This window comes from Falco cherrug, chromosome 2 (genome assembly GCF_023634085.1).
Source record: "Falco cherrug isolate bFalChe1 chromosome 2, bFalChe1.pri, whole genome shotgun sequence".
NCBI lineage: Eukaryota > Metazoa > Chordata > Aves > Falconiformes > Falconidae > Falco > Falco cherrug.
In genome coordinates, this window is record NC_073698.1 from 29,852,721 (window position 1) to 29,924,809 (window position 72,089).

General features: G+C 43.0%; 1 protein-coding gene across 2 annotated transcripts; it reads right to left on the reverse strand.

Moving 5' to 3' along the window:
• Positions 1–4,321: 4,321 nt before the first annotated feature.
• Positions 4,322–60,266, reverse strand: FAM124A (family with sequence similarity 124 member A). 2 transcript variants are annotated; one of them, XM_027815902.2, is made up of 4 exons: positions 60,103–60,266; positions 39,589–39,620; positions 20,408–21,147; positions 4,322–8,371 (listed from the first exon to the last, which is right to left on the reverse strand). In XM_027815902.2, exons 1-4 carry the CDS (start codon positions 60,147–60,149, stop codon positions 7,583–7,585), a joined length of 1,608 nt encoding a protein of 535 aa, XP_027671703.1. In that variant the 5' UTR covers positions 60,150–60,266; the 3' UTR covers positions 4,322–7,582. The 2 variants fall into 2 exon arrangements, with proteins under 2 accessions (XP_027671703.1, XP_055559169.1); XM_055703194.1 differs by lacking the exon at positions 60,103–60,266 and adding an exon at positions 50,201–50,327.
• Positions 60,267–72,089: the final 11,823 nt, after the last annotated feature.

Below are 72,089 nucleotides of genomic sequence, written 5' to 3' on the forward strand. Positions count from 1 at the left end.
AAAAGGCAGGAAACAGAAGGTGGAAATAAATAGCCAGTTCTGACAGTGGAAGGGGGCTGGCAGTGGAGTCATGCAGGGATTTGTACTCAAGCTTATATTGTTCAGCATGACTTAAATCTGGAAAAAGGAGGGCTTTGTAGGATGGGAGTTTGTTGAGGTTATTAAGCTTCCAAGATAGTAAAAATGACAGACGACTGGGGAAGTTACAGAAGAGTCTCACAATACACAGCAACTGGGCAATAAAGAGGCAGATGAAATTCAATGTAGTTAATTCTAAAAATAATTACATCAAAAAATAAATCTAATTTTACATACATACTGATAGTAGGCCCTGAACTGACTTGTACTGCCTGGGAATTGGATCTTGGGGCTATTTAAAGACCTATGAAAGGGGTAGGTCAGTGCTTAGCCACAACCAAACCAGCAAGTCACATTACTAGGAAAGGAACAAGAGAATAAAATGGATAACACCTTCAAGCCATTCTGTAAATTCACAGTGCATCTACATCTCCATGTGTGCTTTTGGACCCCCTAGCTCAGAAAGCACATAGCAGAATAGAAGAAAATGCAGAAGGGTAACAAGAATGAACAAACCCATGGAATGGTTTTCCTATGAAGAATAACTAGATTACAACCTCTCAGCTTGAAAGAGAAAAACAGAACAGAGGGAAGTTATATAGAAGTCTATAAAACCATGAGTGGTCTGAAAATAGTGAACAAGAAAAGGTTATTGACTGTCTCTCCCTAGAGCAAACCTAGGGTGTATGAAATGGAGTTAGTAGGTGGCAGGTTTGGCATATAACCCTTCCTGTACAACATGTCACAGTTCCACGTGTAGCAATGAAACTCCCTGCCACAGGACACTGCAGATGATAAATGGGCTCAGAAAGCAAATGAACAAATTAAAGAGAGGAAAACCATTTATGGAAGTGCCATCTATAGCACCTCAGGCCTTCTTGAGCCACACAGTCATTTGTATAGCCTTTTGATATGTTCTTCTGAAGGCAGCTCAGGTGTCCAAGCTAAGCAACTGCAGTGCTTGCTACCTAGGCATGAAACCGCAGGCTTCAAAAAGCTTCTGTACAGGATCACAAAAGCTCATCTTCTTGCTGACACCAGCCACTGAAAACACAGATGTGTTCCAGTGTCGCAGCACTCCCCAAACTATCAAGCTGCAACAAGGTCTTTTACCATCTCATACCAACATACTCTTCATGCCAGTCCCTCTGATGCCTTCTCCTAGTGTCTCTCCCCATCCGGGGCATGCTCTCTCTTCTCTTCTCTCTGCTTCTTCCTCATCTCTCTTCCTTGGCTGCTCTCCCTTCCTTGGCTGCCCAACCCCTTAGCAGGAAGTAGCCACAGCTGCACCTTATCTACATCGGCCAACCCACTGCCCCTGAAGCCAGCCCACAGCTGTATATTATCATTGCTAATTAACTCAGCTTTATTTTTCTACAATTCCCCCCCCTTTTTTTTTTTCTTTTTAATATTTCATACCTCGTTTTTACCAATCATCACAAACTTTTTACAAATAAACTTTTCATACAATCCTCTATAATTCCTCTACAATTCCCCCTTGTCTTTTTTTTCTTTTTTTTTTGCAAATAAACTTCATACAGTCCTCTATAATTCCCCCTTTTTTTTCTTTTTCCAGTATTCTGATTTCTTCAATAGTTAATGCATCCACGATTTTACTCTGTTTTCAAAGCCCTTTGTGAGATGGGACTGTCTTACCAAGACTAGGGTAGCTCCATTCTGCTGGGCAGATGGGAAGGCCAGTGCCAATGCTCAGGCTGCTGAACCTGAAAATCACTCCTGAAAGACCTCAGCACTCAGGATATAAACCCAGGTAATTAGAGCTGTGATGGGACGGTTGCATAACTAGAGCTGCTGTGGCTGGACACAGGTTCTTTAGGAAAGGACGACAGATGGTGGTGTGGTTTGAGAGGGTGGTGGAGTTTGTGCTCTAGTCAACTGAGGGGCATGAATTAATGCACATTTGCGAGGGAACAGAGGACGAGACAGTCAAGAGCTGATGGGTCAGGAGAAGCTAACGAAAGGGTTATTGTTGTGGGCGTCTCTTACAACCCACTCAATCAAGAAGAGAAGATAGACAAAGCCTTTGAACAACTGGAAACCAGTTCGTAACAGGCTACATCAGTTCCTGTCTTCTGTAACTGGAAAAACCTCTGGCTTCACTCACAAGGTGTGCTGTCAGGCCTGCTACATGTCTGTATCTAGCAGAAAAGTTTGGAGGAGAAAATTACTAATAACACTAGAAGACTGAGTCAGGGATGCAATAAGCGGGACATACACAAGTCCATGGGGCTGAATGGGCTGCGTCTGACAGTGCTAAAGGAAATGGCTGATGTCATTGTGAAACTGCTCTCTATCAGTTTTGAAAGGCTGCGGTGACTGGTGAAGTTCCAGATGGCTGGAAAAAAGAAAATGTCATAACCCACTTCAAGAAGGGCAAGGAGGGTGATCTGGTGAGCTACAGTCTGAGCAGTCTCATCTCAGTCCCGTCCCCTGGAAGATTATTAAGAAACCCTCAAATCCATGCTCAAGATGGACAAGAAGGTGATTTGGAAAAGCCAGCAGGTATTTACCAACTGTCAATCATGCCTAACTAACCTGATTGATACCTTTGATGAGATGAGTTCCTGGTGGATGGAGAAAGAACAGTGAAAGCAATTTTCCTTGACTTTAGCAAGGCTTTCAACATAGTCTCCCACAGTACCCTTGTAGTCAAATCAAGGAAACATGGATTAGATGGGTGAACTACAGTGTGGGTGAATAACTAACTGGACTGCCAGGCTCAAAGAGTACTGGACAACAGTTTAAAGTCTAACTGGTAGCCACTGCAAGTGGCAATCTTCTGAGGTCAACACTGGGTCCAGTGCTGTTTAACATTTTCATCTATGCCTTGCATAAAGGGATGAAATGTACCCTCAGTGAGTTTGCAGATGACCCCCAACTAGGGGGAAGTGACTGATACACTGAAGGGGAGAGCTACCATTGAGAGACCTTTACTAGCTGGAGGAAGGTGCCAACGAGAACCTCATAAAGTTCAGTGAAGACAAACGTAAGTCCTGCACCTGTCAAGGACTAATCTGGTATGCCAGCACAGGCTAAGCACCTGCTGGCTAAGGAGCAGCTCTGCAGAAAAGGCTCGTGGCGTCCCAGTGAATAGCAAGCTGAGCGTGATTAAGCAGGCCACCCTTGCAGTGATAAGGCCAGCAGCATACTGGGTGGGTATAAGCCAGGGATTTGCCATCAGGTTGACGGAAATAATTCTTCCTGCCTGCTAAGCATTCCTCAAACCACATCCAGAGGGGTGCGTACGGTTTGGGGCTCCCCAGTACAAAAGAGATATTGACAAACTGGAGAGAGTTCAGGTGGTCAGGGAGCTAGAGCATACAATGTGCAAGAAGAGTGCAGAAGCAACTGCAGTCTTCCATCACATAAAGGAGTATTATAGAGAAGACAGAACCAGAGTTTCTCAGAGGTACACTGAGAAAAAAAGATGGAAAGATCACAAGTTTGAATGTGGGAAATTCTGACTGCAGATTAGGAAGTAATTCTTCACCATGATGGGGGTTAAGCACTGGCACACATTGTCCAGAGACACCGTGAAGTTGTCACATTTGGATATTTTCAAACCTGACTGGACAAGGTCCTGAACAATCTGATTTAACTTGAAAGCTCCGAGGTCTGAGCAGCTTTATGCCTGCTTTCAGCAGACACTTTGGACTAGACAACCTCCAGAGGCCTCTTCCACCTCCTGATGTTTCTATGACTCTATAACTGCCACATAAATACATATAAAACCCACAATGTTAAACCATAAAACCATAAAAACTAAACAAAGCCAAACATACATAGCTTTGCATATACAATGTAATCTTGACATGCAGACATGTCCTATCAAGAATAAAGAAATGTTTAATAGGTAACACAACACACTGATGGAAATAAGAGGGAAAGACTATTATGAAGACCAACGTACATGAAACAAACCAAGATGGGATTTAAGCCTGCAAGATTACCAATATGTGTCACAGTTCCTACTTTATCATTCAGCTTTACTGAAGCAAATGATTTACAACACCACAATGAGAATTAAAAGATCCGGTCTGCAGAGGCAAAGCTGAGTCCAACATAAAAATATTTTTGCTATGTTTATTTTGTCATCATCCCACTGACACACACTGCCAAGAGCAGGAGAGCTTGTGTCACTGCCATCATTTTGAAGCCTAGTTAAACCAGTCAGTGAGTTTGCAATACTTCATAAACGAACACGCAGAAGGTTAAGCACAACTGACTTTTCATCTCTATTTTATTTCACAGAAGCAATGAATTCTGGGGTAAGAAGGAGAGAAAGTTCAGGGGAAACCTGCAGTTCTTAAATGACATTTTTCATAATTTAACCAAAACAATAAGTAAATGCCGTGACACTTGTGCATATTCAACTCTCTGAAGAGATCAGCCCCTTCTTAATTAATGAAGCCTACCTCCAGTGAAACAAAATCTGGCTTTCTTTATTACAGACAAAAAGTTTTCTGTACACTACCATCTCTTTTTCCTGACAGTAGGACACTCAGATATTCCAGAATTTGGTTACAAGCACCATCAATGTAAACACTTGAATCTTTCATTTCTAGTTAAGAATCAGTAAACAGAACAGAAATACTTGGAGACAGAACCAGTGGAGACAGCGTAAGTTCAGAATCCACGGAAGGTCGTTTGGCTTTGTGCCCATTAAGATTAACGTGGTAAAATCTGGAGCTGAGCTGCTCAAGGAACTGCCAGTTAATGCCACGCATGAGCCTCGCGACTGGCACCTGAGCTGTCCTGTGCTTGTTTGCAGAGCTCCAGTACCAGTGGCTCCTGCCACATCGGGAGATGGACCCCGGATGCGCTGAACCCCTTTCTTGCAGAGGAACATCCTAACTGGAAAGACATTTCAAAGCCTCCTCTTCGTTAAAAGCCCCAGTCAGCTCTTGTCAGGAGTCTGGATGTCGGCATGAATCCAGGATCAGGCAGACACATCAGCTCAAACCAGTTTTTGATTTCACGTTCAGATCAAATGTTATCTATGTTATTAAAATATTGTGAAAAGGCCCCCTTTTTTTTTCCTGTTTCAAATAATGAATACTAAAATTGTTAACAGATTTGAACCAAATTTGTCCTGTTGGTTGTCATATCTGGAAATGGCTAGTGTTGATACAATGGCTGTCCCATAAACATACAACGCTATTTCATCATTTATTTTTGTACTGCAACAAATATGACAGAATATAACGAATCATAAGTTTAAACTTGTGGAGCCTGACTGTCCTAGGCATCACTGCTCGTATGGTGAAATGCAAGCTGATGGAAAAAAAAAGGTGGTCTGACCTCACAGTGTTTTACATGTATTTTGACAGTGTGCAAACAATAACATAAAGCACAGCTGTGGATAAATCGGGTCCACTGCGTTCAGAGTGGGTTTGCTATAAAGGCCACAGAAGTCAGAGCAAAGACTGTGTGGACTCTGAAGGAGTACAGAGCAGGTAAACACATGCACACCATGACAAATCCTTCATTGGCACTATTTCTGGCCCCAGACATTTCTTAAGAGAACAGTTTACCCAAGACTTCAGTAAGCCTAAATAGTTTTGGAGGGCAGGAGAAGTCTGATAATCTCCTGCACTCTCAGAGCTTGGACAGATTTTCCTATTTATATATACATGGTGTTTAGCACAAAAGAAAAGGTCTACCTCTGGTATGTGCTATGATAGCATCTCACAGAGAGCAGACTCGGACTTCAGCTGGATGCCTCTTTCCCTGTGTGGAGAAAATGACGGCAAATGGAAAAAGCCTTGAGGAGTAGCATCCTGACTCTTGACTATCCCTCTTGCCTCTTCTGGCTTGGGGGTGCAGGTTTAATGGAATCTCCCCCCTCCCCTATAAATCTATACTCAAATTTCCCAGGCTTTCTCCCAGAATTGTTTGTATAAACTGTGCGTTTACTTAAATGGGCCAGGGAAGCTGATCCACTTTTTATAATAACTCTTATTTGGAGTGTGTGTGTACTTTTTCTTTTTTTTTTGTGTGCTTCCCCTCTCCCCCCTCCCCCCCCCCCCCTCAAAGCAGCAATTCTTCTGATTAAAACTACCTGATAATATAGCAAACATTTTTCTCCACAAATGTATTTTTATTCCATCCACCACAATGCCATCACGGTAGGTCTTCAGCATCTGTACCTGTGTATAGATTACATTGAGCATTATACATACACATTTTAACATGGTCATTTTCTCACTGGCTAGATCAGAGCTGCAATCAGTACTACTTCTCTGCCAAAAATGTAACTTTTCAGAACATGCATGATGCAACCTGTTCACATGACTTAAATCTGGTGAAGGTACTTGGCTGTCGTACTATCAGCTTCTTACCTTTTTTTTTTTTAAAAAAGTAACAAATTAGTTGGAGCAAAACAGGGTATCGAGTATGCATTTTTTAAAAACATTGCTTGAAAAGCCGGTAAAATTTGACTTGTTCTCCCTTTGGAGAGAGGTATTTGAGAAGAAATGTGTTTTCCCCAGAAAGAAGTATGCTTGCACTGGAAATATGAAGAGTAAGTTTCTGCATTATTTATTTTTAACAGAAAAATAATGACCCCTTAAAAAATAGGGAGCTGCCATGCATTTGGAACTAGTGGTGTAGCAATATATAAAAATGCTGGGTAATCTTCCTTGTTTTGTATTCCAAAAAGGTAAGCCCTGTATTGCCTGAGTTAGAAGTCGCAAACATGGTTTACTTGGGTTACCACTGTCTACACAAGTGGTTTGGACAGCAGCCTGGATGGCTTCTTTCCAATGGGAAAGGATGGGCTTTTTGAGGGAACGGGTTGAAAATGTTCTGTAAGGTTTCCCTTTTGGCACTTTCTGAATCCTGGACTATCAGAGTAAGAGATACAGTGGAGCCTCCTCTTCCCTGGGGAAGGAGTGAAGCTTTTCCCCCACCTCACCACTGCCAGCTCTCAGAGGTTACAAGGAACCACGTGTGTCCTCACAGGAAAATTCTTGGTTGACTTCACTGTAACCATGCTACCCGGACCTGCTGTGCTTAGAGCTGCCTTTGGAACTTGTGAAAGGGAAAGAAGACCCCTTGCTCTTCCCATCTTTCCTGAGTTAAGGGTGTTTCTCAGAAAAGTTAAAGCAGTTTAGTGTCACAAATTACTCTTCATTGTCTGCCAAAGAAAAACAGGTTATTATGTGCCTCTTCCAGAATTTCCTTCACCACCAGTCCAAGGGTCAGTCATAGAAACCATCCACCTTGCGCTGCAGTGGAAATGTCTCTGTGCTGGTCACCTTCTCCAGTGCAAAGGTAACGGGTGCAAACCTAGACCGCTTTACTGTACATAATTTGGGGGCACCCATTTCTGAGGGATCTGACTGTTCTCTTCAAATATTTAGCATGCTCTGCTGCATCACCTTCTCCCCAGCGAGGAACCTTCTGCACACTCAAAGTGGGCCCACTGCTGTCATTCACAAGGAGAACATGTTTGCCCTGGAAGGTGTAAGACAGAGAAACCTCAGATGTAAAACTCTTCTTCATTAACTGGTAAAGCTGGGCAAACACTACCATGATCATCCAGAGAACAAGGAGCTGCTCTCGAGGACTGTTTGTGCTGCTTGGAGAGAGATGCTGATGTGAATTCGGAAAGAGAAGGCAGTGAACCATCAACTGACTCAAAGGTATTGCACATGGCTGGTACAGGCCTCGCGCCGGTGGCTGCCTGTTTAGCCTTACCAACAGTTTGTTTCTGGGGGGGAAGAGAAGCTTCCAAGTCACTGCAAAATCCATTAAGGGCAGAATACGCAGAGACCACAGACAAGTCTGAGAAGGACAGCTTCATCCCCGTGTCTACATCAGTCTCCTGGGCACCCTCCAAGTCATCAATGTTAAGCCTGGGGCTGCATCTCCATGTTTTTAACCTGGTTGCAGGTGACCCAGTATTAAAAAACTGAGATGGTTCACTGAAATGAGAAGTCTCTGAGGCTGAAGAGCAGTTCACTGTGGGCAAGCAGAACAGAGACTTGCTTCGTTGAAACGACCGTGAAATGCTGGAGGCGCTGCTGGATCTGCGTGTGAAGTCTCCTCGATCATTGTGTCTCAAGTCCTGCTGGGAGAAACCAAGATAATGACCAAGGCCATTTGCCTGATGTACCTTGTTTTGATCCATTTCTTTTGGTTGCTCAGGAACAGATCGGTGGCTCTGAGGAAGAAAGGCTGGCAGAGTGGTGGAGCGGGAATATGTTGACACAGATGGATATGGTTGCTTGTTCTGCTTTGCAGACTTCCTACACCAACTGCGTGCTTGCTGCAGCCGGGAAAGGGAGGAAAGAAGATCACATTAATACAGAATTGGCAGTCTTACAAATGTAAGCCTCTGTTGCTGAGTTGTTACTGCAAATAATTATGAAGCAGACTTCATTCAGTATGCTTGCAGCAAATGTTTCACTTCAATAACAAAGAAAGCATGCCCTGCCAAAATCCCAAATATTTACATAAGGAGCCTTGAAGACAACAAGAATAAATGGTAAAGGAGCCCTGCCTTGTGGGCTAAATTACACTAGCTCAGAATCCTCACTTCCTATTGACTTGTTGAGATTCATTCATATTCTGTCTTCCAGAGTTACTGCCTTAGTGGACAGCCAAAGAATAAAACTGAAAAAATGGGAGATGTATGCTGCCATCATTATTATTTCTCATTTCTTCCTTACTGTGTGTTGCAAATATTTTTGGTTTTTTCCTCTGAAACATCAAAATGCCTTTAGCAAGCAACGTCATTCTCTAGTCTTCTCAGTGGGAATTTACTACTTCTTTCAACTCTTTCACATTTTCTTTTTCATCTCTGGTTAGCTGAGCAGTATGCTCTGGAACCCGCTTGCTCTATTAACTGGTTCCAAATGACTTTAAGCACAGACATCTAATTCGCTTGTAGACACCTAGACTGAAGACCTAACCTGATGGTTACGATCTGAATCTGGACCTGAACCTCAGCCCCACGGCAGGATTCAGTTGCCTACCTGCCAGATACTCGAGCATTTGAACAGGAACAGCAGCTGTGACAAATGGGGAGCCAACATCCTTCTCAAAAAGCAGCTGGAGGGCAGGTGGCCTTCCTATGGGATTAGACACTGTTGCGTGGGTAACTGAACTGAGGCCCTAGTGTTTGAGCAATCAAGGATTTTCATCATCCCACTTATCTCAGTAAGGCTTTCAGAGGTTTGCATTTTTAAAAGTTTAATTTAAATTCTTACTGTAGTTTCTTGCATAATACAAAAGGCTAGATTTCTGTCCCAAAAGGGACAGGGACTAATGGGACAAAGTGCAAGATCATAGCCTTCAGAATAAACAATGATCTTAGCTATGGGACTTGCCAGTTGGAAACAACAGAGAAGAAAGGACTAGGTATCTTGGCCAGTATGTGCTACTAAAATGGCAAGGCTGTGACAACCATGACCCTGGGCAGTCTCAAGCGAGTTAAAAAAGTATTAATGCATTGCGGACAACACTGCTAAGGCCTCATCCAGCATGCTGCACGTGACTCAAATCATGCCTATGTGAAAAAGAATAAAACCAAACTGAAAATGATGCAGCCACAAGGAAAAAAAACCCACCATAAGATTAACTGTCCATTAAAAAACCTGAACCACAAGCTAATAAAAGGTTTCTAATCACAACAGAAGTAGAAGAGTCTTCTGCGGTGACTAATGGATGGAGATGGAGCTCAATCATTTGACCAAAGAGATTATATGACATGACAGAAAGGGATAAGACCTGGCAGCCAAGGAGGTCCTTTGTATCCCCTGTCTCTGAAAGAACTCCATACATTGCTGCTTCTAACATCTTGCTAGTGCACGTCACATTGTCTTAGTGACCCAGATCTGTCATAACCATCTTCTGGGTTTTATTGCAGTGATTTTATAGGCAAAAAAGGATTTTTACATTTGCAAAAAATGGTTTGTTTATTTGTGACTGCATGGCTAGAGGTGATTTACAGGACAGCTAGATCATAGGGGTTCACTTAGGCATTGTAGATGAATATAGGTACAAATGTATCCGTAATGAGGTATGTTAATTCACAACCTATTTCTGTATAATATAATAAGCTGTTTTCCTTAATGCCATAAAGAATTAAATGAAGTAATGGGGAAATTAACCACAGTAGTGTAGCAGTTTCATTAACTGGTAAGAAAATGAGTACGAGAGAATCAAATAAAAGGAGTCAAGTTGTCAACAAAACATTAACCAGAAATCAGTTTAGACCTCTACACACAACATTATTTTATTTACGCAACATGTGAGTTAATTTGTTTAAAAAATTACTCAGCAAGATAAAAGGCTTGTGCCTATGAAGAAAATACCATCTGTTTCTTAACTGAAGACCTTTTTGGGAAACCCAGCAATAACAATCTGACACGCTGGAAGTCCACAACCAAATCACTGCACTCTTTTGATGGGTTTGTCCAAGAAAACACTCCTCATTATATTTTGTTTGCATTAACCAAAGTTACTCTTTTTTTCTCTGCAGTAGCTCCGATATCAGCTACACTACATGGACTCAACCACCACGCCTGGTGAGTCAACAGAAGTCCAGAACACTTTTCCTACTGTTCAGGGGGAAAATCACGAACTGCCTGACCACAGCTTGGTTTTATGCTGTATTCTTGTGTTTTTGTAGACTTAACTGATAATTTGGCAGATCAAGCATCCAAAGAAACCAAGGATCCAAGCGAGTGCAGTGGTCTTACTTGTGAAAAGGAAAGGAGGTCTTTGGCCCCACAAGCACTGGTAACAACTAGGACAAAGATGCACCTGGAAACAAGGATTTTTGGAACAGATCTGACACTTGCACCAGGGAGAGTTCTGTGGGCAGTATGAAAGCCTAGCCTTTACCTTGCACAGCCCACACCATCTGTCTATACGCATATAAGACAGAGCCCTCAGACATCACAGGTAGGATTTAATTGCCTAGTTAATACAGCTCATGGAGTATAGAGAGCCATGCGGCTTTCCCTGCAGAAAATTCCTGTGTCTCGTTAGCTGAATTGCTTTCTAGGTCCTTGGGCTGCACTGAGTACATACCCATCGACTACAGTGAGAACACAGGCTGTAGCTCACACAAAAATACTTGCAGTTAGATGTCTGTTTTAGGTACGTACAATCTGGAGCTGAACCTAATCCTGCAGAGATAACTCCCATGTGTTAATTTTTCTTTGGTGTATAGAGGAGCTATTTCGCACACTAGTAGAAGTTTCATGCATTTAGATGACGGTAATAATTTGTTATACTTATTTGTTGACATAACTTTTGACACATGTTCCAAAGAAAAAGTAATTTAATTTGGTCTCTCAGGTCACCATTAGTGAGAGTCACTGTGTCTGTTTCAGTTGTGTAATTGCAGGTATCGGCTGGATCCTGCCTGGCCTGCAAGCACAGGCCACTCCACACCAGGGATTTCAGCGCCTGGGAATGTTCCCAGGCATGTTTAATTTATTGATACAGGTAAAGTCTTAAGCATTTTGGGAATAAAGCACAGGCACAAGAATAGCTGTTTTGAGCTCCTTCCAATATTTACAAACTCTCCAGTTTAAATCAGCTTGTGTTAGTTTTGGACTGTAGATATGTAGACATATGTAGGATGTAGACAATGACTACAGCTGCAACCAAATTGCCAGTACTCAAAAGGATGCTTACCCCAGGTATCACCCACAAGGGTATGGGCTGGAGGGCAACACCAGAGTAAGTGGATGGGGTGGGATTAAACATCCCTGCTAGAAACGCTGGGGCTCTCACATAAAAACTTTCTAACCGAAATACAGACAAAAAAGTAGAAACTCAAAGGAAAGGAGACGTGCCCTTCTAAGTGGGACCACTTGGAGGGGGCAGCCTGGCCCGTGCAGCTGAACAGCTTTAAGTACCTGGTGTAACTGGAACATGCTTACACTAACAAGAAAAATCTACTTTAGGTAAGGCATTACTTTTAGGGGTTTGTTATTTTAAACATTTTTTCCTAGCTATTTTCATGTTTCTGTGGACAAATAAGAGCATTTCATTTTATACAAGGTATTTGCTGTTATTTCTGCGACTGGGTCACAGCTCCTGGTGAAGCCCAGCTGACCTGGCAGGAGGCAATGGTGGATCAACAAGGAGAAGGGGACAAGTACAGTCTGCCCTTAGGATGGCTGCCTGCAGGGCATGCCAAGAGATGTCATTAACACAGCTCATTTCTGAACAGCTCTGTTTACAGGAGGAATTGTTGACCTCAATCTTTTTTTCAGATGTGTTATGATTTAGAAGACCTGTTTTCCAATGCTGCTCTTCATGATATGGGCAAAAGGAGGAAATAATAGGAGGAGATTTTTTTTAATACTTTCATCTTAAAGCAACATATCCGAAGACTTTCTTGACTGTGAGAATACTGGACTGCACAACTGTGCTACAGGTAGAGCGTCACAAGCTCCATCTTATGAAACACTAGTGAATAAAGATTACAGACTAATCCTATATTGTAGAGAACTGGATTATGTGGACTAATAAGACTTTTCTATATCTACATTCTGTAACTTGTCAGAGATCACAGAGAGGATTCCATGATTTAGTCAGGATTAAAATTCAGGCAAAACTAGTTCCTAGTCCCATTCCAAGGCCATTGACTGTGCTCCCTTGCACCACCCCTGTCATGCCATACGGAGACCTGCATGCAGCCTGTGTGTTCATGTGATTGCGCCTCTTTGTTTTAACCTTACAGCACCTAACAGTCCCACAAAGTTCAAACTGGATTTCCAGGTGTGATTGCTCGCAGGAGAAACCACGACAAGCAAGGAGACGCCAGTCTTCCACTGCCCTTCATGCCATGGGATGCTGAAAACAGCAAACCCTATTTTTGTACCTTGAGGACAGTGTGAAGCAGATGCAGCTACTCTTTTCTGCAGAACAGCCTTCCCCCGCCTCCTCAACACTGCCCTTGGCTTTGGAAGCAGTTGCATCTGCTTTAATTTCTGAATTCCTTTCTTTTTTAAGTCCTTATTTTCAGCCTTCTCACAGCTTGCTTTCTGCATCACCTGTTAGCTTGCTGCAGCCTGGCAGAGCCCTGCCTGGTACGGCCATGCTGTCTGCATCAGGCCCAAGCACAGCAGAGATGCCAGCGAGTGGGTCAGCCATCTGAGAGGACAAAGACTTGATCCAAACTGACACGCTGATTATGACTGAAATTCCAAATACAGGGAAAGAGATTTGTCAGACCTCGCCACAAAGATGCACAACAAACCCGGCCATTGACTGAACAGATTAGCTCTCTAACAGGACAGATTTTTTCATCTGGTGCTAATCTGCTGCTCATATATAATCTCTGCACAGATCTTTGTGAAGCCTGGAGGGATTTAGAGTCTTTGTGTATTACAATGGGCTGCAGAAGAATTTAATGATGAATATCTGGGAATGCCATAAACAACTTGGGGTGAACCTCGCAGAAATGCACTTTTGAATTCACTTGGGCTGCTTATACCTGACACAAAAAATCCATCAGTGTTCCTGCAGTCTATTTTAAGTAATCTTTTTAAGAAAGCAGATAGTGATCTCATTACGCATTATCTGTATTAAGCACTGCCAGCAAGGCTCCGCTGAGGTCAGAACCCAGCCAGCATGGCAATGACATCACCATCTCGAGCCCAGATTTTGCCTGGTGTGCTCAATAGGAGTGCAACGGTGTTTGTTTAATTGTATTAAAACCAGTGGGATTGGTCCAGGGAAAAAAAACAAAACAAAACAAAACATGAAAAAGCGGCAGAGGTTAGTCCTCAGTATTATCATAATAAGTCTTACTTGAAAAGCAAAATGTCTTCAGAAGGACAGCATATCAAAAGGCAAAATGGACAAATTTGACTTAAAATTGAACATATTTGAAAAGTGGCATGTACTGTGTACACAAAACTAGAACAGGCGGGTGCCTTGTAACACTAAATATATTCACTCTCAAGACTTTTTGCTGTATGGTGTATAGAGTCATCAGGGATCTTACTATGCCATGAAACATAACTGCACTAACAGAAAAGACAAAGTACCTTAGAATGAAGAAGAACAACTACAATATCTCCTCCTATCTGAGTTAGTGACCGATTTGCTGTGTTCCCCCCCAAACCAATTAGAAGCACTAAGAAGAACAAAACAGCTATGGCACTAAAATGAAAGGAAAAATAGAGTAGAATATCTTTAAAAACAGGAGGCTAGTATTAGACTTCCAGATTAATTAAATCAGCTTATGACACCTCCTTGACCAAATCAATTTTTACTCCAAAAGTCTCCCTTTCACCAGTTTCAACAGAAACTAAAAGCAATTTTTGTAAAGGTTCCCCGTCTACATCCTTGCCTGTACTTGATGCTTTTCTTTGCCTTTCTTCCTTTTTATGTTCAGATCTGCTCTACCTGCATTATTAATTCAAGCAAGCTTGAAGCTCTTTTCTCACCTCCATTTTCCTTCCTGCAGACTAAACTGTTCCCTGCAAAAGTGCCCTCTCTTTGCTTGTTCTGTCTTTCCTTTTTGCCTTCTCTGCTTCCTGGTTTACGTGCTCATCTTTCTTCTATTTGTACTTAACCGTAGTGACTTGACTGTAGCAGTGGGACTGTGCTTTCTTTCCTTTATTTCCCAGAATTTGCAGTTAGTAATGCTTTGAGTACCAGAGACCAGATGATTTAACTACATTTAAGACTACAGGGGTACATTATATCACCCAGTCTGACCTTGTGTTCACCATTTTACAAATCATTAAGCCATTTCTTTACTGAGCCTGCTGACACTTTAGGCAGACAAAAGCATTTCAATTTTCAGGAGACTAAATTGCCGTATGCTTCAGGCAGGGGCATCAGACAGAGGTCCCACTAAGCCCAAGGCCCCTAAAATGGTAGCAGATTAATGCTCCTGGACTATTTACATGTTTTATCAAGATCATATGAACACTGGATGACCAACAAGGTACCCAAACTGGAAACTATGGGAAGGAGAAGGAACACTGCTTTGTGCTGGCGAGAGGAAATGCAGATCCAGATGCATTTGCTGGGTCAGCTGAAGTGACCATGACCACACTGATCTGCGTCCTAAACCTCTCAGCAAAAACAGAAGCGAACCCTGAGCCTCCAAGATTTGACTCTCCTTGGCCAAGATAAGTTTGAAAGGCAAACCAGTCCTCATGCTGCAGAGAAAATGTTTCTTTTCATCTGAGTTGGGGCTGGAAGGGGAAAAGGAAAAACTTTGTCCTAACCTCAGATCCTGTAATTATTTTGACTCAGCAGCTCAGTAACACCCATCCTTGCTACCCATATATCTAAGACGGGGTATTTTCTGCATTCCCAGCTCCTTGCTTCAGGTGCAGCTGGTCTCCAGCACCCTGTAAGAAGGCACTGTCTCTGCTCCCCAATACCCATTGGGTCAGTTATGCATCATAGAAAAATCTCTCTTCCAGATTTCTGCGTTCAGCTATCTTGAGTGTGAAGTCCAACTACAACCATACTTTTTCATGCAGATAACGTACATGTTTTAAATAAGCTGAGGCAAATATAGGCCCTTTTCTCCTCCTCATGGCCTCAGATAAAAGGGCATAAAGAGATGTGTTCACGAGTCTCACAGACACCCGTATTATATAATACACTGAATAAACACAGAGGTTTTAGCTATAAGATATTGATTCTTTTTGCTGTATAACATATTTGCTGTTGTCCATGCATGCATGTAACCCTCATGCTGCTTCCCATCTTCAGGCATTTTGCACTGCAAATGCCCAGCACAGAATGCCTTTATGTATGCAGCTGGCAGACACCTGCACCGCCAGGCTGACTTCTGGCAACTCCAAGGATGTATTCAACAGTAACATACTGACCTTGTACATAAACAACTGCAGCTGACTTCACAAAACCAATAGGGGGGTAACTACTGCCTGACTGCAGATCTCGAGTACTTGTTTTGTACACCCAGTGAGGGAGAAATCTCCAAGGCAGCAGAGACCTGAGCTTGCAGGTAGCACAGCAACAGGTTCATAATTTTTAATGGTTGGGTCCACAAGCAATCTTTTCTCAGAACCAAGGCTTCAGGTAATAAACCATATTTCCTAAATATGATTATACCACTCCTGAACTCAATGTCATGGTTGCCTGGTATAGGTAAGAAGAGCATTGGCCGATTAACTCAGTAAATCAGCTATAAACCCCCCTCTAAAGAAAGCTGTGATCAGTTAACATTTGCACTGTTACTTCAATGGTTTATATAGCAACACTAGACAGAAAATAGCCACCCCATAAACTGTATAGGTTCATTAACACAATATCTGGCATAAAAGCCTTACAACTACTATCTGGCTACCTTGTTTCAGGCAGGATTAGCATAGACTGGTAACAAACCATGCATTTCTCAGGATTTTTATTTGTCTTGGCTTTCCGACAATGTTGTTTGCTTCTTGGTGCTGAAGATGGGGGAGGAGGAGGGCTTTCAGCAAGAAATTGGTTATTACAGGGTGAATCAGGTACCCGAACATAGACGCTTGGTCCATTCTGGTATCTCCTAGGGTGCCCGCCTGGCATTCCAGGAGGACACAGCCCTCCTGTAGGTCCTGAGACTAATCTGCCAAGACACCCCTTCTGGGCAGCTGAGGCACCCTTTGGCATGTAAAATGGCAGTAGGTCTTACGCTTAAACACCAAGCCACTACCTAGGTGAGATTACTCATTTACTGTCACCTGTCTTCCTCCCAGGTATGTCTGCATGTTGTGTCCCCCCACTCCCCCACGTAGAGCAGCTAGGAAATTCTGCCAAAATGTTATGTTGCCTTTCCTACCCTCTCCAAAGACATTCTCATAACTTAAAGAAGCCATCTATGCACCTTCTTCTCTCTGCTCACTATCCGTGCTTCCCAAACACACACGGCCAAGCTGGTCTCATAGTTATTAACCTCTCCTGCTTCCCGCATTGCGCTGCCAGGAGTGCAAGTTCATTAGCACTTCAGCTGTCTCTGTGCGGATTATACCCAGAGGCTGCCAGGAATATGGACGTGACCTATAAAACTGGCAGTATATTCGGTATACCGGTATATGGTATATTCTTAGTTACATTATTTACATATTCTTCCCACTGCACTGACAAGAGCTTCCCAGAGGTCCTGCTTCTGGGCATAGCACTGGTGAAGCAGTCTGGGTGTCTTCCCACAGGATGCAAACGTGCCCTTAAGCCTTGCTCCTGCTAAAGCCAACTGAAGCTTACCCTTTGCCTCAGCTGGTATATAGCTGCACCCTTGGAGCTAACGTGCCAATGTGGAAAAGCTACTGTGACAGAATAATTTTGAAAGGCTTCCTTGCAAATGAACAAATAGTTTCTGTGGCATTAAACAGATTTATCCTGCCCATGAATAACTTTTTCTCTTGCACTGACTTTATCTAAGCCCCTTGGTAATTGCATTTGTAAAATGGGTTAAGAGCATGGATCAATCTGGCTGGCAAGTATCCAAGTCCTTGTAAACACACCAAGAAAAATAAAGAGGTCACATCTTATCAGTCTAACCATGGAGGTATATTCAAACTTCAGACATTAAACTGCCTGTAATTTAACAGGGATGTTAATCTACCATTTTGGGTATAATTGATAATTTTAGTCTGTAAAAAGCTGCAGTATCCATATGAAGCAAATAGAAATATTGGGATCATTACTAAGCACTGATGTGCAGGCTGAAAAATACTAGGAGGACATTGTGTGGTTTCATATAACTGGGAAGAAGTGAAAGTTATGACCAATGCTGTGGCAGTGATGACACTGTTAATAGCAGAACTCTGTGAGAAGTGAAAAGGTAGTCCTGTTACTTTAAAAGGTAGCTACTATAATTGTTTTGAACTCAGAACAAGTTAAAAGAATATGAGTCCATGGATCACCAAATCCAGTGTTTCTTACACCTGTGCTCTGCTGTATAATCCCTTTTCCTTAAGTGACCATCCTGTCTTGAATTAGGTATTAACCTGTTTGCATCTGCTGGGAGGCTGTTACGTAGTTGGCCATCAGTATGTACAACTGCCAACTCAGATCTGTTTATCCACAGCTTTTTGTTCCTGTGCCAGAAGAATCATTTAGTGAAACGACCGTTTTTTCTCATTCCTGTCATTTGCCTTCTGGTATAGTTTCCAAGCACAGTCAGAGCTCCCTGCAGACTTCCTTTGGTTAGGCTCAGATGACCCTATCTTCCAGTTTCCATTTGTAAGACTGTCTCTCCGTTCCTCTGCATGGGGGGAGAGCCTTTCCCTGCACCCACCCCTCTCTGGAGCCCAGGGCTGAAGACAGGTGAGGCCTGTGGGACCTTGTGCAATAGCACAAGCACTTCCCATACTCCTTAAGGGATACTAACACACCAGAGACTGCACATCTCTTTTCATGTCCATATTGCACTGGTGGCTTGTAGTCATCTGAGTACAAACAGGACATTTTCCCTTTGGTTTAGTTACAGAGCTCTACTTCTGACTGTACAGACTTGTTTAAAACCTGTATACCAAGACCTAGTCTTCATGACTTACAATAGCATAAGTTAGATCCAAAGTTTCTGGTTTCCCCCCATTTTGCATACATTAAACTTCTTTTGCTCTGCCACACTTCCAGTGTGATAATTTCCACTTCTGTAACTTCATTCCCATTTGCCATTTTGCCTTCCTGTTCAGCATCAACATCCTCAGCGAAAACAGAAGTAAAAATTAATTTCACTTGGAGGTCATGCTTAGCAGGCTTTCACTCTTTTAGTGCATATGGCTAAAATCTTATTCCAATTTTCTTTGAAGGGTTTACTTCAGCCTGCTGTTCAGCAAGTCTTGTTTCACCTCCGTACTGTCTGGCACCTGTTATTTCTGAAAATTCCCTGTTTTGAAATTGAAAGCCTTATTTAGAAGCCCTATTTATTTATTTTTTTTTACCCTTCCCTTCAATTTACTTGAAGCCAATGCAAGATGCCATAAACCAAAGTTATATAACATAGCAGAAACCTCCTGAAAAAGAACAGGGAAAAAGGCCACAAGTGCATGTGGTTTCTCTGTAAAAGGTTTGTGATGGCTCTTGTAAGCTTGAGTTTACAGGTTATCTCAGGCTAGCACAGGTATGCTTACAGTGCGAGCAACAACCGTGACAAACCGGTGACTGTCTTGGCAGATGGGCAGGGAAGCTGAATTGCCTCCCGAGTCCTGGACACATTCTGTTCACCTCTGGCATGGGGTTCCTCTGCGGGTGGCATCTGCAAAGTGGCACAAAAGTTTTTACCACCACCTGGACGTGACTTACCAGCACACAGAAGCCCCATGTACCTGGATTTTCAGTCCCAGGAGCTACAAACCCAGAGGCACTGTGCTGGGGGTGGGGTGGTACATACCTCTGTGCACACCGGGAGGTCTGTACAGTGGAAGGATGGCACACAGAAACAAGGTCAGGCAATTTGATAAGCTTCATAAATGCAATTCACTCTAACAAAACACTCTTCTTTGAAATCTGAACAACAACTTTCCAAAGGTGCAACATGATTCAAATGTTAAGCAGCAGTAAATACCTCTGCAGCGCAGGAATGCACATTAGCCTGGCTCTGGATTGCCACAGATACCCCATTTGCAGGGCAGGCAGCTATTAAAAGCTTGCTGGTTGTTATCCCCTTTATCTCCCTTGGATATGGCGTAGTGAAGCAGAGCATGCTGATACATTGCCCAGATATCGTGCCTACGGATGTCCTAACGAATAAACTCTCTTTCAGCACTTGGTTACAAGCACTTGAGATTAGTTCAAGAAGAGCGTCTGTGGGAATGTCTCTCTCGGGCTGCTCTTCAGGGTGCATTTCTTTTCCTTCACCACCTGACAATCACTGTGCGAAAGAGAATCAGTTTGTCACCCTGTGATGCTACATATATATGAGTACTATCACATATATAAAATAATGAGTACCATCAGAAATTCTGTTTGTCTTCCATAAAAACCTAATAACAGAGAGCTATCTTATAAACCTCTGTTGGTTCTGTGCCTGTATTTCTTATAACACTACACCCACTAGCCATCATTTCTCCACTCAGGCTCATAATTCCTTGCCTCCTCATTGTTTTAAACAGCTACCTCATCTCGCACTGCTCTTTGCATAAGCTGAGGTTGACGGGTATCTGGTGAGTATCACCAACTGCTTTCCTGATCAGTTATACACACAGCAAGGGGTTTCAGGTTCTTTCTTTAGCAGTACTGTCCTGGCTCTTTCATCTAGGATAGAGCAAAAAGAAAAGCCTCCTTTCCTGGCTGCCATTGCAGCTTAAGCTCTCCTGCACAAAACCAGTAAATGTGTTTCTGTTTCTCTGGGTACTGAACTTACCTGCAAAAGTATCCTATTTCCATCGTGGTCTTCCGTCTGCCACCTGCCTTCACTGATGGGGCTGCAAGGGTTGGGCAAGAGAGGCACAAGCTGCCCCACATCTTTCACTCTGAACTCCAGCACCGCTGACTCTGTTGGCATTGGCACCTGGCCCTTCGGAAGTTTTTTTAAAGAAAACTGAATGTCTATTTCCATGTTAGAATAGACAGGAAAAACACAGAAGTCCACTTTTTTCTGACATACTGGTCTTTTCAGTATTAATTCGTACAGTTTCAGAATGTCAACAAAGTTTTCACTCCTGCAGTATATAGTGAAGCGGATAATTTCTTTCCCGTAGTGCACTGGGCGAATGGCCCAGAGAGGAGTCTCTGGAGCCAAGGTGTAAAAGTCCTGGCTGCATGGCATGTAAGGGAGGAACTTCCCATGCACTCGCTCTGTGTGGTGGTAATGCCAAGGTGGCCGCTGAAAGGTTTCGTGGAGCTGCAAGATGGGTTCTTCTCCATATTCTTCCTGCAGAAACAGAATGATGGCAAGGGCTGGCTGAGAAACACCAGCCTTACTTGGCTTCCTGCGCTCCTTGGGCACTCGCCTTTCTGAGACTCGAAACAGCTGGAGGTCTGGATGGATCCAGGCTAGAAGCTTATCAATGGCTTGCTGAAGAGTCTTGGATTCACCCGGATCTGTGATAATATGTACACTAACAAGGAATGGGTCTTGTATGCCTTCCACAGAAAGTTCACCTGAAAGTATAAAAAGAAAAGCAACCTTTAAGATTTGTAACCAGGTTGTCAATATTTAGGTGATCCTTAAAGGAGGAACAGTCTACTCAGTCACACTGGGCTTCCCCCCCCCCCCCCCCCCCCCCCCATCTCTTTCAAGCTAACCTACAACAAACTAGAACTGATGTACAGAGATATAGCAGCCAAGAAAATAACCAGAAGACAGAGAAGTTCCATCGAGCATACCATAAGGGTTGCTGTTTCTACTGAGGTAGAATCCGAAAGACATTACCCAACATGTGTTTCTGTGTTCGGTAAGAGCTGCCCCATACAGCTGAGAGGTAGGAAAGACAAAAGTATGGACATAGAGTAGGGGTGAAAGTGGCACTAATGATGTGCAGAATGATCAGGGTGGAGAGTGTTCATCCCATCTTGTTTTAATTTGTGCCAGATGGCTCAGGGCATGGAAATCACACCATTGAACTCCACTCCATCACCTTGACGTTGGAGTTTTTCACCCAGTTAAGAGTGTTCTGTGTCCTGGAGGCAACTGTTTTAATAAGTAAAGGCAAAGTTTGTAGGGAGAGGTAATATCTTTTATTAGACCAACTGATATAGTTGTGAAAAAAACCAGACAAGCCTTCAGGCACACAAGTCCTTCTTCAGGAAAAGATATTACTTGTCCCTACAAATCCTGCACTGTTTATATCTTCAGACCATCAAGACCATAATACTACTGCTTCAAGGTTTTTATAAGATTAGGGAAGAGTGGTAAGAGAAGGAAGCACAAAAAGTTACACTAACTCAGGGGGAAAAAAGAAACCTGTAGTTAGCCTTGGGAATCTTCACAGGGGCTCTATCTGTTGTTATCCCTGAAACCTCCTTGAAAGCTCAGAAACGCAGCAAGGGCTGGTTGGAGGGCTGGGGAGAAACTGTCACTTCTGCTTTGCTGGAGTTGCATGCCAACAGAGATGCATGTGAATGAAGATCCAAGACAATTTAATAAATTATCCAGGTAATCTGGATACTTTTGCAGAAATGGTTCCCCCTGTGCGGTGTTCTGAAACCACCTCCATGTCTGTGACCCTGAGCCTGGGCACAAAGCCTAAATGTGTGAAGCCTTAGAAAGGCTTCCCAAGCTTTTCATTGTGCAGACTACATTTAATAGGGAGACTGTCTCACAGGCTGCTTCCCCTCCTATTGGTAATCAGTACTAACCTCTCCCTCCTCCCTCCTGGCATCAGAATAACATTCCTGTGATACTTCAGCAATTGCTTTAATGGAAAAGCAGTATTACTCAATTAGTGCATTTTAGTTGTCTTTCAATACACAGTAGCTGCAGGACCCTGAGAAAAGCTGGATGCAACTGCATCATTTTCCAGACATGACTGGTAAATACACCACCAGCCTCAGTTTAGAAGCTGCAGAAAGATATGGTATGCAGAGCAAATAGCAAGCATACATTTTGCCTGCGGGAGATATAGAAAAATCAAGTAAAAAACCAAAAAATACAATTACAGCAGAGTTCTCATACCTCTGCAAGAAATGGGTGATGTGGAGTGGCTTTGTCAGATGCTTAATGGAGGAAAAAAATATGAAGCAAAAAAAGAAAAATATCTGTGTCAGTACATGGCAAGAGGCTTTGCTGTGACAATTGTTACTGGTAGGTAATTTTTTGAGATATCCCCTATGGATAGTCACAGTGTGGGAGAAAGACAAAGGGGGGGTGGGGGGAGGTCCTCTCATGGTCCTTTACATGTGGCAGCAGGACAGGAAGGAAAACAAATTGCAGAGGACAGTGATCTAATAAAACCAGAAAAAAGTAATCACCATAGCTACGCAGTCATTCATTTTCTAAGACTGGAATAGAAGATGTTCAGCTCTTTTCTCCCTCTGTTTCCTTTGTTACACAAATGCTAGCAAAGCCTGCAACAAGTGAAAGGCTTGATATTTATGCATATAAATGACTGCAGCTCTGAAAGAAGCCTGGGCACAACAATGTGAAGCAAAGAGCTATCATTCCTGTCGGCTTCTTGCTCTGCATTGAAAAAAAAAATATCTCTGAGCATGGCTTTTCTGCCCTCCTGTTGCTCAGCATGGTGCATGGATGCTGAATGGCTAAAGCATTTTTCAGAAGTGGAGCCTTGTGGGAGCCAGCCCCAGCATTAGTATTCTGCAGCCATCACTGCCTGTGCCCATCAGCACCAGATGCTCGCAGCGCCTGCCTCAGAAGACCACCAAAGCACGGCACAAAGCCATCATTAGGAGCTAGGATTATACATACAGCAGAGCATATCACCTTTTTTTGAGCTAGAAGCAACTATGCTGAAGGGGGAAAACCTAACAAATCAGTACAGAGAGCTTCAGTATCTGTTTTATGCCAGCAACGATGCTTTTACTGCAACACCTTTACACCTTCCATTACGAGGCTTCTGTGTTTATGAAGTGGCAGCCATTTCTGTTTTGGTAAGTGAAAGAGAAACATAAGAAAAGCAGAAATACGAGGCAAGGAGCTAGGAGAAACTTCCCCTGAACTGATGATAAGTTGCAAATTATTTCTATGTTACTAACAAGATTTTTTTGCTTCAACTGGCAAGGAAGGGAAGGAAACGACAGCATTTCTCATGACACAGTTCAATTTGCCCCCGGCAAATTGTCACAGAAGCAAATGAAAGCTCTGCATATGTATTACCCTTCCTGTGTTACTAGTTAATCCCACAGAAAATATCAAAATGCTGAGGCATCTATTTGGAAATAAGCTCCACAGTTCTCACAGCTATTACATTTTTTTTCTTTCCTGTGACAGAAGGGGATTAGTTCTCTTCGAGTTGGCAAAGCTCTAATATTGCTAAGAGGTAATTACTACCAGGATTTAAAGAGTATTTTACAATTCTAAACTTTTTACTCCTCTGTTAGGTAGCATTAACTGTCCACGAGAGGTTAAAGCAAACACCCAGCCCAAATGCTGCGGGACTGTCACACTTGATGTCCTAAAGCTAGGAGCTAAAGGTCGCCTGATATTTTATGATTGAGCTTTGGATGGGTCCTTCTCTATGTATTATTTTTATTTTGTTGCTGATGCAGTGTTGCTGAATGGAGAAAAAAAAGAAACCCCTGCAAAGCAGAATGGCAGTCTTGCCCTGTGGTTCTTCCTCCCCTCCTTTCCCTGCCCAGAAACCAGTATTTTTTCATCAGAAAGACAATCTGACAGAAAGCAGTGGGTGCTGTCAAGTCCGTCTGTGCCAGCTGCCTCATTTCAGTACAACTTCACTTAAGTTCAAGCTGCCTTGTCTTGGGGACAGATGGGACAGGTACCTGTCTGTCTAGCCTGGTCGCCTGTGTCCCCTGCTGAGTGCATGGAGAGAGGGGCTGCTGGCTCTGAAAAACCTGCAGAGGATGATCTTGCCTTCCTAATTCCTTTCATAGAATCATTCAGGTTGGAAAAGACCTTTAAGATCATAAAGTCTAGCCGTTAATACAGAACTGCCAAGGTCACCACTAAACTAGTCCCCAAGCACCGCATCCATGATGGTGATTCCACCACCTCCCTGGGTTTCCTCCCTCCTCCCTCTGCAGGGAACAGTGGTGCCTGCAGAGGACAATCCTCTTGGCCCCAGAGCTGCCCAGCCCTCCCCTGGCCAGAGGTCCTAACTGGACACCTGTGACAACAGTGGCCACCTAGTGACACGAAGACCCACGGCTGATGTGGGAGGCAATGGTGCTCTGCCTCCTTGGGGTGGAGGGTTGGGGGGCTAGCCACCACCCCTGAGAGGTGCCATAAAGACTGGGGTATCTGGTAACACCACCCTTGTTGCAGCTGGCCAGGAGGGCAGGGCTCCTGGCCCAAAGCAGGCACAAGCAGGTATGACTTCAGCTCAGCAACCCTAGCAGCTGGGAAGCAGCTAGCCTCACCTGGAGGTACCGGGAACTGGAGCTACAGCTCCTTCTCCCTGGAGTATGTATACATTTCTCATCAAACCACACCGGAGGCAAAACATCCCTAGAAAAACTGAGCAAGAGTTTTCTCCCATGGCACCTGAATAACCTTAGGTTAGAATAGTCTCCCTCTTGCATTTGCTTTTCGGCCCAGGACTCTTGCACCCCTGGCTCCAACAGGGTGGTTACTGGGTTCTCTGGCCATGACCTGGCAGTCTGGTCCCTCCTTCATGCTATGAGAGGCCCAGGTTGCATTCCACCCACAGCTGCCCTGCACAAAGACCTGTCCCTGTTCAGGGCAGTGTTCCAACCACGTTTTTATCTCAGGAGAAGTCACCACCTTCAGCAGTCCTGATAACATCCAATTTTCCAGGCTTCTCCAGGGGACTTGGCTGGAAATCCACCGACTGCCTAAAACCAATGTGTAGCAGAACTTAGGAAGGAGGTAAGTACCCGCTTCCCTGAAATGTCTCTCCTAACCCTGTGCTGGTGAATCAAGATATGGACCTAAAGACCTCTCAAACTCACCAGGAGATATTTAATGAAGAGTTGCCTATGGGGTTAGGCAAACCCGGTAAGCCTGCAAGCTAGGATGGAGTCTGTGGCAAAGAGAGATTTTAGGCAGACTGGACCCTGGCCCCAATTTGTGCATGGGAAAGTGCATTTCCAAACTGTGGCAGATATTTTCAATTTTCCAGCCACCTACATTTTCAATCTTCTATCCAGGAAACTCAGAGAAAGTATTCAACCCATAAATACTTGACATAAATCACTTTTTTAGCTGACCCATAATATTGCATTGAGAAACTGAACACTGGAACGTGAACTTCCATTTTCCTGCTGCGGTACGCTGCTCCATGGGAACCAGCGCCTGAACCTGTCTTATACACTGTACAGACTAGATTCCTTTATCACTACATCAGGCAGTAAGATTTCACATTTCAGCCTGACCAAACTGCACAATGCCCTGCAGGAGATGTAAATCAGGCAACGGGAGAGGGTCAGAGTGAGCGCACCAAGCTTCTGAACTGCAGCTCCCATCGAGTTCATTATCAGGAAATACTTGCTATCAGGGACTAATGAAATAATTCAAACCCAAACATTACAGATCAGCATATTTTGTTCACTGTTCATAAGTCAAAATATTTCAACTGCGGGAACGTAAAAAAAATAAAGTATCTATATAAAAAAATCACTGTATAAATAACGTCAGAAAAAAAGCACTATAAGATTTCCCAGTTGAAACTTCCTGGGATTTCTGTTGCGCAGAAAATGTCAATATTTCCCTATTTCAGTCCCATTACAAAACACAAAGAAATGTCAAAATGGTAGCATTTCTCACTGAACAGGACCTTCACATTTCATCCGAGTCCAAGGCAAGACCAACCATTTTAGGTGTATTAACTGAATGGCTCATGGGCAGACACAAAGACAAAGCTATTTTCATAAACAAGGAGCATCAACTTATGGGCAGCTGCAACAGAAGCCGTAACTGGACACCTCTGACAGCAGAACCCACTGCCAGGTCATGCTTTGATGAATTATGCAGCATCAATAAACTTTTGAACAAGCAGGATGTGACAGATTCACCAGCTCCTCCATTCTCTTTCCCTGCTGTTTAATAGCATCTGACAAATGCAGGGCTGCAGGATAATGTGCTTCTCAGCATGCCCTGCTTTGCACACCACCTCAAACTTATGAAGGGTGTTCAGAAGCAATAAGAAAGGGGATATTCTGCACAGCACAGCGACAAGAGAAACCTCTTTCACACTCCCATCAGAGCAGCATTTTCCTGTGGTGCTGCAGTTGAATGGAGATAATGGTGCCAGGATGCCCACTCCTCCATCCGTGCTAAGATAGTATAGACACAGCAGACCAGCATACTGACAAGTGTGGCAAAACGGTCAACCTGCTCTTCCAGACAGGCACATGATACAGGCTCTCTGTGCTGTTATTCAGTTGCTGAAGAACCAAAAAAAAAAAAGTATTGAGTGAAAAATAAAGCTGGGAAATGAAGCCCATTATCTGCCTGACAGAGATAAAAAGCTTTCTTTGGTATATTCATATGAACAGTCTAATGAGGTGTCATTGCCCTTAGTATACAGCACGCAGCCAACCCTGCGAGAATGAATCTTATCAAAAAGTGATACTTAATGCCCACAGAGGCCTTGCATGATCAAGCAAAGGCAATGGCAGATCTCATCATGTGGTACCTTTGCTGTTAGATGGTGCAGTGATTGCTGAAACTCCCCACTGTGCTACAGCCCAAAGTGAACTCTCATCCCTCCCCCACTAGCTACATTCCCATGACCTGCCCAAGGGTAGCCTTTCATGATCAGCTTAAGCTGCTGTTGAAAGGGGCCATCTCACTCCATTTCACATCCTTTACCTCTCCATGCACTCCTGGCCACTCCCTTACGCTGGCCTGGGTACTCGTGTAGCTACACATCTTAAGCTGATCATGCCACTGCACCCTGACCCTCGCTCTCCCGTTTGCAGTCATATAGTCTATGGTGCCAAGATTGCCATCTTGGCTTGCTTTCAGAAACATATGACGGACCCACATCATCTTCATAGGAAACACAAAAGCTATTGTGGCCCAGATTCATCCCACAGAAAGTTAGGTACCTGACAGATGTCCCTCCTGTCTGTCCTGGAGGCTAGCTGTCCTGGGCTCCTTTTGTAGTCCATGGTGAGAGACAGAATCAAACCTCAGATAAGGCACATCACTCTCCACTGTCCACAAGTGTAGTGGGAACCAAGCAACTCCACTTCCATCTTGGGCACTTCAGCTATGCAACTAAAACTGGAGGTAAAGTTTGTGGGCCTACATGCTTATCATGAAGATTATTCTTGTTCTAGTATCTTACTGTACCACCTTGTCAACAAACGAGGCGTGCTTTTGTGATGTGCATTACGGAAGAAAGTTGCCATGTTTTCCATTACACCCTAGAAAACCAACTTCTTTGAATCCTTTAGTCAGGCTGCTGACTGCCCATAGCAAGGCAAAGAGTCACGGACTCCTTAGGTCGTAGATAAACTCTCCATCCCTATTTCCCTCATCTCCTCATTCGCAGTACTGCAGCTTTCTCACTTATCCCCTAACTGCATGGCTGACAAGAAGTAGTTCACACTTGGTGTAAAGGTCTGGGTGCGTTGCCTGTGGGCTGACTGTCCAGCTGTAGGTCAGGAGAAGAGGTAACTTGAACTCACATTACAGCCTTTTTTCTCCATGGAGACAACAGTTTGTCCTGCTGCCTTTCACCCAGCTCTGATGAAACCTGTGTGAAGTTAGTGTCTCTGTAAAGAAAGACGGGACACATTCACTTCATGTTTCCCTTCAAAAAAAAAAAAAAATGCTAAAAAGAAAGGGATGGGAGCACCACATTGTGTTTCTGGCTGTGTAATTCCATGTCCCTGACAGCAGAGCCTTCTTGCTGTGTCTGTGTGTTCTGTCTTGGCTTTATGAAGCCTGTAGACATGCCAAAGCAGGGGCTGTGCTTTCCTGTATATTAAGCACCCAGAAAAAAAAAAAAAAAAAGACACCCATGTCTGAGAAGAAGGTATATGGAATCTTCATGCAGACAAACTGTAGGAACCCATGGTGGGTGCTTTTACACCATGGTTACAAGCAAGCAAACTGTTTGGCAACTCCTCACAAACACCCCCGATGATATGGATTTTTCCATCAGTGCTGTGGTCTTCTCCATGAGCTCTTTAGTCTTGCTGCATGGTGCTCTTGAAGTGTTAAAAACAATCAGAATTTCAAATTAAAAAAAAGATTCCTTATAATCTACTTACCCTCCAGAAAGTGCTGAAGTCTTACTTCAATACTCTCCTCAACCACAGATTTAGCTACTGATTTGCTGAAAAGCAAGAACCCCCAAATGCTGGTGTGATCCTACACCCTTCAGGGATACTCTTCTGGATGTCAGCTGTTCTCATGTCCTCTCTTCCCTCCCACACAGTTCACCACAATTCAAGAGCTGTCTTGATTCTCAGTCTGCACGTGTCCCTAAATGAAACAGACCCACATCATTTGATATCTTCAAACTGCCTTCGCTGTCCCACCTGCTTTCACTCAAAAGCCACAATCTACCTCTATTTGCCATCTAGAGGCCCAAATGGCTTCTTCGCATGGAGATTAATTTTCACGGGAAACCCAATACCCATAAGAGAAACAGTAAGGACTTTTTTTTTTTTTGATGCCATGAAAAATATTCCTGATCTGTGGAAAACAGCCGGCAACTGTCATTCTGTGTCTTTCGGAAGACAGAGTAATCACAGCCCCCTGAGCAGGGAACTGAAGCACAATGGTGAGCTGCTGCTCGCAGGATTTGCCTTGGTGAGTTTAGTGAAGCTACTGGCATGAATTAGCCTGGGCCATCAGGGTAAGGCACAGGACTTTGTATAACAGCCTATATTGCAGCTAAATTCAGTCCAGCAGAGAAAAACAGGGAAGGTGCATTAATTATTAATGCTCAACTACTAGATTAATTTGCTTTATCGTTGCTTTGTATTGTATGTAGAATTAAAAAAAAAAAAAAAAAGTTGCCTCACCTTTTAGGGAGGGTAGGGAAGACAAGAGGACCTGAAACTGAAACACTGACAGAGCAGTATTCCAAATGGCTGCAGATTTCCACTTTAGAAGAGTTTAAGCTTTGCCAAGTTGCATGCCCTTCCCAATCATAAAATTTTCCTAAAGACAGACGTGGATCATTGTACTTGGCAAGAACCTAGATACCATTCTTTGCTATTAACATCATATTGTACAGTTGCAATGTGTAGTGACTCAGTAAAACTGCTATCAGCAATCACCAGTAAATCAAAAGCTGTACAACGTGTGTCAGCATTCAAACTGCATCCACCACCATACTGTTCAAAGACCTTTGAACCTTGTCCTTGTAAAACTGAGATTCTAAAAAATGCATTTTTTATAAAAGGGCAGAAAGAACATTGCCTTAAAAGAAACCAAGAAACATTGTACACTTGAGCAGCTGACAAATTTGGTCCAGCAATGGTCCATACCTCACACAATATACTCAACCGAGAGTGTGATTTTATGATGGGCTTAAGACAATTCAAGGCTTCATTGCTGGCACTCTTCCCCCCTAGTATTCCCAGCTAAGTGTTTCCAGTGCTTCCCATGTGTCAGGTCTAGGGGCAAGTTGAAACCGCTTGCTGAACAGGCTGAAAAGAAGCCCTCAGAGAAGGAGTAATCAGGATTGTGACTTCTGGTGGCAGTCAGAGAACTGATCTGGCTAAAAACGTTAATTTTCAGGTAGACTTCTTTTAATCAGTTTGCACTTTTGCACAAACCTTCCTGGTATCACGAAGAGGTGGCAGGGAAACCCAGCCAGAGGGAACACTGAAGCCACAACAAAGCATCCATACTCGACACATCTGAAGAAAAAATGGGATCAAACCATGAGGGATGGTCAAGCATTGCCCTGGTTGTTTCTCTGTAGACAATTAAAAACACACAGCAAAGGACCCACTTGGACTTGACCGTAGTGGAACACTATTTTGTATCTCATAATCCTTTCAGCTGACAGAAGTGTGTGGTTCAAAAGACCCACCTCACCCCAGCTGATGGAAAAGGGAAGTGGTAATAGAAAGCATGCTTTGTCTTTGGTGCTTCATCCTGATCCCATAAGGTGGCAGACAGAAGCTGCCTGGTAAACATTTCCTGAACCTTTTAGAAGTTACAGATGCAAGATTTTTTTCCTAAACTACTGATCAAAAAATATGTGGTACCAACAAAAATGAAGCAGGCAGTGGACATCTATTGCTCTAAAATGTGGCACACACCAACTATTAAATGTCCCAGTTCCCCACTGAGCTTGCATAAATAAATTCTATTTATTTATTTTTAAAAGTTGAAACTAAAGAAAATGCACCACCATAATGTACTGCAGCCATAAAGCGAGGAAACTAATTGTCGGCACTGTCAAGACAGCATGCGTTTAGTAGAAACTGCCTTAATAGCTTCAGCCTTCACAAGTGTTTTGTCGTTTGACTCAGTGAGTCAGATGGCTTTTCCCATTCTACCACAACTACTGCCTCCGAGTCAGGAGTTGCCATGGGACAGGTTTTTTTTTAGCTTTGCTGTCTGGCCTTTAACAATTCAGACAGACGTCTCAACACTTTCCACATCATTCTCGTCACTGTACCAGCTGAACTTGGAATGCCAACATCTTTCCTGCAATCTACTGCCTAAAGTAGAAGACCCACTAAATGACTGCCTAGCTCCTTGTGGTTTTCTGGGACAGCAGCAATAATACTTCCACAGAGGGAAATTCAATCCACATCACCTAATAATCCAATTTAACTTTCTCTAAAATCTTTCCTGTAAATTTTTGCTACAATTCTGTGGGACTCGATAGCTCAGTGTCTACCAAAGATTTCCTGTTTCTGAATCTGTTTGGTAATGAGAGAGATGAAATATTTGCCCTCTGTGGTTTTGATTATGACTATGTGTGCTTTAAAAAGGAGCTAGAAAAGCATTCAGATTGTCATTCATGCACAATTATTTTTTTTTAATTACTATCCCAGTTTTTACCTGCTTTGTCTACATAACAGGAAAAAACCCTGACCGCATGTGGTCAGAAAATAATATACAAAACAACAAGCCCATATTTTTGATAGTTCTGATCCAGTAACCGTTTAGAGTACAGTTACACCCCTTTGATACAGAAATGCCAAGCTAGCACTAAGCCAGTAGGAAGTAATTTAACCGTAGGGGACACAGTTTGGTGCAGGCTAAATGATCCCGAAGAGTGAAACTCTGATTTTAACAAAGAACAGAAACGTGGGCCACAATACATTTAAACAGGAACTTCAGCCTTCACAAGGGGAAGGGCATGTTTGTGGTTAATGCCACGCACTTGACATGCAAAAATCAAACCTAAATTTGATTTCAAGCACAGTTACACATTCATTTGTGCATGTCCTTACACATGTCTGTGCTTCATTCCTTTTTTATCTTCTCTTTCTGGCCACTGGCCATCTTTAGTCATGTCTTTAGGGAGATATTTCCTCTCTACATTTATGCTCCTGGGCAACCATATGCAGTAAGACCAACCTCAACACACTGTCTCCCTACTAGAACAGCATCCTAACCTCAACTTCTTGAAAGGTAAAAGTGCAAATAACAATGTCAACTCACTATCAAGCTCTCTAGCACAGTTTCCAGGCAATGGTGCTTGTCAGCAGTGATAACTCCATGCTGTTCCTGACATAGGCAAGGGTCCTGAAAATCAGCTCCTGAAAATCAGGATGCATCATCTGTGGATGCTTGTGGATTAGACTGGGATGCTGATGGGGCTGGGAGTGGGAATGGTGCTGTGTGATCAAATACCATAGTGAAACAGGAGGAAGTTGAATAAAAATTCTTCAACCTAGAGAGAAATTAGGGACTGGAAAGCAGCAAGGCCTGCTGATGTTGCTCTCGGCTGATGATTCAAACTGAAATACAGGAAATTCTTTTTAAACAAGAAAATGCCTTTTTTACTGTGAGGCTGGTCACTTACTGGAAGAGGTTGCCCAGACAGGCGGTGGGGATATTCAGAACAGAATGGGATATCGCCCTGAGCAACCCACTCTCACTGCCCCTGCTTTCAGCAGAGCTTTTGGGACTAGACAGTCTCCAAAGGTGCCTTCCAACCTCAACTTTCTGTGGTTCGGTACTATACTTTTCTATCCTGTACGCAAGCTTTGCTCCTTCATCACGGTGCAGCATGATCACAAGCAGCTCCGTAAACATGTTTTGCACAGCCAAAGACTGCTGGGCGGTATGTATCAATAACATTTTCCTTCTTCACACAGCCACAGTAGGAAACAGCACTGCTCTTTACCTCTAGCAGCATAACACAGGCCAGGCAAGATATACAGAAGATGTTTACTGTATTTTCCACAGGAGCTGACACTTTAGATTTCACTGCTATAAAAAATACCCGAATTTGCAACATTGACAGATGCTGCAGGCTAAGAGCTCCACATGATTTGGGTCCAATTTCCTCTTCCATTTTTCCTCATACTTTAATTAGTCTCCCTTTTATAATAACACCTTCTGGAAATATAGCATGATGCTGGCAAGCCCCCTGTAAATTGTTTTTACAATTGTATTTAATACAGCTTGTTGCCAGCCATTGTAAAAGCATCTCAGTTCTCTGTGGAAATAAGAAACAATAAACTACACTATACCTTTGTATTGCAGTAAAAGAATATAAATATATCCTTGCACTTATTAAATTACATTGTTTGGAGAAATATACTTAGATGACACCCAGTCCAGCAGTGCCTGGGTCAGAACCAGTTTTAACTAAACTAACTTAAAGTAGGTGATTGTATTACAAAATTTTAGCTTTTTGACAGATTTTTAAAAGCCCAAATCAAACCCAGCCCCCTTCCTGCTCCTGGTTAGTTTCCATCACCTTTAACAGTAAAGGGAAGGCAGCCAGATTTTGAAATGATACACAAGTAACAGGAAGCAATTTTTCCATATGCTATTGTTACAAGGCACCTATAAGTCTGCTTAATACTATAGATTCTTACACTCCAGTAGCTCCCATTACCTCTGCAACCAGGAAGGCTTCATCTTCTGTTTTTTGTCAAAACCTCCGTTAGTGCCCATTCTGAGACACAATCCCTCAATCTCTGAGTGTTTGGTAACAAAAATTCTTACAAATTAGAAATGGGAGAACTTCTAGAGACACTGACTTTGCTCCCCTCTATAAAGGACCTAGTGCTCAGGCTGGATCTGACTCTTTTATTCACGGATACATTTTCCTTTTCACATTTCCCTCCAACAACACTTACAATCTAACAAGAGGGAAGAGGAAGACTCTTGGCAGGTAACATCAAGAAGCAGATGCCATGGTGAGAGGGAAAAAAAGAGAGAGAGAAAAAAAAGAGACAAAACAGAGCAAAAGAGAGCAGCAGCACATTGTCACATGCACACAGCATGGAAGTGGTGTGAAAACTGTCATGTAACTGTGCCTTGGCAAGCTCTGAGCATCAATGGGCAAGGTGGCCTAATGCTGACCCCTCCCAACCTACCTGATGGACTGCATTGGTGCTCAAGTAGCTTTTGATGGGTCCTCAAAATGACAGTGCATACAAAAACATAATCTCTACTTCTAATGAGGCCTTAATTTCACAGCTGGCTTCAAAGTAAACACAGTTACTCAAAATGAGAGCAGGTAAATACAGCGCTGAATCAGCAAAGGAAGGTAATGCAGCTCCAAGAAAACAAAGATTTACCTCAGGTTCAGGACAGCACTAGGTTTTGGGCAACGGTTTTTTTCTTATTTGAATATTGTCACTTGGCTACATGCCATTAACTTACCCTAACTGTCTTTAATGAGGATTGCTAGGCACCTAAAAAAAGACTGGGAATAACTCTGAAAGAAAAAGGACATCGATTAGGGTATGTCATCTTGGACTAGTTCAGGGTGCATACACAAACACCAGGTTTCAAGGGGCTTTTCATAAGCAGCAAGTACTGTAGTGCTGGTGATTTCCCATTCCCCATGGCCAGATCCATCACAAAGAGCAAACACCACTCAGGATATAAAATCTACCATCCAAAGAGCCATTAGGGCAGCCTATTTCAACACACAGCTAGTGCATGGAGGTAAGATGCAGCCTTAGTACCTCACCCTGCTTCTGGAATCAAGAATAAGAGAAACTTTGCCCTTACTAGCCCTCCATAAAGACTGCAAGTTTTGCACATGAGGGCTCTTAATGCTGGCAGAGAAAACAGAGTCCGAAACCAGCCCAGGGAGCTGATGCAGATAACACTGACAAAACACTGACCAAATCCCAAAACAAAGATCTGAGTTTATACTAGCACAGGAACGGAATGCCAAACTGGAAAAAATGTATTAAAAAGAAACATGCTCCGTAACTCACATATTTTTAAATCTGCCAAAAGAAACTGTCTTGCGCTTCATTTTTAGAACCAGAAAGTGGGTAAAATTCCATGGGTTAGGAAGCATGCACAAAAATCTTAATATCCCAGCTCTCAGGTTTACCATCGAAGAATACAAACAACTTAAAAGCACCCTAGCAGGACTCGATCGTTTCCCAGCTGCTAAATGAAAGGCAGGGGAGCAGGGGAAGGCGAATTACCAGCTTTCCGACTGCAAAGCAGGTGAGTGACAAGCCCTTTACTTCATTGAGAAGCACAACATGAACCACTACAAGCTACACACTTTTACTGTCTCAAATGCTCTAAAATCTGCCACAAACTTGTATCTTATCCCATAATGCCACTTTTATGTTTCATTTACCAATGTAGCTGGAATGGTACGAACATGTATCTAGACAGCTCCCTACTGATTGCCTAGCTGAAAAGTGTCGGGGGGGTGGGGGTGGCAGAATAATCACCTCCACAACCATTTCTAAGACAACCTGGTTCAACTGGCTCCAGAGGTATGGAGCCTAACAAAGTACGGAATATTTCAAATGTTACAAATCACAAAAGTCTTGCTTCACAATGCCCACTCCTGGTTTGAGCCTTTCTGAAGAGCCATTATCATAAATGCAAAGATTATGCAGAGGCGGAAATAAGCAGTCCCCATTAAAACTCCTCCTCCCTGGTCGAAAATCATCCTTGAAATACATAGCTCAAAGCAATTTGAAGATAATTAAAATGTTGATATGCAGAGACTGTTGCTTATTGTGCTGACCAACACCAATTAATTATTTCTTTGTGATTCCAACTGCCTGTATCCATATGCCACCTATGGTCTTTATATTTTGGGATTATGTACTTTGGGTAAAGGTCTCTTCTGTGTGTGTAAAGTGCCTAGCACAATTCCCTCTCATGTATGAACAGGGATCCCTAATAGTAATTGAAAACTGTAATTGAAAATGTAATTGAGAACATGAGCAAAAAGAAGCTTAATACATTTCCTAGATTAATGAGGAGCACACCAACAGGCAAAACATCCTAGTAAGACAAAGCACACCTCCTGCTAAAGAACAAAGGGAAAAGTGGCTATACGCAACAGAATTCAGGGGAGGCGGGGCGGGGAAGTCAAAATAAATTTAGCGTTTCTCTTCCTTGGAATCACACTGCTGAACCTTTCAAAATGTACCACCTCAGACCCCAGCATCCAGCAGACAGGTTTGCATGGCCTGCTTACTCTGCCCAATATGAAAAGGCAAAATGGCACACAGTCACCCTGACAATAGGCAGAGCCCTCACAGCAGATAGCCACTGCATTTTCTTGCAGAAATAAACACACTCAGCAAACTTTGGTACTCTCTCTCAAAGTACTTGCTGTATAAAGCCACAAACATTAGATGAACGCTGCCAGGAAAAAACATTTTTGGATTACCCACAGCCAGGACACAAAAGCAAAGAAGAAAAGAATTGAGATGCGGCATAAGACCCAAGGTCCAATCAACCCACCAGGCAGGGCTTTGAACTGCTGAAGCATACGCTGCCCATGATAACTGCTGCCACATGCTTAGGGAAAATAAGTACTAGAAATAACGCATGTACAAAATGATCCTTCCATTGGCATTGCCCTGGTTTTGGCTGGGAGAGGGTTAAATTTCTTCCTAGTAGCTGGTATAGTGATTTAGTAGCACAGTCACGTTGATAACACACTGATGTTTTTAGTTGTTGCTAGAAAGTGTTATTTTATAAGTCAAAGACTTTTCAGTTTGTCATGCCCTGCCAGTGAGCATGCTGGGGGGCACAAGAAGCTGGGAGGGGACACAGCCAGGACAGCTGGCCCCAGCTGACCCCAGGGCTATTCCATACCATACGGTGCCATGCTCAGCATATAAACCAGGGGCAGAGCTGGCCGGGCATCGGTCAGCGGGTGGTGGGCAACCGCATTGTGCATCACTTGTCTCTATATTCTAAATCTTTGATCATAGCTATTGTTTTCCTCCTTTTCTGTCCCATTAAACTGTCATTATCTCAAGCCATGTGTTTGCTCAGTTTTACTTTTTCGATTGTGTCCCCCACCCTGCTGCAGGGAGGGGGGTGGGGAGCGAGCAAGGGGCTGTGTGGTGCTTAATTGTCATCTGGGGTTAACCCATGACAGCCATAAAGCACCCAATAAGATTTTACTTCTGACTGGGGGGGGTCTAGAATTCCCGTCTACTTTTGCAGTGGTGTAAATTCCTGCAGTTTGTTCGGCTGTTGGCATCGCAGCAAGTGATATAGGCAGCTGTATTTAATTCACCTGTGAAATCTCTCTTATCCTTTTCTTGGCATGTCTGTGGAAAACCATCGTCCGGTGGAGTTCATCCAGAAATTTAGAAGGTTGTTCTTTTATTAAAAGCTGAAATTGAAGCCTCATCGATACCACTGAATAAGACCCCTATAAAACCAAATTAGCCCATGATCCCTCTGGTTTAGATAAACTCCACTTCATTAGAACAGGAGCTTCAGATGAAGCAGCTGTAGGTAACAGAGTTCTTTGCTTTGTAATTTACAACAGCTTACTTTGTATTATGTTAGGGACTAACAGCATCATTGATTAGACTGCTTTCTGTATTATGGATGATATCACTTGCTGAATCTTTCCCTCAGAGAAATTAAAATGGCCAAATCACCTTTTTTCCCCCTAGTATCTCTTCCCCAACAATATTTTCTTCAAATGCATTATGCACCCCCTGTCAGCCTCCAACACGAAAGCATTTCTATTTTGCTGAAATTCTTTTACGCAGCTGTTTCTGTTATCTTGCACTGTCTAACCAAACCAACCACGCAAACCCCACAAAATGCAAAGTTAAATGCTGCCACTTGTGAAGCTGTATCAATATAACTTGCCTTGGAAGCAGAAAAGAGAAAGAAGATGACTGTCCTGCCCCCTGAACTTCTGTGTCTTTGCTGGAATGATAATACCTCCTTGTACTGACAAATTACTGGTGCTGAAATACCCCTGTAACCCCCACATATTCTGGACAGCCCTGGTCAGCAAGACACTGAGGTGACCACAGTTAATGTGACACAGTGTAGCTGCCACACAACCCAAATTTACACTTACAAACAGTTCATGTAATAAAAACAAAGACTTACAAATGTAATTTGTTACCTTTATTTGTAAAAGGTGAAGGCAGTAGTCATGCAAAGTTGGTAAGGGACCAAAACCAGATTTTTAGATGAGAAATACTCTACTTACACCTTGTCTTCTGAACTTCTCTGCCAAATAAGCATTTCTACTAGGAAAATAACTACGGGTCCCCACCCAAAAAACACAGGAAGCTGGCAGCGTACTCCACAAGCCATCACCCAAAATTGCGAGCTGAGGGCGTGGTGGGGCACACATCTGGTGTAACCAGTGAAATCCAATATGCTTTTACTATCCCAGAAAAGTCGATTGCCTGGATTTTGCCTCCCAATCATTTAAAAAATTATGTCTGACAGTGGGAATCCAGAAATCTATTTGAACAACAGAATTCATAGAGAATTTAGTTCAGCATTTTCCTTTCTCAGACACACACACACTCTGAGCAGATGGAGGAAAGACAGCGAGCTCCCTGCTAGTCACATCAGCTCAGGAGCCAGACATTACGAACACTGTCTGATTCAGCTCTTGTTGAAATCAATAAAAGCCCACCGCTGAAGACCATGGGAGATGGAAAATAACCCTCTCCACGCTTCAGCCAGAATGTGTGAATGAGGAAAAAACTGACAGCTTTCTTCCCCTCTGATTTTCATGGCGCTTAAAGATCCAGATTATAAAACACAATTTGTCATCTGTGAATTTTTGATCTGCCTGCTTGGCATAAATAAAGCTCACGTCTACATGTGAATCAGGGAGACAGGCATCACCTTGCACTTTGACGAGACAGAGATACTAGTAGCTGTGCATGAATAAGCACTATTGCATTTCCAAGTGCATTGGATACAGTATGTCCTACAACTGAGAAGATGGTTGGAGTGGGTAGATAAAGGACTGAAAAAGCACTCCTTGTTCCTTAAAAAACTGCCATTTTGCATTGCTGAAAAAAAGAAAAAAATAATCCAGACACCAGGATTCACATTTTATCAGTTGGATAACCTGAAATTCAACTGGCTATAGTAAACATCTAGAAAGATTATGACATTTACTAGAGCATCTATCATATCTGAAATCAAAGAAATGCTTCACAGAATTTGCACTCAAGTGCTTCCTTGGCATCAACTTACAATAAGTGTTCAAGTATTCCTGCATCCCCCAGCTCTAATGACATTCATCACTGCAAACTCATTTGGCTGGAGGACCCATTTACATTGGCCACGTGTTTACAGATTTTGTTCTCATTTTGCCTTGCATTCTTGTGAGCTCCAATATTTGTGACTTTACACGTGTCTTGTATTTTGGTCATAAACATCCAACCAGTTTAATTTTCCATACTGTTCCTAGACATAGATCCAAGAAAAGAATGAACAGGGGCTTTACTGTGTCAGAGTGAACTCCATCATAACACTAGGTTGATGTTAATAAATATTAGCAGCTAGAAAAAAGAAAATATGAAAATCAATTTCAAAAAAATTCTCAAAGTTATACTCACTGCTGGTAGAGGACATACGGCTGTACTCAGACCTGCAAGACAAAGATTTCAGTTAGACCATATTAAATCTAAAAGAGATAATGAAAAACATACCAAATCTAACTCACATTGCATATTAAAACAGTTCAACAACCATTTAGCATTATTTTTGTGCTAAGATAATAACTGGAACAGGTTTTGAAGAGAAAACCCGGCATCTCATGGATTTTGAAAACACCTACATAGAGTGAGTAAAGCAATTAGGGTTTTATTTAAGCGATATTCAGGCTACCTAACTTTAGGTGTAAAAATTAAACCTCAGAATGCTCTCTACAAGAACAAAACAGGCTGCTTCAGACATAGGTTAGGAGCAGAAATTACTACATTTTGACTCTGCTCCTCATCTTCCCCACTTCATGTCCTCTAAATGCTGTTTTGCAGACTTTTTTTTTTTTTTTTTTTTTTTTTAAGAGAACCCTACTCAAAGAGCAGAGCTTTTATTGTTCTTTGGTCACATCTAGCAGTGAAGACACAAAATGACTACCAAATATAAACATCTAGATGACAAAGCTTTTTGCTTTAGGAATGACTTTTCCTCTTCAAGACAACTCTCAGTAAAACTGGTTCTACTACAGAGCATTCTGGATAACCCATGAGAAATACAGAGCAGTTAAGTATTTTCAGCAACAGTGCAATTAACTTTGCAGTTGCATATAAGCCCAAACTCCTGAAAACCTGATTCTGGGCTGATTAAGACATGGCCCGTTTACATCCTAAAGGCTCAGAAATACTAAGGTAAAACAAATATGCCCTCACTGAATATTAAAAAAAAAAATAATAATTTCCACTTCTGAGGCCCTATGTCTGACTTCTGAGTGTTTGGGTTTGGAGCTCACAGTCACACAGCCCCCACCCCTCCACGTGCTGGCTCCCCAGAACAGACCCCACTCAACGGAGCTCTCTGCCACAATTAATGACTCACATGTAAGCCCTGCAGTGCCCTGAATATAACAGGCAAACCATTCAGGGAGCCGTAACAGTTCTTGGATCCAAACCTAAATGCTTGTTTTATATAAATAATTGCAACAAGTTTGCAATATTGCTTTAAATAAAAAACAAACAAACATGTGAGCCTTGACTCCCAAGATATTGGTCTGGAAATAGATACCATCCTAAGCATGTTCTCAGGATGCTTCATACTCTAGGCTCTCAGGCATCCAAGGGAATAAAGGACATCAACTCCATATAACTGTAGCGGCCACTTTTGATTTTAATATGGATATCTCTCTGCAGAAGAAGCTTAAGCAATTACAGTCATCCCCGTGCTTAGCACTCAGTGTTCTGCAGATCATATGCTAAGACTGCTACTTTAGGTGAAACAGACCATGAGAAACTACCCTCAACTCTTCTTGCCAATCCTGCTGGACTAGTGAAAGATGACACAAACTGAATTTTTCACAATACTATGGAAATATTGCCACAAATACTGTCAAGTACTATGAGGTTATTGGAGTTTTGGAAAAAGGTCTGTGCAGTTCTGGGGAGAGAGTTGCGGATGGGGGCTTGCATCTCTCTCTTGCTTTCTCCTTTGCTAAAACCTGCACCCCCAACCACTTCAATAACAACAAGGAGCAAGGGCATATCTTTATCACACATGGCAGAGACCACAGGATCAGGTCATTAGTAACCCCCCCTCAGTCACCTCATATGTACCTGCTACATTGTCACAGCACTCTCAAAACCATGAAGCTGCAACAAGGGCTTTACCATCTCATACCAACATACTCTTCATGCCAGTCCCTCTGCTGCCTTCTCCTTGTCTCACCTCATCCAGGGCACGTGTTCTCTCTGCTTCTTCCTCAGCTACTCTCTCTTCCTTGGCTCTCAACTACTTCACCAGCCACAGCTGCACCTTATCTACATTGGCCAACCCACAGTTGTATATTATCAATGGTAATTAACACAGCTTCATTCCACTGCACTTCCCCGCCCCCACTTTTTTTCTTATGTTTTTAACAAACATTACAACCTTTTACAAATAAATTTTTCATACAGTCCTCTAGAATTCCTCTACACTACATAGCACTTCCTCCATGAATAAATTGCTGTCCCTCAACCAACCTCCCCCAGGACCCTTGTGTAGCTGGGAATGGTAAAGGCAGTGATGACATGAGCTGAGAAGGACACCTCCTCCTTCCTACTGCTGGGCCACATACACACTGCTGGCCCACCTCTGGGCAGGGACCAAGGGGAAGCGACCCCAGGGGCTGGCTAAGTAGTGCTGTGCAGGCCATAAAGCTGCATGGCATTTTCACCAGCAGATCATGCCGCTATCATTTGGCACCATGTATATTTGGAAGGGTGTGAAAACTGTGTATCATGTCACTCTTCACAAGCCCAGAGGCAAGCAATATACATCCAGCTGCCTCCAAGCATCCCAGGCAAGGACTCATTTAGGCTGCACTTCTGTTTGAAAACAGCCTGGGGCTGTCCTTCAGTGTATCTGTCTTCGGCAGCTGGTGGCTAATTCAATATGAATCTGCACTGCTTGTGTTTCGGATGGAAGCGAGACAACATTTTGCCTTTTGCTTACTGCAAGTAGAGGCAGCTTTCTATTACTTCACACTGTTATTTTATTATCCCAAAGTGCTGCAGGCACATTATAGGACATGGAGAATTAATGAGTCCTGAACTGAGGAAGTGGCAGTCTATGTACAGGCAGGACATGAAAAATGAGACAAGAGGAAAAATAAAAAGATAGGGAGTGAGAAAGGAGGAGACGACAGAGTGCTTGGAGACTAATTGCACAGACACATTTTAATAGGCTTTAGAATTGTATTGGGGTTTTTTTTGTAATTCTAATATGGTTCAAGCTAATATTTAATTCATGTTTGTTGCACAACTGGCATACACAGAATTAAAAAAAGGATAATTAAACTCAAAGGCTTATGTCAACCTCAGATGCCGAATTGAGGACTGTACCCTCCCTAAGCTCCCTCTATAATGAAAAAAACCCCTGAGGTCTGAAGTGGGCCTCTCTCTAGCTGTTGTCTAGAGATGCAGCCTACAGAAACCACATTCCTAATGCAGGACTCTCGGCTACATGCCTCAAACTAAATGGGATGAATATGAGTCTCTCTACGTGCTCTGAGGGCCAACCTAAAACACCTTTTGTCCTCCCTCTGACTACTTTCTTTCTTAGAATTTCTTTGTCTTGAATCTAGTCCTTAAGAACAAAAACAACAGTGTTAGGAAAATCCTTAACATTTTCAAAACATTAGCGCAAAAGATTCAGATTCATGACACGCTCTGGTAAGTGGTTTATAAAATATATATTTTTTTCCTTGTAGTCAGCTATTTAGGATACTAAATTCTGAAGTTTCTGTAAGTCTTCTAAGCTTTTTAGACTAGTATATACAACGAATATTCCCTTTGACAAGATCATGCATTAGAAAAAATAAGTACCGAAATAAACATCTCCTGTAGATTCTCTGGACATCAAGCAACTTTATTCCTTCCCATGCTTTCCATCCCTGTTTTCAACATCCCCGAGTATCAGCTGTTATCAGTTCCCTTGGAAGAGGTTTTCCCCATTAGGATAACTCAAGAGTAAAGCACTCATGGGCTTTAATGGTGACAGACTGAGGCCATACTGGGGCTTAGAGTTTCCAGACCAATTACATGGTCTTGCAGCAAGCTATTTCCTCTGATAGATATTATATTATAGATAAAAGGAAAGAGACATTCAGGACAGAAACTGAACAAATGGAGGACTGTTCCCTTTATAGGCACATAATGAAGAAAAAAATGATCAAAAAGGGTACTGAAGCAGTTGGAGGTACTGAAAAGGAAGGCTCATTGCTCAGTCAAAAGGCACACCAGTCTGCAAAGAATTTGTGCTCAATGGTCAGCCCACCAGCAAAGAGAAGCTGTGAAGATGTCAAGAGACATTAAAATAGGAATGTAGAAGCTTGAGATAAATGTGGGACCTCGATTCCCATTAGCACTGTTGAAGAATCAAGACGGTGTGTTACCAGACATCATAAGACCATCAGAAGCACAAAAGATCCTGAGCAATCCTCTGAGATCAGCATGCGCTATACTCATTGCTGATGGGTAATGCAGAGCCTCAAAATACCCAGGACAGGGAAATAGCCCACGGAATACCAGTAAGTAGCTGCTAGTGCGACTTGCAGTTACTGAATACAGTATGTAAGGACACTAAACCTGTTTCTTTGGGTAAGCTACGTTACATCTCTGAATCACACAACCAATGTAGCTACACCAGCGTCGCACTGTGCTTGGGTTACTTTGGCACGCTGATCAGCCATGGCACAGCATCACGATAACATAGCTACAGCAGTGATTTCTACAGTAATAAACAAATACGCTAAAGAGAACTGTCTGGGAGCAAGGCCAACTGCCATGAAACAGTCTGCACCTGTACCATTAAAACATCTTGCATTCCAAAACACGCTGGCAAGTGGTCTACTGGGAACGGTCCCTGGGCCACAGTAATGTGGTAAAACAAGTCCCCTGGCCCACGGTAAAACACACCCAAGAACCACATGGCAAACAGCTAGATGGCCCCACCCAAACTGATGCCATCAGCCATTTAAGTATTCAACAATATGGACAACAGTGCTCAGGGACACCCCCATATGCTGTTTAATGCACTGGCATGGCTGTAACTAGGGTTTCTTAGCCAGACAGCACCTCCACAAGGCAGTCTGCTGTGTAAAATGAACACACATCTCTCAAGTTAGTCTAACACAATACTACACCACGATATGCCCAAGGTCTCCATTGCCAGGACCCTGCCCCCACCCCAAAAAATGAAATCGTGTAAAGTTTACTAGCTCTTCTGCTGTCTGCATCCTTCTGTTGTGTAAGACTGCCAGAATGGCACCTGCTGGATTCACTTTTCCCCTGCCTTCTCTACCCAGTGTTGTTTCAGATTTCATTGTTTTGTATTAAGAACTGTATTTAACAGCTTCTTTGCCTTCTCTCCCCTAGAAAGCACTCCACAGGGCACACAGAAGGATTTTATAGCAGCGTAAGCACAATGGGCGAGTCAGAAGATTTAGCTTTGTAGCTCTTTCCTGGGTTTCTTCTCACCAGACCCCGTGAGTCAGGTTACAGTCTGTTTCACTAATATCAGTCTAATGCAAAACCATTACCTTCACGGTACTTCTATTTGTGTAGTCAAGATGACTGCAGCGGAATAACTCAGTGCCACTTGTCTCAAAATGCCTTGCTCTGGATTTCTAGTGGAGCAATGGAGTCAGATGATGGATCCCCATCACGCACCTTGATAACTACTACACTCAGGACCTTATTGCCAACAGTAGTGTTTGAGGCCCCATGGGAGAGATATCACCATCATCATTCTTGTATAAGGATGAAAGGTTGTTTGTAATCTTCCAAAAAGCACCTGTTCAAGCAGGACCACAGGGCTGTAGTGAGCACACCTGCCTGCACATCCCGCTCACTACTCACTCTCAAAGCACTCCCCGGAGGGATGCATCAGGACTCAGGTGGCATGTACCTACCCATCCAAAGCCAGCGAGTTAATCACCCTCCTGAGGGCATGGCGCTCTCAACTAACAACAGGAGAAGCTAATTTATACCAAACGTCTAACCTTCACACAGTTAGCTGAGGTGACCCTCACTGCCTGCTGGGACCTAGTTGTCACAGGTGTCAGCACAGACCTCCTGGCCACTGGAATGTTTCAATCTTGCTTTCAGTGCCTAGTCCCAGTGCCATGTGCCGGCAGGCCTGCCTACCCTGAAGTTCCACCAAACCCTGAAGTTCAACAACAAACACCAAGTAAATCTGGTTACAAATGGTGCCTCAACCCCAGTTGGTGACAAATAGCTCAACTTTATGTTATCTGAATGTCAAATCAGAGACAAGCTCTCTACCTTGACACATCTGGAATGATGGATATATAGGAAGTGAAAGTCCCAGAAAAAAAAAAAAAAAAAAAGAACCCCCAAGGTAAAAATAGGCCTTAAAATAGGTTTCAGCAGCAGTGAGTGATATGTATTTCTGAGAGTTTCTCATAGATCGATGAAATATGTGACAAGAGGCTGACATGTCATATTGAAGAACAACCATACAAATGACACAGTCATAAGTGTTGAATCCCTTTAAGCCAGAAACGTGTGACATGAAAGCAACTTCTCACCACAACAAACCATTTAGCTATTCATTCGATAATTTAGGCAACCCATCCGACCGAGGACACACATGAATTATGATATTCCTAAAACTTTTACCTTTAAGTGGGGTACACCGTCTTTTTTATGGGCTGCCTTGTCTCTTGTTAACAACTGTATTTTCTGCTTAGGAATCTCACACATTTTACAGAACTGCAGCAAGTAGAGAAAGGGGGGTTTTATCTGCTTAACAGATTACTTAACAGAGGCTCAAATAATTTGTGTTTTGGCCAGGATCACACATGCAGCTAGTGAGAGCCACAAGGAAAACCAACAAACAAGTATAGCACAGTCAAAAAATTAACATAACTTCTGAAAAATTAATTTGAGGGACAGCATCACCAGAGAAAATGTAAAGGGGGAAACAACCCCCCTGAATAATAACAAACAAGACAGTAATGGATTTTTCTAAAAGTACGGTAAAAATAGCTGCTGTATGGTACAGTGTCCTAAGCTTCAAATATCTTTTCTTTTTCTGTTTTACAATGGATTTCTCTATATATCGTTGAACTGTTCCTTCACAGTCGCCTGCTACCAAAGAAACACTATAATTTTCCTTCTACCTAAAATTCATCAAACACTCAGCAATTAACTACTAATTAATTCAGTTTACATCATCAATATTTAGATTTTAAACTTATATGGAAAAAAACCCCCTTGTAGTTTGATAATGTCTCCCCACTTTCTCTTAAAATACTAATAAATTATTTGAAATATATAAGTGGAAAATTTGCAAATTCAAATAATTGAAGTTAAAAGTTATAACTCTTCAAAACTTTACATGACTTTTAAGTGAGGAAGGAGAAAACTAAGGGTTTAGGCAAACTTTGGTGCTATTAGTAAGCTAACGATGAAGGTGTGAACCCTTGAAGACGTGGGCTCTTACAGCTGTCTAAGGGAACAAGTGAAGTTCTGCTGGGAGTTGTCACATATATTGAAATATTCACTAATGCCAGCTGTCTCACTGAAGTGTTATGCTCAGTTAAGGCATATATGCTTGATAGATAGGAGACAGCATAGCAGTAATCCTTGAACACAGCTACAATGATCAAAAAAAAGTTTAGGAATAAAAAATTCAAGACTTTAGGTCTGAGAAACTACCTGTTTTCCACATTTGTCATGCGTCACTTGGGATATCAGTCCTGAATACAATGAATTCAGCTGATGCTTTGCCCTTAACATCAGTGGCAGCAATAATCTGTCTCATTGCTTAAAAATTAAATGCCTAAAAACTTCTAAAATTGTCTTAGTTTGTCTTTTTGGGTGTTTTAGCCCCAAAAATCTTTGCTTTGCTATTCAGAGTAAGGATAGTGAAATAGCAAGCATTTGCATGGCTTGTAAAACCAATAAAACTTGAAAATGAACATTTCTACAACTCATTTTAAGTAACTTAGTATTAAATTCTGTATTTTTTTGCTTTCTTTACAATTTGTCTACAGTTCTTTAAACATACCTATTTGTCCTCCCTTCAATATCTTTCCACCTCTTGTTTTTCCCTCTGTTTGCTTTCTTATCAAAGACCAAAGAAAGATCATTTTCTTCTTCCTAAAATCTCAGGTTTTATAGCACAAATCCACTACTAAAATTATTACCAGAGAAAGCTCTCTGTCTCCCATACTTCTGGGCTAAAAGGTTTCAGCAGCAGATGAAATAAGTTTTTTATTTACTGATAAGCCCAAAAATACGTTTCCTGAGAAGATACAATTTGTACAGGGAAAGTCTCTCAGACCAAGGATGGTCAAACTATTTCAAATCTCATTAATAAATAGTATAAATTAATTGGCTTATATGTTCTGCTCCCTTTATTTAGGAACTTGACAACACCAGCTCAATCCATTCTGATTGGATTCAGGAGCTTGAAATACACTGTTTTTGTTTAGCAGCCTCTTTGCCAACCCTATTTACTGAGGCAAATACAGAGAGAGTAACATATTTTCCAACAGATTAGGAAAATTAAGTCTTCAAACTGTAACTGATCTTGCCTGTAGCACAGAATTTTGCCTGCTTTTGTAGCTGGAAGCTGCAGCAAAACCTTAAGGAACATATGCCCCATCGAGTACTGTATGTATTTGATTAGGTAGCTGCTATAAGCAGCTTCAGCGGTACAGGCTCCATATAAGAGCTCACACATCATTACATACGATCATCAAGATGTCAAAGGCTTGCAGCGCTTGGATTTACCACAGTCACTATCCACTATTGCTCCCTGTGTAACAGAAAAGGAACCACTTGGTGTAAAACTGTAACTGAATTACTCTTACAGTTGTCTCCATGCTTTCAGAGGATGACAGTTGAACTTCAAAACAGTTACTTTTTTTTTCTTCTTTATTTACTGTTGAGTAATCGGAGAATCGAGAAAACAGCTCAGTTTAGCTATGATGAGACTACAAGACAAAGCAAAAAGCAGATCTTCTTGTAAGAGGGAAAAGCAAGTGCTGTGAACAGTTGGTTTGGTGAGAAAGCTGAAATATAAACATTGTGAAAGAGACATACGCAACGTGTTTATCAGACTAAAATAGCTGCTAAACAGAACTAAAAATAATAATTGAAATGCAGAGACCCATTGCTTTTCAAAATAAACTTCGGTGCAAAGCACTGTAGTTATTAATTGCCATATGTCATTGTTCAGATTCCTCAGACAGACTCTCCCACTAACCTACGCTCTCCAGTGTCAAGTCTGGGACAGAGATGCTTCATAAAATCATCAGCTTTGGCACTTCATTGACACTGGACACAGGCAGCTGTCATGCTGGTCACTGAGGTCCAAAGGCTAATGTCACCAGTTGGGGTCAAATCCTTCCAAGTGTCCCTCCCAAGGAAACCCCTTTTTCTATTCTAGATAAACACAGCAAATTAAGAGTGACTTGACAAGGAGTTTTTGAGCTTTGAACCGGTCGTGAATCCACTGGTTATTTTGTTTTCCTTTTATCTACGTTCCCCAAAGAAGACTAAAACCCTGTTTTCCCAATATCTGGAAAGGAGGCCTGGATTTTTTTCCTTCAAGCTCATGTCACATCAAATATTTTCAAACTTTAATCGTTAGGTGTGCCCACAATACAAAGTGATGGAAAATGTCCTTAACTTCTCAGACCACAGAAGAGATAAAAAAAGTAATTTTAATTAATATCTGGATGCATGAAAAAGACTACCATATTCCATTTCCATCTCTTTTAAAATTTCTAATAATGCTACTTCAGTTTTGGTGCTGTGGCCCTGATACCACTTTGCAAAGAAGAATTAGCATTACAATTTTGCCACAGTCAGACTAGAGACCAAAGGAGATACACCAGACAAGGAGCTGGGAGGAAAACAATTGGGAAAGCAGGAGGGAGGAGAATGAAGACCTAGGAAAGAAGAGTGTTTACAGGAGTGGGCAACCTCCTTTTGCCCTTCTGGAGCCAGAGAAGGAGCAAAGGCTCCCTGTCGTTCCCAACAAGATGCCACAGCAGCAACGTGTAGGCTGGGCTGGAAAACACTTCACTCTCTTTCCCGCAGAGAGGGGCTGAAGGTGGGAGCTGAATGGGGGATCCCATGGATCATCCCTGCAGCTCCATGATCTGAAGAGAAGTCATCCATTCAACTAATGAACACAGTCCATGCCTCGCAGTGGGGTTATGAAGTCAGAAAATAAAGTCATTCTCCTTGACTTTGGTATGACACAAGCTGGACAACTACTAGCAAACTTTATGGCACTTCCCAGGTCAGCCCTGCCAGCACCGTGCCAACAGCGACCCATTTCAGGGTGCCTAAAAATCTAACCTGCTTTTGCGGGTGGCTCTCTGACAGTCCAAGGAGCCAGCTCCACCTGCCTGATGCTGTCCACCGGTGTCACTGCCACAGGGACAGTACAGGTAGCTGGGCATGCTTCCAGACCATCCTGGACACAAGTTATCCTGGGATACAGGGATGATGCGGCACCAAGCCCTGACTAATGCTGTCTACAGCCCGTCCAGCCCCGCGCTGGGCCCCACCGCTGAGGCAGCACAACGTGCTTCGGAGCTCAAACTTACAGCCCCCGGCCAGGGTCTCTTAGTATCTTCCTCCCCGCACGGCGGAGGAGGATGATGGGGAGCCTTCCCCCGCTCAGCCCGGAGGAGCAGGTAAAGGCGGCGGGGCGCTCCGAGCGCGGTGCCGCCGCTCGCGCCCGCCCGGGCCCCCAGCCCGGCGGGAGGGGGAAGGGGCACCCGGCGCTGAGCGGGGTGCCGAGCGGGGGGCTCCCCAGGGTGCAGGGCCGGCAGCCGCAGGCAGGCTCTGCCCAGGGCACGGAGCCGCCCCAGCCCCAGCCCCGCCGCTGCCGGGACGCGCTCGGCGGCGGCCGCCGGCAACAAGTGCAGCCCCTGGGGCCCGGGGGCGGCTTCGCCCCCAGCGCCGGCGCGGCCCGGGGGGGCGGTAAGGGCCCCCCGCCACTCACCCGCCCGTCTCGGCTCCCGAGTCCACGCAGTCGTCCTCGCCGCCGGGCGGCTTCTCCATGGCGGCGGCGGGGCTCCACGGCCGCCCTCCCGCGGGGGAGCGGCGGCTGCCGCGACCTGCCTCTGCCGCTGCCGCTCCGCCGTGTGCGACAGGCAGCGGCTGCCGCCCGGCCCGCCCCGGCCCGCCTGCCCGGGGCTCGGAGCCGCTCCCCCGCCCGGCCTCCCCCCCCCCACCGTGGCGGGCGCCGGGCCCCCCTTCCCCTCTCCCGCCGCCCCGCGCCGGGGCAGCCCGCTGGGAGGGGCAGGGGCCGCCGGTCCCCTCCGGCTACCCCCGGCCCGCAGGGGACACCTTTCCTCCGCGCTCGCCGGCGGGCCGCCGTGGTGGGGGGCTCCTGTCTTAGAAACTACTTCAGCACCTTCAGTGTATCACTTTTGGGTTTCCAGCAGGAAGAAGGGCTGGAAGGTGCGGTGCCCCATATCCAGTGAACGTTACGAGAGCCTGCTGGAGGGACATCCTCACTCTCCACCTGGCTTTGGAGTATCCGCTATTACAGCCCTGTGGTCTCCCTTAGCGCTGCTTGGCACTTGCTCATTACACCGAACACGATTATTTTGAAACTGCACACAGAAGCGGGTAGGGTATGGTTTCCCAGCCCCCTGAGAATTTCTGTAACGATGACAAAAACCGATGTGATGCAAAAAGAGCATTTTGAATGCTGCCTGTGAAGAAATGCTGATGTAGGGAAACCTACTGGTAGCGGGGCAGTCGTGTTCAGTAAGATGAGAGTGCAGGGAAAAGTTGTGGGCTAGCTCCTGTACGTTGCACGTGGCAGGTGTGTCTGACTGGTTTGGATTTGGAGGTGAACACCTCTCCATTGCCTACATAAATGCAGATATTCGCTCACGTAAGTCTGAACCGAGATCTCACTTTGCTAAAAAATAAAAGATAAAAGTCAGTCTTTCCTTTATCCACTTGGTCATTCAGGCTGTGGTGGGTTACAAGAGGAGAGGGCAGCACTGATATGTTGTTAGCTTGTGCCTCTGAGCTGGCAGACCAGCTCTCTGTCTCTTCTGGATCTGGTTCAGGCACAAAACTGCAATGTGTTCTCTGTTCCCTACAATCTAGGTACTGTGGGACAATTTAAAAAAATAAATCTACCACAGAACTGGGGAACCTCTTCCATTAATATTTTATGGCAAATGTGATCTTTGATGAATTGGAATTTTCTCTTCAAAAATCTCTACCAACTACCAAGTTTCTACCAGCTGCAGGAGATGGCCACTTGTAGAAAGTGATCAGAAGTGAAAAAAAAAGGTTGTGGTTTGTTTGTTTGGTTTTTTTTAATATTTTCTTTCATTATCTGTGCCTTACAAGAAAGAAGAAAAATAGAGAAAATCTCAACATTTGAGACATAAAATAGAGAAAACCATAAAAATATACTGCACAAGACAATCTTACACTGGCATAAAACCTGCTAAACTGGTTTAGCTTGCCACCAACACTTTTTTAGGTAGTCTACATTGCATGGCATTGACGTCCTTCATTTCAGGATACCCATGCTTGCCAGACAGTAGTACAGCTGTGTATAGCAGCACAAATTCATAGTAACATCTAACGTTGTTTAAGAGGCTTATGCTGGGTGTAGCTCATGCCACTGTTGTCTCCAATAGTATATGGCTCTGGTTCTCTAAAATAAGCTGGATGTAGGCAGGACTGCTGTGAAATCAAAAGAAAGGAGAGAACACCTTGGGAGGAGCTGTCAGGGTGGCGTTAGCATACTGTAGGAACATCGAGCAGGCACCAAACACAGAAATGCTTATTGTGAAACCAGTGAATTCCTGCTGCTCTACCATGGAAAGACACCGGGCTTGCATGCAGTCCTGCAGCTGCTCAGCATCACAGGTCAGTCCACTGTGTGTCTTCAATGATCTTCAGAAGAAATTTGCAGACTTTACTATTCATCAAGAATTGGGAAAAAAAAATCATTGGATAGGAAAGCTGGTATTTAATCTGTTTTGAATATCTAGCTAGGTTTGCATGGGTGTCATTTTGAAAGCAGATTTTTCAGTTTATGTTGAAGATTTCACATAGACATTCTCACAAATCTAAGGCTTTAGGTATCGAATAAACCCCTTTAATACCAATCCTTCTTCCATCTTTCCCCCAGCAAATTACTAAAAGCTAGTTTAGATGAAATGCTATAAAAAGTACTCTATAGAACGGAACAGTCCTATACAGACACCTACACAGCAGTTCAGAACGTACAGAAACAAACTCTTCTATCCTTTGTAACTGGTAAACTGCCATCCAAACCATTTACTCACAAAATGAAATGCATACCATTTCTTTTAGGACTGGAACCAAAATGCTGAGCCTGGCTGTGAAAGGAACCGTGGCATGAGCTGGTTCTCTGCTGCTAATATTTGAATCGTCTTCCTCAGGTAAGAGGCATTAATGTGCTTTCAGACATGGTGTGTCATTAAGAGATTTGCCCAAGGCTAGAGAGAGGCAAATCTGAGACAATGATTCAGTATGTCCTTATTCCCAGCTTGGGCCTCTGTTTTGGGTAAATATTTATTCTCCATTGACAGCCACAGCCATGGAGGACCCTGAGCCCCCCAGAGGAGGTATCAGCAGTCTGTGTTACCAGACCTTGCTGTCTCTCTGATTCTTAGTCTACACACATGCATTTATTTAGTTACTGCAGTTGTGCTTAAACGCAGGTCACTTCTATTTGCTTTTAAGTGTGATTTCAAAGTGAAATAAATTGACTCTAGCCACTGTTGAACTGATTTAAGATGTAACCAAACCTCCTTAACTATTTAGAAATAGGTTTAGTTAAATTGATACATTTCTGTACGTACAGTTTTAGGTGGTCAGCTAATAGATCTTTTCCATCTCTGACTTTTATTATTCTAGTTAGTTATGTTTAAGCACTGGCATATGAGAGGATCTGGAATAGATTTTATGCCGCATTTAAGATTAATTTATTCCATCTGTCTGAGGGAGGGAAAAAAGAAACATTTGAAGGAAATATATAATTAAGATAGTAAGTAAAGCTACCACAAACTCTAGGCTCTTATTTATCTATTTGCCTCATTTAACTCTGTTTTAATATGGTCTTTCACATAATTATGGTGGAAAGGAGACTCCTCTTTATTAAATTCCAAGCATTTCAGAGATCTTAATGAATGAGGTGTTAAGTCCTGGCCTTTACTTAGGTTTTCTCTGTAACCCGTGCTTCACATTGGCTCCTCTGTAGGTTTCATTGAAAAGAGAAGTTAAGTTTCAATTATTTTCTTGTACTTATGAGGCTGTGATATCAGTTTAAAGATGAGGATAATAGTGAAAATATTCCTAGGTTAAGTTTCCTCAAATTTCAGTCCTTTCATTACAGAACATTTAATAGGAGTGGTCACAAAAACTCAGATACAAAAGTATCAGGAGACATCTTCAAAGATGCTAAAAAGGTAAAGCACTCTTGTCAAAACCAAACACCAAAGACATGAAATTAATGCTAGTTCTGCAGAAATTTCTCTTGCCTCTAGTTGCCTAGGGCCAGATCTAAATTAGAACTTAAGGTACTTAAAAGAGGATGTAAAGCCAATTTTTATGGCTCTGTTCAAATCTGTTATCATGATAAATCCTACACAATGACTAAAGAGAATGTGTCTACCTTCCAAAGGAAACTTTCAATGTACCTGGTGCTGTATGTCCAGATTGTACAAGGTTCACTGTTCTAGCTTGTATCAGCAAAGTGAGGCATCACCTAACTACAGCCTCCAGCTGCTACAACCTCTGCCCTCACAGAAGCAAATGCAGGCAGCAGAACCTCCTCCTCATCCCTCACATAATGGTCCTAGTAACTGAGAACACGGTGCAGGAGAGCGGTAGCTGCAGCCTTGAGCTGAAGAAAGGCAGAGTAGAAAGCTGAAAGATAAAGTACATCAGATCATACGTGTACTAAAACAGAAGAGGAAGCAAAAGCATCAATTTCCCTAATGAATCCACACCTGGATTCAAATTTCAATCTCTTTTCTGCCCCCAGAGTTCTGCCTGCTGGGATATCATCTTTCCTGCACCAGCCGGGAGGATGGAACGCAAGCGGAAGAGCGTGCGTCTGGATTTGCAGCCCAAAGAGAAGTGAGTGAAAAGAAGTGGCTCTTTTGTTCATTGCTCCATGTGACTGTCCTACCGATTCCGGTATCACTTATGGGATATTTCTAGCTTCTCCCCTATCTTTCTTTCTATACAGTGGCAGAACTTCACTGTCAGGTAGAGAGAGAGGAGAAAAATGTGTCCCTTTTCATGTAACTGAAATTCTGGTGATAAGGGTGCTCTGCTGGGGAAAAAAAGCACTTGATTCTGTTCTTTCCTTGCAGCATTTTGGATCTCTCCCTTTTTCTGTGCAATTCCCAAAGAAAAGGGGACAGATGCCACTGCAGTTCCTTCTGGCATTATACTATAAATTAGAGTCCTCCTAGTTTTTGAGAGACAGACCAAGAACCTAGCTTAGCAGAGGGTTCAGTAGTGTAGATGAAGAAGTGACAAAGATGCTTAAGGATGGGATTTGTCGTTCCCAATTAAAACTTTTCAAAATGGACTATAATTGTGCTGTCTCCATTCTCTGCTACCTGACTTTAAAGGCAGAATCTCGCCCCTAATAAGGGGTTCTGGATCCTATTCCTGGCACTTTCCATCCCAGTCTAGGTGTTGCAGTGATGAACTTCTCAGTTTACAGGATCTGGCATTTATAGAAAAGGTTTTCTCCTTTAGTGGTCCCGGTGGAAATTAGCACTCTGCAGGTCAAGACTATTAACATTCACTACTGGACTTAAGACACTGGATTGCAGATTTAAAAACAATGGAGGCAATTGCAGTTTTGGAAGGAGGTGGAAAGTTACGGCTTGGCATGTGGTTCAGTCTTCATGCTAGGTCAGCCCTAAAAGGCTGACTTTCAGACTGGTAAATGTTGCCAAAATATTTGTGGCAGTTTCTCACATAGACTGTCGGGTTGTTGGGATTCTTAAGGGTTACAGTGAGGTCAGTTTCATTTGTGGTAGGTCTCAAGCCAGACACCCAACCTTCTAAAATTCTATAATTTTGAGGTAAAATACAACTATGCAATAAAAAGCTGTTTCTTCAAAGCACTGAGGCCAGGGTTTTCAGTGGAGTTTAAGGGATTTTGGTTCCCAGGTCCCACTCTTTTAAGTTTCATTTGAAAACCCTAGCACGCACACTCCTACAAAAGTTCATGGTACAATGCAGCAAATATGTATTTTATAAGCAAATTGCTCTTTTTTTTACTTGAATTCTAGTATATTAAATTTTTTATTGAAAACTTCTAGCACTCAGTAACAACTGCTATAAAAAGCTGAGTATTTGGAGTCCCTTTCTGTATCATCCTGAAGCCCAGAGCTCAATGGGAGTACAAGGGGGAGCAGAGCTGCACCCCACCTCTGTGCAAGCATCTGGTTGGAGGACTGACTAAGTTGGGCAGTGGAAAGTCTTTTTCAGGGGAAGCCGAGATGACTATCATGGACTTTAAGGAATTAATCTTGCCCTCACATTGCAAATGATCCTGTTCAGCCAGACCTTTTCAGTGGATGTAATCAGTGGCTTTGCTGCCTGTAGGTGCCAGGATCAGCAATCCAGGCTTGGACCTTGGGGCAGTGGCTCTGTGCCAAGCAATAATGCGTCAGCCTCCAGGCTCTGAGTGGACTGATAAGTACTGACATCCTAGGTAATGTATAAGAGATGAGCCTTTGCTCCAAACCTTGACCCAGCCCTCACTGGTGTGAGGAAACCTAGAAGAGCTTAGCACCAGTTTGGACAGCCCTGAATGTAGAAAGCCTGGTGTACAAGGGCTACGTGCCACAGATGTTTGAAGAGATGTAGAGGTCATGCAGGTGAATTCCCCTTTTTCTGGTCACCAGCGACTGGTATTACACTGCACATCTCCTTTGGTGTCCTGTAAGAGAGAGTGCATGAGCACAAGCCAAACAAGGCCACCTGGGCCTCCATCTGGGACTGGAGAGGTGCTTTCAAGATCTCAGTGGCTGAATATAGACCTACAAATGTGCACATATTTCCAGGTACTCTTGGCCTGCTTGGCCAGAGGCTACTCTGATCTCTGCTGGCTGATGGATGGAGAATGTAATCTTCTTCTGTGGACTTGCTGAGTTGGGGAGGCAAGGCTTGAGACAGAATGTGTGTTAGGTGATGCTCAAGTGTTTGCTTGATTTCTCCCTTGATGGAAATGTTAAGAGTGTATTGGAACACATCCATTAAAGCACAGGGGAAATGTTTCAGTTGTCACGTTTAAAAGAGTGCCAGCAGGTGTCATGTGGTGCCACGTGTGTGAAAAGTTTACCGGGAAAGCGGGCAATGGACTTGGTGTCACTTTTACGAGGTCAGTGAGACAGTTCTGGCTTCTGGTGAGCATCCTAAGCCATTCACATATACTCGGTGAGCGATCATCGCATTCACAAAAGCACTCCTATGCTGGTAACCATGGCAACCCCTATTAAATAAAGTTTTTCATAAAATAGTGTGCTTTACAAGGCAGAGGAAACGTTATTTTCAAGGACCAGTCCTGTACCCACTGGCGTTCAAAGAGGAAGGATTAAATCCCTGTGGCAGCAGCAGTAAATATTATAGCAGCTTTCACATGTAGACTCTTCTGAAGGGGAAAATGGTCTTCAGGGGTTTTTTTCTCCTTTGCAGCTGGTTGTGACAGTAAAACATTTTACTCTGGAAAGCAGCTACATTTAAAGCACTGTTGGATCTCCAAGGGAGATTCTATTTCTTAATTGTTCTACCACATTTTAAAAAATCCAGTTTTGAATTACCTGTGATATAAATTTTTAATCGTAAGATTGACAGTCAGGTAGTCCTATTAGGTTTAAATGGTTTTACTAAACCTCTTCATCCAGTAGTTGTGAATTTTAGCAACTGTTTTATCAAGCGAACAGCAGGAATGCCTGTTCTATGCATAATCTAAGCCATGGTAAACATAGTGAAGTAGATCACAGAAATAAAAATTAAATAATTTTTGCTAGAAGATATTTGATTCTGTTTCCACTTCTGAGATCTGTAAACAAGAGTAGATTTACTGGTGTAGAGGGAGTTGTTAAAGTCCCATTTACTCTGGCCGCTGTAGGGGCTCCTGTGTCCGGTGGCTTTGTACAGCCTTCCTTCCCCCTCCCTCGTTAGATTGAGGCTACAACTACTCCTTTCACTGATATGGTGAGACAAATGTTAAAATATCCCTTCTGTCACGTTGGGAGCAACCTTGTATGTACGATGTCTCTACCTGTGCTGAGAATGCTAGGAGGGAATGACTGCCAGTGAATTGTGAGTCAAGAGTGTTTTGCTTCAGAGGCATCAGTGCTGGTATCAGCATGGGGAGAGGCAGGTGCGAGAGAAATCGTACTTGATATAAATGTGCACTTCTATTAAAAACTGGCAAGGAATGAAAGCAGAGCCTTATACAGGAACCACAGGAAGAACATCACTGGGACTTCAAAGGAGGAGAAACACTGTACCCCAACGTATGGGCCGGGCAGTTCTTTAATGTCCTCTCACAGCAGGCAAATCACTGAAAGAATGTAAAGCATGTCAGTTTTCTGGTTGATCCATCTGTACCAGGGTGGCCCTTTCTGAGAGCTTATGGATCAAATTAAAGGTCTCAACTAAACCTGCAAACTGCATCATCCGATGACCTGCAGAACCAAGGTGTCTCATTCTTTTGCTAGCAGCAGAGCTCCTTAGCAGCAAACACTCGGCTAAAGTGAGGCTGCAAACCCTGACCTCCTCTCCTGTCCCTGACCGTGCATGTCCATGTCCTCATCTCCACACTGCCTGGAGAATTTGAAAGAGCTGGTCTGACTGAAAACCAGCCCAGCAAAAGAAAGAAGTGGTTTGTCTCCAACCAAATTATTTTCCTGGAGAGACTCACCTTCTGCTTGCACAAATGGCAGCAGCAAGACAACAGGGTGGGACAGAACAGCATGGCTGGCAGCGCATGGCTTCTCCAGGGCAGGGGACAGTGCTGCAGCAGCCCAGATGCAATGTAACTTCAGCTGCTGTTCTCATACTGCACTGAAAAAGTTGCAGAACTATCGCTGGGCTACATAAAAGGATGAAGGGCAGAAACTTGGCCCGAAAATCCATTAGCCAGGAAGGATTGTTAGGAAAAAAATTTGGATACTGTTTCTGTGGTCTGCAAGTTTTAACTGAAAATTACATAACCTCTTTTGGCTTGTATAAATCAACTTTAAAAAAATAGCTTTGATGTTTAAGAAGCTCAGACATGTAATAGCCGGCTCTGGCATTTTGCAAGAAGTTCATAAAATAGCTTAAGACCATTAGTACTTGTTGTTGTAAACTCATTCTGTAGCTTGGGAGCCATCTGCTTATCTCCGGAGTTTATTACCACCCATCTACCTTAGCATTTTGGATGGCTGCCCATCACTGGAGCGTGTGAGTGCCTTCCCTTCGAACAGCAGTGCCTCCTGGATTCCCTGGCTGCTCTGCAGTCTTCTTTTATTGGAGACAACTATTTATAAGAATAGTTGTACTAGGTTGTATCCAAGATCCATCTAGCCCTGTATCTGTCTCATCCAGTAGCCAAAAGCAGATGTTTCAGAAAAGCGTAAGGACAGGGCAAACTTCTAATGGTACTTCCCTGATTTATCTCATGATGCAAATTTGATAATTAAGAAGGCCAGGGATCCTAAGAGTATTTGAAGTGGATCAGAGCGTAGGTATGCTTAGACCAGCTCTGGTTGCGGTAACAGTTTGGCTAGGAGAATATGTGCCTGATTTTGTGAATACTACACATTTTAGTGGCATTCCAGTATCATCACCTAGCTAGTGATGGGGAAAAAACCTTAACGAAACAGGAGAGCTGTCTTGGCAGCAGTTACACTCTGATTTCATTCCCCCTGGAAAGCTGCACTGTGCAGGTGACAGAGCATCTAATGATTGTTGTCTTGAGCTCTGATATGCCTCACTCAGAGTTTTGTGATGTTGCAAAACTTCTTGGTCAATCTGCCAAGACCTCCACGCTGTGGCTGGCAGTGCTACTGGCTGGAGGTGGCTTCTAGTGATTTATAGGTATCATCCTGTACACAGATGGGTGGTTGTAGCCTTTCTGAATATGTCGGTTTGATTTGATGGGGGAAAATTTGCTCATTGCACCTCTTAGCTCCAGTGTATTTGATGCACGAACCAGAGCCCAGCTGCTTACAGGTGCAGGGAAGCCCAGCTGAATTTAAATATTCTGCCTGAAGGAAGAAGAAGGTCCTGTTTATGACAATAAGGCTGAAATGTATTTTATCTCCATCCTGCTACAGGACTTGACCTGAGCCCGCACAGCCCTGCCTAGTCCCAGTGGCCCTCTGCCTTGTTTCCCTTGGGCCACAGCTGGAATAATGGTACCAGTTTGGCTTCTCTCTTGTGGCAGAGGGGAGGAGGAGAAGGTCTAAATGCTCATTTCCTTCTTCCCCATTAATTTTACTCCTTCCATAAAATTCCACATGGCCAATCTGGTGAGCATACAGAGGCTGCATGACTCTGGGTGGCAGGGGTGCACTGCAGCAGGAAGTCCTGCACCCCAGAAGGATGCAGGAGCAAGCGAGCTGTATACAAACTGTAAAAACCCACCCCCACCAAGTCTCGAAGATGAAAGGAAAAGGCCTAACTGTTACTGTACCTGCTGTTATACCCACTGTAACAGACCTCTTGGGAAAACAGTCACTGCCATAGTATAACAGGTAAAATCTTTAAAGGGTGAACCTCGAAATAATTATGCAAATAAAAGCATTTACACTAGTAGTGAAGATCAGGTTTTGCAATGCAGATGGAAATGAAATAGAAAAAAATTCTTTCTAAACTTACTCTTTTTCTCTGCTGGTTGCTGGATTTCCCCCCAGACTTGGGCCCATGCAGCTCACTGGCAAATAGATCCTTTCAGAGCCCAGATGGGCGGTAAAAGGATGACTTGAGAAAAAGGTTTCCAAAAGCTATTCTCAAGGCACCTAACGTGTAGCAGCTAAAGGAAAGACAGTAACATGTGCGAGGCACTCTTAATCCAAATCCCAGTAATGGAGTTATACGATAGGCTGCAGCCTCTTGCCTCTTAATTTATAAAGGATCAAGTGGTATTAGAGCCAGTCAGCAATGCATCATAAAGTGCTCATCACAGCATGTCAGTGCGTAAAAAAATGCCACTCCACAGAGAACAGGGAATAAATTCATCATCTCCCCTTTAAGTAGCTATTCAAGGAAGCTGATCAGCATGTTCTTCTCTGCGAGTGAGGAATGCTGTTTATGCTCAAAGAAATAGTGTGTGACTTTCCTGCAACGGTTTAGATACGGATTCTGGGCAAAATCGAAATGCATGAAACCAGTGAAACAGTTATGTTTATTGTCTGAAAATGCACTGTTAATCTTAAATCTAAGGCAACGCTTTTCATTATTTTTATCTGTTCAGCAAATGGCACTACTGTGTAAAAAGGTTAAATTTCATTTTGAATATATACATCCTTTATGCCCTTATGTGTGTGTGCATGTTGACATTTCTGGGACTATTTACTTCAGCCTGTTACTACAGGCTATGTTATGGATCTACATAGTATTTTCGGAATATGCATTATGGACAGTATTCTGTGTTTGCAGGACTGATCTCATAAATAGTTCCTTTTCAGCTATTTCCATGATAATGTTATAGGAATAAGCACCACAAAAACCCTTAAGAAAAACTTAAGAGGAAAAAAAGTCTAAAAAATTGTAAAAATTTTATTCCACGGCTGTCAAAGGAAGAAGAAAAATACATGATTTTAAGCACTTGCCTTTGCCCAAACGATGTGAAAAGAAGTTTTACAAGTTACTTCTTGCCCAGAAGTTGCTCCCATAACTGCTCTTCAGAAGTTCTGTTCATGAAGTCATGATAAAGATGCCAAGTTTATTCACCTGGGATTTATCAAATAAAATCTCATCCTACATTTAGACAATCATTTTCAAGCCTATCCATTTAAAGTTAGGTATCTACATTTGTGTTTAGGTTCCCACGTAATACTCACAAGATTTTCAGCACTTAGTATCCATTGGCAATGCAGATGCGGAGCACTCTTCAAAATCTACATTTCTTTTATTGATCTCAATATGAGCCATCAGCTCAAATTTTGGTTGCAGAGGATAAGGAATCTGTCAAGCATGTAAGATAGGGATGTAGTGTTTAACAGAAAAGCGGAGGATCCTCTTATCCCACCCAAGGTTACACCATCCCTCTGTTTGGCTCCAATTTTCATATAAATTTCCATCTTCTGCCCTTTCTTTGTGGCTCATTTCCCTAAGGGGATAACCTTTTTACAAGTACCTTTGTTTTAACTGCCACAGCTTGACCTCCTTTAGCTCATCTTCAGGATCCCTACCTTGTTTGTTCATCTTCCTCAAAAATCCACTTTTTTCCTGTTGCTCTCAGGAAACCACAGCAAAAATGTATTTTTACTATGAGTTCCAGCATCTGCCTATTGTCCTCAGTCAGCTGAAGTTTGGACAATATTTAGTATAAGGCAGTGCAGGAGTACAGGAAAATCTCTACTGCTATAACCAAGGTCTATGCCATCTTCTTCTATTCTCACCACACGAGTCTGTGCTGAAGATATGAGAGAAACAGATTTTTGCCCGGAGAACTTAGCAGTGTTAATTTGTAGGTAAAAAAAGCCAGAGGCATTAGTCACCAGCTCAGAGTACAAGCACGGGATAGAGGAAAAGTCTCCACTTGGGGAAAAGTTGAAAGGAAATTTTTTGTCTGAAAGAAGATTTGAAAGAGAAGAACGGAGATTGCGTGCAAACAGGGAGCAGTTCATTGAGTGAAGATGTGTGTGTGCAGCTCCATTTTGTGTTCCAGGAGAGCAGTGACCGTACAAAACAAGTGTTGGACAGAATGAATTTTGCTTAATATCAGGCACTCTTCTGAGCACTGCTAGGTGAGGAGCTTAGCTGACCAAGTCATCTGCCTGCCTTAGTCAGTGGAGAAAGACAGGCACCCTCAGGGTGATTCACACCACAGAGTGTCTCTCTTCGTTGTTAAAGCAGCAGCCTGCACGTGGGTGGTAGGGAAACTGTCCAGGCATATGATAGGATCCTCCTATATAGACAGATGCCTCCAAATTTCCCATTCTTGAAGGAGCTTTATAATACTAACCGATAAACTGCAGTTAATGTAACTGTCTTAGTGTACTGCCTGTTTCTGCTAGACAAACATTTCTTGTGGGATAAAATAATTTATCTGGGGTAGAAAAGTTTCTTTTAGTAACTATTATAGTTACTGTGGTTGCTGTATCGTGAGATCACCCACATGAAGAAAATGTTTATTGGATTGTTTGAGTGATTGCTTCCTTTCTTGCATTTTTGGCAAAGCTTTTGGGCACAGGAAGAAGTAAATGGACCAAAAAAAGTCTTGTTCACCTCCCCACCCACATTGTCAGCCATGATTATATCAGCCATGATATAATAACACATGTTTAAACATTTTGTAAGTAAGGAAGAATTTTAATGGGTGATAATGGCAGAAGCTTATGGTATAGCTAGTGACTAATTTTGCAATGGCTGTGGAAATGGTATTAGATGACTTAGGGAACTGAGTGTGGGCTCTGGATCATTTCACCAGCCAACAAAAAATAGCAGTGGTTTACAGTCCAATAACTATATAGTGATTTGTCTGCTGTAGGTTTCTCTTCTAGGGTGAGTGACAGAAGACCACAGCTGTATCTAGCCACCTTGTAGGGGAACCAAAAGGCTGGACACATAGGGAAGTGATCCTTCCCACAGAGCAGGTGTCTGGTTAAAGCCTGGTCTTGCTGAGGCATTGAGAAGGTATAGGGGTTTGTTGAGGTATATGGCTAGGTAATGTTTACACAGTGCTGTAAGAGTGTTGTCTTTGTTGTTTTGCATATGTTAATAAATCTAAAAGGCTATGAGACCTGCTGCTAATCTGATCTCTTTATTTTCCAAGTGCAAGCTCAACTTTCAACAGTATCCTCAGTAGCAGAATATTTATTCAGTCTGTAACAGTGACACAATAGTATTTGCTTTTCTCACTTTCTGTACAGATCTGGTTATAAGAGGAAGCCTTTTGGTGATATTCATCACATTGTTTTTTGAACTGATTTTAGAGCTGCTCTTCAGTTACAACTTGGCTGTCTTTTCTTTTTCCATGCAGTGAAGAAATGCATAAGGACACCAACCCTCACTCCTCTTCATTGCAGGTTAGCAAAAAGCCCTTGCACAGAAAGGAACTTCCCTGATTTTGAGTGCTCTGCCTAGGGGACAGGGGATGGGATATTGCTACGGCTGTGACAGCAAGGCCCTTGGCCATGAGCTGCTTGTCTGCTGCCCAGGACTGGGGCCATGGTGCTTGAGGACCGTGGCTGTGCTCTGGGAGACCTCCCTCACTCCCATGTAGCAGAGGTTCTTGGAGAAGATTCATGGGCACATGGTGCAGCTGCTGAAGTTTAGACACCCAGTCTGGGAAACTTATCTTTCTGGACTCCCTTCAAAGTCAGGGAAGAGAAATAGGTCCTCTGAGTCACCTCCAGAGGACTTTGTTCCCTCCCAAGTACTAGGCAGCACACTTTTTGCAAGTAGGTGGTATCCTAAACACTTGATTTCCCTGCTTAGAGTTAGTGAAATCAATAGCCTGTGTACCTGTCTGCAAGGTGGATTTCGTGCCCTGAACCAGAAAATTCACATCATTAAGACCTAGATGACAATGACTTAAGTGAGAAGTTTGTTGGGATGCTGAGTTGTATGTATACTGTTATGACATGATCTTTTATTGATCTTGATGGGTCACCGATCAGTTCCAACAAGGTGACCAGGGCAGACAGAAAGCAGCCACAAAGAAGGCAGATGTTGAGTGATGAGGTGCTACTGGCGTTTATCCGAATTCCATTTTACAATAAAATCTCTAGAAGTTGTATGCCTCAGAACTCCTGGAGGCACTCAAGTTACAGTAAAGATCTCCAGCAGCTCAAGAGCTCTTTTGTAAGAATATCTCTCTTTAAATAGTGGATGCCTTCTTCCACTGCTTTGAAGTTACACACGGACAAGAGAAGAAAGGGACTGCTTGTAGAGCATTAGAAATCCACTCTAGTTTTTGTAACTTAGTGAAAGTCTAGACCTACGTGCTAAAAAAATGTCAAGTGCTTCTTTTCCCACTCCACAAGTAAATGTCCTTAATGTGACCTCCACTCCTGTGGTACTGGCAGAGGTCCTTGTCTGACTTTCCATCTCTGTGGAGGGAAGATGTCAGAAATGATGTCCGTACCTGGGAATGGAGCACAGTACTGAGATTCCCCAGCCGGTGGGGACACTCCCAAGCCATACAGATTTACCAGCTCAAATCCCAAATCACACTGACTGAATTAACATAGCAGTGCATCTGAAGCAAGGGCTGTGAAACTGGGTGCAGTGCCATGTGGACACAGACCGCTTTGGGACCTGAGTGGCGTTACATCCAGATACCTTCCTTCTACCTCCACAGCACTTCTGGTTCATGAAGGGGTTCTCTCCAGGCATCTCTAGCTCCTTTAAGGCTCTGACTGAGATTTTGTCATGCTTATTCAGCCCTAACAGACTGGATAATCTGGCCCTCAGGGCCAGGGAGAAATCAGAGTCTGACCCTTGCACAAGTGGTCGCACAGCGATCATCCTTCTCACTAATGAGAATGTTCCACCTGACCTGTTCTGTGTTTTCTACTCCCTCCTAGTCACCTGCTTGTCCACATTAAACCAGAGCAGGATTATGACTGAAAGCATTTTTTTTTTCCCTGTGGAGAAAAGAAAAAGCTAGAACCAGTCTATAAATAGCTGAAATCTGACTGCCCTAATGAAAGTAGGCTTCATGTCCATATAAATTAGGTTCTTTCTTAGTAATGCTTGGTAATAATTTCCATACAATTCACGTGCAAGTCCACATGCCAGAGAGTATTGTTCAAGGTGGAAATGGCCTGTATCTACACGTCTGTAGAAGAGAAACAGTTGCGGGAGGAGTGCACAGATACGACACCAACCTTGATGTCTTTCATCTTGATCACAGACTTGAAGGGTGAGTGAGGTAAACCGTCATTTGGCCAGAACGATGGTCAAGGAGGACAGTGTGCCACTCATCCCAGTATTGACTTGGTTATAGCTGAATTAAAACACAGCTTGGAAGCAGGCTGATAGAAACAGAAAAAATTCCACAAAAATAGAGGTGAGAAGCAGGAAGGAAATAGGGTGAAAACTCCTATGCTTAGGAAGATGCTTCAAGAAGTTTATCAAGTCAGAGACTTTTCCAGGGGTGCGCAAGTCATTTTAGATGAGTTCTCACTTGCAAAGAGACCTCATTCTGATCTCTCCTTGCATTCTCACGCTATTGCCTACAGAAGGAAGGAATTAGAGCTAAGGAGCACAGAAGTTAGTGTCTTTCATTAGACCAAGGTGTTCAGGTTTTATTGTGAAAAATTCTCTGTCCATACCCAGAAAAACTACTGAAATTTCTAGGAAGTGGGAGTCCTTTGTAGGACAGCTGCCTACAGGCATGAGAATGCGAGGAGAACCTGACAGTTTTTATTTCCAGAAAGATCATTCTAACCACTGTTGTCACTGCCGTACTTCTCTCTTTGACAGCAAGGGCAAATATGACCATGGCTCTGACTCCTGGGCACAGAGCAGTCTGCCTGCATCCCCACACTCTAGTGGCTTCATGCCATTAACCTGATTGTATCAGACATTGCAGCCAGTGCAGCCTTTGACTTACTTATATCTCTGACTGATAAAACCCCACTAAACTTCATAAAATTGAGCAATCCAAAAAAGTTTTCTGTGGTCACCTTTATTAGTAATTAGATTAAGGAACAGATTGTGAATCTACTGAATTTGGTCATATTTAGGTAGCAGCTGGCTTATTAATAAAGGAAAAGATTTAAGCAGTTTGTCCATAACTGAATGTTCACATGACTGTGCTATAACTATAGATTAAAATAAAACTAAAATCAACTATGAATTAAAATTTTAGTCATCAGACTGGTGTTCTCACCTCTTCCCAAACAGCAGGGTCCACTCTGTGTATAAGCATTTTCCACTTGCAAAATCTGAGGCATCTGCAAATCACGTAAGACTGAAAATGATTAGTATAACAAATACAAATATAAGCTATTTATAGAAGCTTATCCCATATTTATTATTTACAGTTTTCCATTCTATAAACACAAGCCCTACCACAGAAGGCAGGGATGAAATACAGTGACATAGTCCTTCATTCCGTGCTGATACTGAAACCTGGAATGCTGAAGACTTTTGCTTCTTTTCTTCAAACGGCTTTCACAGTAAAAGGTGCTTCTTATAGGGACGCTGGCAACCTGAAGCGCATTTGGTTTCAGAAATCAATTCAAGGTATTTTCAGATAGTGCAGCCACTTGTGATTCCTGCCACTTGGTGCTTTGGGTTCTGGGTTTGTTTTTTTTTCATTCAGCTATATCTTCTCTCCTTTGTTACCATATATAAGATGTATACAAGTTGAATATTATTAGTTCAGGCTATCGTCTTATAATGCTGAAGTTGAGGCAAACTTAGCCAGAAACTCCAGCTGGTGTAGGATCATGCCCTAATCCATGCTGTATGCTCCACAAAGAAGGAATGGGAACACGCACACAAACCATGCCCAAGCCCAAGATTTTGTATCCTTTTCAGTTATAATAATTTGCAGTGTTAATTGCGATTACACCAAAAAAGCCCCCAAAACAATTTTCCAGGTAAAGTTATTTTTTTTACAGTATCTTTTTGAAGTTCAGACATACCTCATTTAGACTTTAAGTAGTTTGTCCTGCTGAGATAACATGTATATGGTGTGGACTAGCTCATACATGTAAGGCATTCTCCTTTTTGTGATAAGCAACAGTATTGCTTGTTAAAATGCAATTGCTTCATGGAGATGACACATCTTTCCCTTCCTTCCCCAATCCACAAAAAAGACACCCAATAAACCCAAACAGGACTATGAAACAGATTGGCTTAAATGAACGGAAGGGATTAATGACATCTACAGTAATGGCAGCACAATCCTAAACTCCAAGCAGAGCCCAAGACCAAAGAGTTGCCTGTGAAGTCCATGGGAGTGTTGGTTTTCCTGTCTGTGCTGCACACATTTGCGAATGGCAATGTGAAATTCCCAGGTATGTTATGATGAAAACAAATCTATAGAAATTTTATTTTTTCTAACCTGTACTGCTCTGTGCTAGTGTATACCAAATCCTTGACAGTCCCTGCCCATGGCAGGGGAGGTGGAACCAGATGATCTTTAAGGTCCCTTGCAACCCAAACCATTCTATGATTCTGTGACTAGAGTGTGTGTGTAAATCCTTTGAATGAGTTAATCTATACCAGCTCAGGTATAAAAAAGACTTTAAAACCTATGCCTATACTGGTAGATGAAAAAGGTCCATGGCACCATGCAGTCATAACTCACCTGTGATTGTCCACACACTTTTCAGCAGTTTTAACTTGTGTCAACTAGCACCCCATTAAACAGTGCCCATCATAATTTGGGCAACAGCACAATCTTTCCAGTTGGCATTAAAGACAAAGCCAGATATTATGGGGGAAAGAGAGAATTTATTTAGTTAGATGTAACCCATGCTATATCCGTTGCCCTCAGAGCCAGAGGTCTGACCTTTCACTATCTGATGTGCATGCACAGAGGTAACCTCACATGCCACTGGTTGACATGGACACCATCTAATCTAAATTGTTCTGCAGTTCAGTAGCACTCCAGAAATAACAGTTGTGGTACCGTATGTGATAACAATCACAGTAATAAACAGCAAGATTACATCAGATGTTTGCGGTTTTATTAAAAAAATAATTGAAGAGCAAGAAATAAGGAACTTGGCCCCTTTGTACCTGGAAGTTTTTTCAGGCTTATAAAAATAAGGACTAACGACGCATAAGCATCATGAATTCTTTTCAGAAATAACCTTCTGAGTATAAATAAATATCTATAAACTGTGTTTCCTGCTTGTTTTATCTAGGTGTTGAAATTAATTTGCTGTCTGCTAAAGCAGTAGAGATCTCAGCATCTGACTTGGCACACGGGAGCAGAAATATCTCCCATTGATCTGATTGATGTTGGCCAACAGCCAACATGAGTTTTCTTCAAAAGCAAATTCTGAGTTCATAACCATGAGTATTCAGCAGTTTTTATCCCATTACTGAGAGCTACTTCCTCGGCCAGAGAATGATCCCATGAAAGCTGTACATCCTAAACATCTTGAATTCTAAATATAAAAATTCACACTGAGCTGCTCAGAAATAAGATATTAAAAATATTCTTTCGTAGGAAGTATTCGGTAAGTAATTTCTTAGAGTAACGATTCAAAACTCACTCTTCGTTCCTGTGATGCTTGCAACCAGGAATGTTGTAGGAAACCCAGCGTATACAGCCACTATTTATATTATCCCCTGGGACCTCAGTACTGTGCTGGGCAGCTCGGTGCTGCTGGAGGGAACGGCCTTCAACAGACTTTGCGACCCCAACTATCTGCTGGTGGGAGGCAGTGATCCTGTGCTTTTCCCTTTTTACTCCTCCATGGCCGTTCCAGTCTAGCTCCATATCATTATTAACCGTTTACATAGCCCTAGTAATCTCTGGATTACTAGAACTCTACAGTTTTATCTGAGAATGCCACCACACCTGGGAGGTGTATGCGGTTTTATATCCTCCAGGTATGAATCAGTGAAGTACAGAAATGCCCGCGCCCAGCGAATTGTTGCTTAAATGTCTGACTCGGTGCAGATAAACAGCTCGCCAAGGAGCTGGGATGCGCGACGGAGCGGTCGGGAGCCTGACCGAGTAACTCTGGAGGTCAAGGCTTCCATCTAGCGGTAAAACGAAAAGGTGCAAAAGGAGCCGACGGTGGGAATGAGGGCGGCTGAGGCCCTGGTGAGCATCCTTCTTGTTCCAAACCGCAGCAGACCGAGAAGAGCAAGAAACTGAAAGGAGAATAAAAGCCAGGCAAAGCACAACATCTCCGAGGTTTGGGACAATCGGTGCAGTTCAGGCAAAAAAGGAACACAGTTCACTGGGGTGGGTGGTGTTTTTTACTTAAACCAGGCAGGACACTCTGCAGATGTGCTGGCAGCAGCCGGGTGCACTGCATGAGCTGTGTGGCTGACCCACGGCCTCAGCCATGGCAGAAAGCAAAGCCTGATCTCTGCACGGTAATCTATATTGTCAGGTTTCATTTTTCAGGAAAAAAAATTGTCTGTCATGGAGGGTGAGTAGAACAACTTTTTTCCAGGTTATGATCATCCTGTCAAGAGTTCTGGATAATCTTTTTCTCTCACATGCTTTAGAATTGTAATCTGGCTCATGATCACTTCTGCAAAGACATGCCAAAAAGATGGTACAAATAGATTACTTCCTGGAAACTATAGAGGCTCTGTGACAGCAGTGAATTCTGTAAAGAAAGAGCTCCATGACCTTGTGGAGGTTGCTTTTGCAACATCAGCCTACCTCTTTACCCCCGACTCCTCCCCAACCCAGCCACCACAGAACAATTCTTGATATCCATAGGCACAAATCCAGACACACTGTGAAGGAATCAAAGTGCCTATTTCATAAGCACATCAATAACCATAACCATATTCACTATGCAAAAAATGAAGAACAGTGACACTTGAGTGATAAAAGATAGTGTTATGCATACTGTTGAAGTCAATAAGGTGAACTGAAGTGAATTAAATTGAAATATCAGCTCAGTTTCTGCTGCCTCATGTTTTCAGACAATTGGATTTCTCTTTATGCAGGAAGAATTATGGATGACAGATTGCAGTTCATTTCCACTGCAGCAAATTCTTCTGGATATTCCCGTTGTATCTGCTTAGCTCCAGTGGATGTGTTACAGATCCTCCACCAAGTCCTTGCTAAATGTGTTTTGACTCAGAAATGTAATGACCTTTGCTTGCTGCTAGCTCTGGCCACAAATTGATCTGTTATTTTGGCCTCTGCACTTCTGTAACTACCACAGTTTCCTGGAAATGCCTTTACTTTTATTAAGTTTTAGGACACCCCCCCCCCAAAAAAAAAACCCCACATCAGAAAAAGAATGCTGACTACCTCAACCCTTTCCATTCTGATGGTCCCTTTCAGTTTGCGCTGTTGCTCAGATTACAGGCCTGTGAGACTCAGCTGTTTCAGTTCACCAGGGTTCACATAAATATTTCCTTCCATTTCAGTTAACCTAGCTTCACTTCCCTTCTGCCTGACCTGGAGATCTCAGAGAAAAACCTAGTTAGCATCTCCATATTTCACCCACCTTGGTCAAAGGCGCATGTTCTGCCTGATTTCAGGGTGCAGCTGTAAATCGTCATGTTGCTTTGAGCACAGACTAAGCTGGCTTGCAAACTTTGTGAATTTAATGAGTAGCCTTTTAATTTAATGAGATGCAAACATCTTGTTAAGCTGCAAACCAAGTTCAGCATGCATGCCCACTTGCATCTATGTCTCAGTGGTTTTTCTGACCTGCCTGAAACCTTACCCAGGTACCTTCCCTGAGACTTTTCAGGTTGCTTTAAGGACATGAAGAGACAAAGGTTTAGTTACTTTTGTCTTACTTCCTTTAATATTACTTGTGAACCATCTCAAAGTTTCTCAAAACTTGTGAACCCACAGCAAGTAGTGTCTACTCCAGGGACATCTCAAGTGTCCACTTTGGCAAGTTGCCAAAGGGCTTCATGAAGCCTTTTTGCATCCAGATATTCCATCAGCAGCTACCCCATGCCCAACAGGGTGCTGACAGGTCTCTTTACAATTTCTGTGCAGCCACTGCTTTAGCACAGTATTTTCTCCCTCATATATAGATCCCACATAGTAGGTCAGCTACTATGGAGGATGACGTTAATTGATTGAAATTTACTGGAAGGATATAAATGAACTCTCTTCACCCCTGAAAACAGCCACATCTCTAAGGAGTGTATGACTTGGCTGTTCACAGTGGGTGTAGGGGAAATGATTTTGAAGTTCAGCTTGAAAGTGATGGGTGAGGCTGGACAGCCACTGCTTCCTCTCTTTCCCCACCCTTTAAATGTGTCGTGTTGGATATGGACTTTCAGGGCTGTGTTACAAGGGCAGTGGAAGGGTAGGTAGGAAGTGAAGAGAGGCAGAAGATCAAACTAGCTGGGGGGGAAGAATTCATGTTTACCAGCAATGGTATTTCCTGTTAAAACTGGCAAATGAGCAAGGACAACATGGATTCTGAATCCACCTGATTCTTTACTGACCGCTCTGAGAGAGGCAACAAAAACTGCTCCTGCCAACTCGGGTTAATAATCATCCTGCATATTTTGGTTGCTCCCCTTCAGTGAGCTACTCGTTATCAGTAAAACACTTTCCCATTCCAGCAGTGCATGAAGTGATAACAGCAGCTGGAGCAGACAGCTGGTGGTGTGCATTCATAGCGGTGATGGCTTTGCAGGACTCAGTCCTTATAGGGTGTCACTGCAGGTGTAGCTGGTGTATGCTGGAAGGTCCTGACTGGCTCCTGGTATTCCTCAGTGTGACCAGAACTGCTCCAATTGGAAACTGCTTTTGTAGGCGGTGAAGGAGATGGACTAAGAAATATGTTCAAGAAACATATAGGAAGGAGAATAATTCCTTTTATTAATTATGTCATGGCAGCAGGGTCAGAGGCAGGGCAGGACCATTGTGTGTTAAGCTGTATACAGATATATTTTTCCCCAGGGTCATTGTGATCTGAGCAGAAAAAGTAGGTAATATGCTCAAAAAACCTATTGGGAAGTGCTCAAGATATATTTCTTCTCTTTCTTTCCATCCTCCCTAG

Coding starts and splice junctions, on each gene's coding strand:
- FAM124A (XM_055703194.1), bottom strand. CDS start 50,259: ATGGAGAAGCCGCCCGGCGGCGAGGACGACTGCGTGGACTCGGGAGCC. Junction 39,621..50,200: donor TCGGGAGCCGAGACGGGCGG/GTGAGTGGCGGG, acceptor TTTGTCTTGCAG/GTCTGAGTACAGCCGTATGT. Junction 21,148..39,588: donor CCGTATGTCCTCTACCAGCA/GTGAGTATAACT, acceptor TTATACTTTCAG/GTGAACTTTCTGTGGAAGGC.